Source organism: Artibeus jamaicensis, unplaced genomic scaffold (genome assembly GCF_021234435.1).
Source record: "Artibeus jamaicensis isolate MK-2021 breed Jamaican fruit bat unplaced genomic scaffold, CSHL_Jam_final contig_447, whole genome shotgun sequence".
Classification (NCBI taxonomy): Eukaryota; Metazoa; Chordata; class Mammalia; order Chiroptera; family Phyllostomidae; genus Artibeus; species Artibeus jamaicensis.
The window spans coordinates 238,914-311,002 of record NW_026521834.1 but is presented as its reverse complement, the minus strand read 5'-3'; the positions used below and the strand labels follow the sequence as shown (position 1 = coordinate 311,002).

Here is a 72,089-nt window from a genome sequence, read left to right as displayed (position 1 = left end):
AATGAAGGGGGGAATAGAACAACTGTAATGGCATAATCAATAAAATATATTTTAAAAAATAAATAAGATAAAATATTGAATCAAATATACGTGAACTTGTTTAGAAAGCCATCTTCTATACTTCCATAATCCTCAAAAAAGTAGAAAATAATCACCACCAAAACAAGCTACTAATACAAGGATAATTCTTCATTACAAAGACTTTCCAACAAATTGAATACAAATAGAATACTATTGGTATTAAAATAGTGTCTGTATTACACTTTCTATTTATATGAGTTGAGTTAGGAAAATGAAGACAAATGAGAACTACTTTTTTTTAAAGTGAAAAACAAGATTATATAGTTTTGTTATAAATAAAAAAATGTTTCCTGCATAGGAACAAAATATCGCCCCCAAAATTTCCTCAGTTATCAACCAAGAGATAGGATTACTTAAAAACAATCAGCTGTAAAAAAAATGTTAAAGCATAGCTTAAAACTATCTCTTCTATTGCTTTATCATTTCTTCAACTAGCATAAATTTAAAAAGAAGTTTTCAGTAGCTGGAGAGTTTTTCACAGATTGAAGATAATATCATTGATATGCTAAGATCATTTTTTAAAAGACTGTAATTTTACTTCATTTTAAACCCCAATCAACCTTTATTTTATGTAGTGCTTACTTTTAAAATTTATGTATTGAATTTTGGAGAGAGAGAAGGAGAGAGAAACACTGATTTGTTATTTCACTCATTTACTCACTCATTGGTTGATTCTTGTAAATGCCATGACTGGGGATCAAACCTGCAATTTGGCATATCAGGAAGATACTCTCACCAACTGAATTACCTGGCCAGAGCTTATGTAGTGCTTACTTTAAGCAATATTTTATTTTCATATTAGACTGATATGTTTAATATATAGATCTCAGTGTATATATATTTTAGTTACACTTCTGAATTATATTTTTAGAAATTTGTAGGTTTATTTATTCATTTTATTTTTAGATTACTTTCTTGTTGTTCAATTACAGTTGTCTGCATTTTCTCCCCCCTCTACATCCAAACCCATCTCCCTCCCTTGCTTCCACCCTCCTTGGTTTTGTCCATGTGTCTTTTATAGTAGTTCCTGAAAACCCTTCTCCCCACTGTCCTGTCCCCCACTTCCCTCTGGCTGTTGTTAGATTGTTCTTAATTTCAACGTATCTGGTTATATTTTGTTTATTTCTTTCTTTTATTTATCATGTTCCAGTTAAAGGTGAAATCATATGGCATTAGTCCCTCATTGCCTGGTTTATTTCACTTAGCATAATGCTCTCCAGTTCCATCCATGCTGTAGTAAAGGGTAGGAGCTCCTTTTTTCTCTCTACTGGGTAGAATTCCATCGTGTAAATGTACCATAGTTTTTTTATCCACTCATTTGCTGAAGGGCCCCTAGGTTTCTTCCAGCACTTGGCTATTGTAAATTGTGCTGCTATGAACATTGGGGTGCATAGATTCTTTCCGATTGGTGTTTCAGGGCTCTTAGGATATAATCCTAGTAGTGAAATTGCTGGCTCAAAAGGCAGGTCCATTCTCAGTTTTCTGAGGAAATTCCACATCATTTTCCACAGTGGTTGTACCAGTTTGAAATCCCACCAATAGATTAGGGTCCCCTCTTCCCCAGAACCTCTCCAACACTTGTTTGTTGCTTTGTTTATGATGGTCATGCTGACTGGTGTAAAGTGGTATCTCATTGTGGTTTTAATTTGCATCTCTCTGATAGCTAGTGATATTGAGCATCTTTTCATGTGTCTCTGGATCTTCTTTATGTTCTCCTTGGAGAAGTGTCTGTTCAAGTCCTTTTCCCACTTTTTATTCGGGTTGCTTGTCTTAGAGTGGAGTCATGTTAGTTCTTTGTATATTTTGGAGATTAAACCTTTGTCTCAGGTATTATTGGCAAATATGTTTTTTCATACAGTTGTTTCTTTTTTTATTGTAATACTGTTTTCTTTAGCTGTGCAGAAGCATTTTATTTTGATGAAATCTCATTTGTTTATTCTTTCCTTTATTTCCCTTGCTCTAGAGAACATATCAGTAAAAATGTTGCTGCTTGAAATATCTGAGATTTTCTTCTCTATGTTCTCCTCCAGGACTTTAATGGTGTCATACCTTATATTTAAGTCTTTTATCCACCTTGAATTTATTTTGTGTATGGTGTAAGTTGGTGCTCGAATTTTTTTTTCACATAGCTGTCCAGTTCTCCTAACACCATTTGTTGTAGAGGCTATTTTTACTCCATATGTTGCTGCCCCTTCATCAAATATTAATTGGCTGTAGAGACTTGAGTTTATTTCTGGGCTCTCTGTTCTGTTCCACTAGTCCATGTGCCTGTTTTTATGCCAGTACCAGGCTGTATTGATTACAGTGGCCTTGTAATACAGTTTGATATCAGGTGTTGTGATCCCTCCTACTTTGTTCTTCTTTCTCAGAATTGCAACTCCTATTTGGGGTCGTTTATGGTTCCATATAAATTTTTGAAGTGTTTGTTCTATGTCTGTGACATATGTCATTGGTACTTTAATAGATATTGCATTGAATCTGTAAATTGCTTTGGATAGTATAGACATTTTGATGATGTTAATTCTTCCAATCCATGAACATGGTACATGTTTCCATTTGTTTGTGTCTTCCTTGATATCTTTCTTCAGTGTTGTGTAGTTTTCTGCACACAGGTCTTTTGCCTCCTTGGTTAGGTTTATTCCTAGATATTTTCTTTTTCTTTTTGCTATATCAAATGAGATTTTTTCTTGATTTCTGCTTCTTGTTGGTATACCAAAATGTCTTTGATTTCTGGATATTGACTTTGTATCCCACTGTTTTGCCAAGTTCATTTATTAGGGTGAGCAGTTTGGGTAGAGTTTATAGAATTTTCCTTGTACACTATTATGTCATCTGCAAACAGTGACAGTTTTGTTTTCTCCTTTTTGACTTGAATGCCTCTTATTTTCTTTTCTTGTCTGATCACTTGGCTAAAACTTCCATACTATATTGAATAGAAGTGGTGAAAGTGGACAACCTTGTCTTGTTCCTGATCATAGTGGAAAAGCTTTTAGTGTTTGCCCATTGAGTATGATGTTGGCTATAGGTCTCTCATATATGGCCTTTATTGATTTCAACTTTCTTGAATTTGTTGAGGCTTGCTTTGTGTCCTATCATGTGGTCTATCTTTGAAAGTGTTCCATGTCCATTGGAAAAGAATGTGTATTTTGCTTATTTGGGATGAAAAGCTATATATATTAAGTCCATATATGTTAAGCTCTATATATGTTAAGTCCATTTGATTTATGGCTTTGTTCAATGCCACAATATCTTTGTTGATATTTTGTTTGGAAGATTTCATTTTTGACATTGGAGTGTTAAAATCCCTTTCTATAACATTGTTGCTGTCTATATCTTTCTTGAAGTCCTCCAAGATTTTCTTTGGTTATTTGGGTGCTCCTATGTTGGGTGCATACATACTTACACTGTTTATCTTCTTTCCTTGAGTCTTATGAAGAGACATTCTGGGTCTCTTTTTATGGCTGTTTCTTTAAAGTCTATTTTGTCTGATATGAGTACAGCTACTGCAGATTTTTTTTCCTGTCCATTAGCTTGGAATAATAGTTTCCAGCTCTGCACTTGCAGTCTGTGTAGGTCTTTTGTTCTGAGGTGGGTCTCCTGTAGGCAGCATATGTGTGGGTCATATTTTCTTATCCATTCAGCTATTATGTGTCTTCTGATTTTGGCATTTAATCCACTTACATTTAAGGTATTTATTGATTAGTACTTATTCATTGCCATTTTTTGTACCTGTGTTCCTCTCTCTTTTACTTTTTTTCTTCCTATTCTTAAAGCAGACCCTTTAGCATCTCTTGCAGAGCTGGTTTGGAGGAGGTGTATTCTTTGAGGCCTCTTTTGTCTGGCAGCTCCTTATTTGGCCTTCCATTTTAACTGAGAGCCTTGCTGGATAAAGTAGTCTTGGTTGCAGGCCCTTGGTTTTCATTACTTGGAACGTTTCTTGCAATTCTCTTCTGGCTTGTAGGGTTTCCATTGAGAAGTCAGCTGCTAATCTTATTGGGGCTCCCTTGTATGTTACTTCCTGTTTCACCCCTGCTGCCTTTAAGATTCTCTCTTTGTCTTGGAATGTTGCCATTTTAATTATGATGTGTCTTGAGGTGGGCCTCTTTGGGTTCCTCTTGATTGGGACTCTCTTTTTTTCCTGGATTTGTATGACTTTTATTCTCATCCAATTAGGGAAGTTTTCCATCATTACTTTTTCAAACAGAATTTCTGTCCCTTGCTCCTCTTCTTCTCCTTCTGGTATCCCTGTTATATGGATATTATAATTGCTTTGAACTCAATATCTGATAGTTGAGTTGCCTCTATTTCATTTTGCATTCTTTCTGAGGCTTCTTCCTTTTCTTCATTTGGGGATTATTTCTTTGTCTTCTTCTTGTTTTTTAGACTCCTCTTAGTCTGTACTTCTTCAACTAATCTATTCTGACTCCCTGGGTTTGTCATGTGAACCTCTGTGGTTGAAGACCTGTGATATTCAGTGATGTAATCTTCTTGATCTCCTGAGTTCACTGGCTTTGGGCTGTCATTTATGTTGGCTCTGTGTATGTCTTTGGGTTTTGATTGTCTTTGGGTCTTTCTTTGTGGGTCCTTCCCTCCAGCTGATTAACTGATGGTCACTCTGTCCACCACCTCTTGTATTCTGTTGTGCAGGTGTGGGCAGGTTATGTTGAAGCTGCTTATTCCATGTTTACAAGGTTTTAAGGATTCTCTCTTGCTCTTGTTCTGTTTTGTTTTTTTTTTTTTGTTCTGAGTAATTTCTCCACCATTTAATTGTATTTCCAGATAGGTCCTGGGTTGAGTTAGTGTGGCCACTCCCTCCTTCACTTTCTTCAGTTGTTATCTATTGGTGGTTCTTTTGTCGGTAGGTTTCTTCTTCCAGCAAATATCCTGGTGTTCACAGCTTCCAACCGCTCTTTTTTTGTGTGATCAGTTGGAGGGGTTTAAGACAACAGGAGTATATTCAATGACATTTAAAGTACCAACCCCTAGAGATGAGATAGATCCTTTGGAAATGTATAGTGTTATCCATGATGTTTCACCCAACTAGCCAATTTTTAGAAAGGGTGTATAGAAGATAAGGCACTTGCTGGGGGGTCGGGCAAAAGATTATGATTTGGATCTAGGAAGCACTAAGTTGTAGAAAGTCAGATTATGGGGTAAAGTGAGAGTAAAGGATAGAAAATAGATGTATTCTGTGAGAGAGTAGTGTTAACCACAATAGTAATTAAGTTCAGGAAACAGTGATGTGGGCTGAGATCTGGGAGGGGTGCTATGTAGTATTTACAGAAATTCTTTACAACAATAACAGAGCAACAATCATATGACAGAATCTGTGTGATCAGGATAACAAGAAGAGGAAGTATAGGACCTAGAGTAGTATGCTAATGAAACAAAATTGAAGTGAAAAACAGCAAATTAAAAATACACTGAAAGAGAGAACATGGGAAACCAGTCAAACAATGCAATTTAACCTGCTAAGTGAAGATGACTAAACCGAAAGAAGAGAAATACAAAAATACTAATAAAATGAAAAATGTAAGAACAGTGAATAATAATAATAATAATTATATAAATATATAATAACTTTCAAGTTATCTGGAGTAGCAAAGTACAATTTGTCTCACTGTCTCAGCTGTTGCTATGTCTCCTCTTTGGGTACAACTCTGGTCTTTTCACAGTTGCATGTTTTATTGTCTCACTTGTTGGAATTTAGAAGAAGAATAACAACAACAACAACTGGGAGGGGGAGGAAAGGAGGAGGAAGGAAGGGAGAAGAGATATAAAGGGAAAGAAAGAAGGGAAAAAATGAATGAAAAAGAAAGAAGGAAAGAAAGGAATAGGAGTTAAAAGAAAAAAATACTTAAAAACAAATCCTCCTGCTGGCTTCAAACTGGCTAAGCCAGTTCTGCTGTTGCTCCTGGATGCAGCAGGGTAAGGGGGAATTGGTTTTGCTTTTCTACCTTTCTGAGCAGCACTTGCCCTACCTCCATCCCAATTCCTCAGGTTCATTGCCAGGTCTTCTGTGTCCAGCCTAGGCCTACAGTCCACCAGTCGCACTGTCCTTGAGGTGCACCAATTAAGCGAAACTCATGCACTACCTTCTCTCTCTTTGCTGTTCTAAATGCTAGGGACTCTCAGAGTCCCTTCATGCTAGTTCAGCCCCCTCCACTCAGTTAAGTCTTTCTGGGGATTGCTGACTTCCTAGCCCTGCAGTTTTCCTCTGCAGGGGTGTCTCTGGCTTCCTCTTAGAGAGCCTGTTGGCCCTGCAGGGCAAGCTATGCCTGCCACTGTGGATGCGGGTGCATGCCTCCTCTGCTGCTTCCCTGGTTGTGCAGGGGTTATGTATGAAGTGCCTCTGGGCAGCAGGATCAGGTGCACTCCATCCTGGACCTGTGGGTGTTGTGGGACAGGTCACCACTGGTCCCACAGGTTTGGGTGTGCACTGTCCTTGGGCTGCAGTCGTGCTCGCTCAGCCAGGCAGTTGTTAGTCTCACAGGCTCGGGTGCTCACTCTCCCTGGGGTTTAGGGTATGAGTACAGGGGTAGGGGTACAGGAGGCTGGGTAGCTGCTGCAGCCAGCATCCATAGTCTCTGTGGGTGCACACAGCCCCCATGTTTTTGCCACTTTGTCCTTATTCCCCTTCCTGCAACTTCAAGCAACCAAGGTGCTGCTCTCCTGGTGCTGCTCAAACTTTGTTTAGCAGGGGAGGGAGCCATTGACCCAACTCTCTCCCAAGAACCCTGGGGCAGACCCAGCAGGCCCCAGACCTGGTGTTGCAGCCACCCTGGTCCCCACTGGATCCAGGAACCTTATTGTCCTGAAGCACTCTCCTTACTTTCTGATTTTTCAATGTCATCTACAATTTTTGGCCTCCAATCTTTATATATGCTGGGGAACTGTTGGCTGTCCACTCTGTTCCTCAGAAGATTGGCTATGTGTGCAGGGGCAAGTGGACTCTGCTCTCACCTATCTTGCCATCATCTTCAGAAGCCTACGCTTATGAATTTTATTTAAAATATATAAAATAGTTTATTTTACTGATCTCAAGTCCTTAAAATATATGATGTAAAATAAATACCAAAATATAGAAATTTTACTACAGTATTTAATTGACTGTTTGATTTGGCACTGGAGATCCTTCCAATCAGCCTCTTGTCTACATTTCCAGCCTCCCTCACACTACTCCATCCCTGGGAAAGACATGTTTATCTATGTTTCCTTTTACAAATAGAGCTTAGATCTGGCTACCTCTATATCTTTGCACAAGGCTCCTTCTTCCATTTTTCTGTAGTGGTTACATTGAACAAGCACAACTGGTAGAATGAAATCTTTAAAGCAAATACATTTTTGACTCCCACTATTTCTTTAAATCTGCACCAAGGGCTATTTCTACCTTACCCCCGGGGAAGACAAAAATTGTTTCTCAAAGGTAATGAAAGTACTCAGTCATTTTTTAAGTGACTTAATAAAGTGGCAGAATAAAATGGCAATTGAGTATTAAAATGGCACTCATAGGTAAGAATGATAACTTCAACCTTTATTTATTTTTATTTCTAATTATATTACATTTTATTTATTTTTACTTTTAGGTATATTTTATTGATTATACTATTACAGTTTTCCCAATGTTTCCCTTTTATCCCCCTTCTGCCCTGAACCCCCAACCCTCTACCATTCCCCCCTTAGTTCATGTCCATGGGTTGTACATGTAAGTTCTTTGAATTCTTGGTTTCCTATACCATTCTTAATCTGTCCCCATCTATTTTATGCCTACTAGTTATGCTTCTTATTCCCTGTACATTACCACCCATTCTTCTCCTTTCCTTCCCCACTGAGAACCCTCAATGTGATGTCCATTTCTCTGATTCTGTTCCTGTCCTAGTTGTTTGCTTAGTTTTTGTTTTCATTGTTATTCTTTTTTTTAAGGTTCAGTTGTTAATAGTTCTGAGTGTGTTCTCATTTTACTGTTCATAGTTTTTTTATCTCCTTCTATTTCTTAGATAAGTTCCTTTAACATTTTATATAATAAAGGCTTGGTGATGATGAACTCCTTTAATTGACTTTATCTGGGAAGAACTTCATCTGCCCATCCATTCTAAATGATAGCTTTGCTGAATAGAGTAATCTTAGATATAGGTCCTTGCCTTTCATGACTTCAAATGCTTCTTTCCAGTCCCTTCTTGCCTGTAAGGCTTCTTTTGAGAAATCAGCTGATAGTCGTATGGGCACTCTTTTGTAGGTAACTCTCTCCTTTCCTTTTGCTGCTTTTAAGATTTTTTATCTTTAATCTTGGGTAACTTAATGATGATGTGCCTTGGTGTGTTCCTCTTGGTCCATTTTTGGGGGGGACTCTCTGGGCTTCCTGGACATCCTAGAAGTCTATTTCCTTCATTATTTATTCAAATATGTTTTCAACTTTTTGGTCTTGTTCTTCTCCTTCTGGCACCCCTATGATTCAGATATTGGAACATTTAAAGCTGTCCCAGAGGTTACTAAGCCTCTCCTTATTTTTGTGAATTCTGATTTCTTCATTCTGTTCTGGTTGGATGTTTATTTCTTTCTTTTGTTCCAAATCTTTGATTTGAGTCTTGGTTTCCTTCCCTTTAATGTTTTTTCCCCTGAATATTTTGCTTTATTTCACTTGGATAGCCTTCATTTGTTGATTTTGCGACCAAGCTAAATCAGTTCTGCAAGCATCCTGATTACCAGTGTTTTGAACTCTGCATCAAGTAAATTGGCTACCTCCTCATCACTTAGTTTTTTTTCTAGAGTTTTGATCCATTCTTTCATTTGGGCCATATTTTGTTGTCTCAGGCCATATTTCTTTGTCTTGGTGCACCTGTTATATTGTAAGGGAGTGGGGCCTCAGGTATTCTCCAGGGCAGAGCAACCCTCTTTGCTGCATTGTAGCACTGTCTATAAAAAAGGGGTCAGAGAGGGAACAATGTGGCTTGCTTGCTCGACTCCTGCCCCCACTTTCCAACAAACTCTAATGTGAGACTGGGAGTTTCTGCTCTGTGGTAACACCCATTGCAGGTTACAGCTAGCATTGAGTCTTAGTTTCCTGTACAGCCACCCCTGCCTTGCTTGCACAGTCCACTGCCTTGCCACAGGACCTCTCAGCCAGCCCAACCTGCATGGTCTAGCTTCTTGCCTGAAGTCTCCTCCATCTGCCAGCTGCTTGTCTCCTTCCTACTAGTCTGGTTGAATGTTTCTTTACTTCCATCATTGTTGGAGTCCCATGCCATTTCATAATCTGGCACTTCTGATTGTGTATTGTTTTTAGATTGGTTGTTATCCTCCTTTTGGTTGTGCAAGGAAGCGAAGGGTTTCTACCTATGCCTCCATCTTGGCCAGAACTCTCTTAATTATATTTTATTGATTATGCTATTACAGTTGCTCCAATTTTTCCCTCTTTGCCCCCCTACCCAGTACCCCCACTCCCTCAGGCAATCCTATCTTTGTTTATGTCCATGGGTCATGTGCATAAGTTCTTTGGCTACTCCATTTTCTAAACTGTACTTTACATTCCCATGGCTATCCTGTGACTACCAATTTGTACTTCTTAATTCCATCACCTCTTCACCTGTTCCCCCAAGTCCCCTCCAATCTAGCAAGCATCAAAACCCTTTCCATATCCTTGATTCTGTCTCTGTTCCTGTTTGCTTAGTTTGGTTTTTTTTTTTTAATTCAATTGTTGGTAGGTATGTATTTATTGCCATTTTATTGTTCATAGTTTTGATCTTCTTTTTCTGAAATAAGTCCCTTAAACATCTCATGCAATAATGGTTTGGTGATGATAAACTCCTTTAGTTTTATTCTTGTCTGGGAAGCTCTTTATCTGCCCTTCAATTCTAAATGATATCTTTGCTGGGTAGAGAATCTTGGCTGCACATTCCTGCTTTTCATGACTTTGAATATTTCTTGCCAATTCCTTCTAACCTGCACAGTTTCTTTTGAAAAATCAGCTGACAGTCTTATGGAGCATCCCCTGTAGATAATTAACTGCTTTACTCTGGCTACTTTTAAGATTCTCTCTTTATCTTTAACCTGTGGCATTTTAATTATGATGTGTCTTGGTGTGGACTTCTTTGCATCCATCTTATTTGGAACTCTGTGCTTCCTGGACTTGATGTCTATTTCCTTCCCTAAATTAAGGACCTTTTCTTTCATTATTTTTTTGAATAGTTTTCCAATATGTAGCTCCTTCTCTTAGCCTCTGGTACCTCAAAGATGCGAATGTTGGTATGCTTGAATTTTCCCAGAGGCTCCTTACCCTATCTTTTTTTTTTTGCATTATTTTTTCTTCTTGTTCTGGATAATTGTTTTTTTTGTTTGTTTGTTTCTTTATATTCCATATCATTGATTTGATTCTTAGCTTCAGCTACTCTACTGCTGATTCTCTGCAAATCATTATTTATATTAGTGTATCCTTAATTTCTGCCTTGATGTTTTTTATGCTGTTGAGGTCCTCACTAAGTTCCTTGAGCATTCTTATGAGCAGTGTTTTGAATTCTGCATCCTATAGATTGCTCATCTCCATTTTGTTTAGTTGTTTTTCTGGAGTTTTTTTGTTGTTGTTCTTTCATTTGGGCCATGTTTCCTTGTTCTATGGTTGTTTCTATTGAGTAGAGCTGCTATGACTTCCTGTCTTAGTATCATGGCCTTATGCAGTAGGTGTCCTGTAGGGTCCTGTGGCACAGCCTTCTCTTTCACTCCAGCAAGGTGATGAGGTCATCTTCTGTGTGGGCTGAGTATACCCTCCTCTTGTAGTTGAGCTTTAATTGCTGTTGGTAGGTCAATGAGAGGGATTCATCCAGGCCAGTCAGTTGCAAGGACTGGCCATGACCACTGACCACCAACCTCCACCCTCTGTGGAGGATTAGTTGTAGAGGGGCAGGGTGGTGGTGCTCCAACATGGTCTGTAGCTGTCCACTAGGTATGAAGGCTCTGCAGTTTCCCATATGGTACAGGTCAGGCTGAGCCACCACCTGTGTTCTTCCTGGGGCCAGCCAGCATGAGCTACCAAACAATCCGAGATGACTGCTACTTATGCTGGACTTGCAGGCTCCCAGGCAAAGCCAAACTGTGATCCCAAACTGGCTGCTGCTAGTGCTGAACCTGGGGCCAGTTAGCTAGTAGTATAGGGACAGGGGGCTTACTGAGACTGGCTGTTGCTTGAGAGGATTTAGGAATATGTGAGACCTGAGCCAAGACCAGCCATTCATATGAAAAAGGCTGAGACGGCCCATAACTTAGGTGGGTGGAACCTCAAGGATTCCTCATGGCAAGCCAAACTTATTAGCCAGATTGATGGGGTCTCATATATGACCCTCACAGAGCCCTGTGCCTCTGTTTGGGGAGGACTCAGAAAAAGAACAATGGTCTCTGCCCACCTTTCTGTTTTGAGAAAGCTGTCCGCCAGCCCTTGCTCTGATGCCAGACACTTCGGTTCCTCCCTCTGTGCCACCGTTGCCTTTCAAGCTGCCACCCTGGTGTTGGAGCTCAGAGGGAATGAGTCTGTGTAAGTTCTTGTGTGGCCCATTCAAAAGGAACTGCTTGTGAATCCAGTAGTTAACTTTCATTGACTCTAACACTTCTGCTTTTTATAGCCAGAAGTTATGGGGACTCATCTTCCTGGTACTGGAACTCTGGGCTAGGTGTCCTGGTATGGGGCTGGTACTCCTTGCTTCTGAGATATCCCTCCCAAATTTTTATCCACCACACATGTGTGTGGGATAAGCCCACTCTGGATCTCTGTGTCTCCATGTCTCCTACCTAAATGAATGTGGTTTCTTTAGTTCTGTAGTGTTGAACTTCCATTTCACTCAATTTCTGATAGTTCTGAGTGATGGTTGTTCTATAGTTCAGTTGCAATTTTGATGTGGTTGTGCAATGAGGCAAGCTGCGTTTGCCTATGTGTCTGTCTTGACCAGAAGTTCAACATTAATTTAAAGTTGAAGTTGCTTCTTTCCTCCAGATTGAGCTGGCCACAAGCTAAAAGTCTTAAATATGAGGATTAAAAGGGAAGGATTCTTGGCTGCTTCTCTCTTGCTTCCTCTCATGCTCCTTTTCTTATTCCATTTTACAAACCTGTTTCTGACTGCTGCAGGTTCTGGCATTTGGGGAAGGAGAGGAGCACAGGGGGGTTAGGGAGAGGAATTGAGGTAGCAAAATTTTTAGTTGATTGGTACTGTGTAGGTGATCAAGCTTATGCTGTCTGGACCCTTGAGGGACTTCTATGTGTTCCTCAGAGACCTTCCTTTCTCCCCACATCTCTTTTTTGTTTTAAGGTTTTATTTATTTATTTATTTTTAGAGAGAGGGGAAGAGAGGGAGAAAGAGAGGGAGAGAGGCTTCAATGTGTGGTTTCCTCTCATGTGGCCCCCACTGGGGACCTGGCCCACAACCCAGACATGTGCCCTGCCTGACTGGGAGTCAAATTGGTGACCCTTTGGTTCACAGCCCATGCTCAATCCACTCCCTTACATTTCCATAGCACTAGGTATCCAGCAGCAGTTTATCTGGCTCTCTTCTAATGAGGCTCCTCACCCCTGCAAAAAGTCATTTTGAACAGGCTGAGCAACAACTATCAACTCCCTTTCCTGCAGGGGTCTCATCTGGTCCATGGGAAATACCATTCGCCCAGGAAAACTCTGGGAGTATAGCTATCTCCCCACATCTTAGCCCTCTAGATTAGATTTTTCAAGTGTGAGCTAATCAGCAGTCCTGTGCTGCTCAAACTGTAGGAGATACACATTGAGCTCTGCAGATGATTCCGTCCAAGTGCTGTCCTTTGGTTTGAAATGAGGAATAGGTGTCTTCCTGAGAGGGGTAAAATTCTTTGCAGCTAATTGTTTTCTCCAAAGAAATTTTTTTCAAAAATCTTTCTAGCTCCAATTCAACATCTCTTTATGCCATCAATGTGAGTGACATTAAAAGTTACCTGCCTCAGCCCTGGCTGATATAGCTCAGTGAATTGAGCGTGGGCCTGCAAACCAAACGGTTGCCTGTTTGATTCCCAAACAGTGCACAAGCTTGAGTTGCAGGCCAGATCCCTAGTAGGGGGTGTGTGAGAGGCAACCACACATTGATGTTTCTCTTCCTGTTTTTCTTCCTCCCTTTCCCTCTGTCTATAAAAATAAATAATTTTTTTTAAGTTAACTGCCTCTTCCCCCTCCTCTTTTTACTACCTACATTGAAAATGTTTTCATTTTGGTCCAACATATACCTCCAAAATGTGCCTTGGCTGAAGCTTTCGTTTTAACACCTTGTTACTATCCTTAAAGCTAATTTGCATGCCTATACCTCCACAAAAATCTTCCCTATCATCCCCAAGGTAGTAATTTTTTTACTTCACTTGAACTGTGAGGTGTGGGTCATTATGCCATTCACATGGCACTTTTTTCTTATATTGTGGTCATTTAAGTATATTTATTTCCACCAAAAATGTGTGTACATTTGTCAAAGGTAAACACTATGCATCTTCATTTTTATTTCACCAAAGCCTTACACATTGTATGTACATAATATTTATTATTATATTCAAAATTTGAATTGCTCAGTATTGCTGTTATAAAGCCTTGGAAAGTAGACAGTCTCTTCCGTTTAACCTATATATTGAATAGGTGCTGAGTTTCAAGCACTATGCCCAGCACTATGCACTACATACAGTCCTATATAGGAGCAGTCATAATAGTCAAAAGGAAGGTGGACTATTACCATAAAATTTTGTTAGTCCACAATAAATATGTGATCTAACTTGTATACAGGAGTAAGTAGTTAACTCTAACAAGAAGGCTGAGAGAAATCTTTGTAAGCTTGAAACTACCTGAATTTTTAAAAAAATATTACAATTTACATATAAAACTCACTCTTTTAAAATATGTAATTAAGTGATTTTAATTTATTCACAAAGATGTGCAACCATCACCATTATGTAATTCCAGAACATATTCATTACCCCTAAACAAACCTCATACTCATTAGTAGTCATTCTCCATTCCTCCTTCCCCCACTCCCTGGCAATCACTAACTTGTACCTCACTCAGAGATTACTACTCGCCCCTCTGCCAGAGAACTCTGGCCTAATTAGAGTGGCACACACTAACTTTTACATTTGATTCCTCTTGATACCAAAAGAAAACTTTCTCTCTCACTCTCTTTTTTAGTGATGAAAATGCCAATTGCAATTTTTTTCATTATGTAAGGCTCTCTGAGTACCCAATTCATATAGAATGTGAGAATTTGCCTCCCAGAGAGAATGCTTCTCCTTGCCACTAGAGGGCATTTGCTGCTGATTCTGGGAGAAGTACCATTTCTGGAGGGATTGAAAGTCTTGTTTCTGTGATCTGCCAGCTGTCAGATTCACAAAAATCTTGTGGTGCTTGGTTTATTTGTTCTAGAGAATAGCTGAAGAGTGGCCAGCTGAGAGAGAAGGAGAGAGTGATGGGAGAATTTCCCGCCCACCTCACTCCTCAGCAACCCTTCCCAACAGGACCCATTCTTTAGGACAGCAGGCCCTCCAGAGGGTGGAGGAAGAAGGGTATCACCTGCCTTCAAGAGCAATAACTGCACAATGCTGCTTGGAACCAGAAATGTTTGGAAGAGTAAATTAACCATGAATGGGTTACAAGAACTCCCAATTCAGAACACAAAGGAAAAAAAAAAACCATTGAGACGCAAAGATTTATGAGGGAGAAAAACTCACCTAAGAAAAGAAAATTAGAAACCAAGCAAGCAGAATATTCAAAAGACAGCCACATACCATGCATACTAATGAAGTTTCCCTGACTACATTTGGCTCAGGTCTGTATCTCTAATACTTTACATAGCAACTCTCCTTCCCTCAGCAAACAGGTGGGCCAGGGAAGGTGCTTTGTAAATGTTTCCTCATTGCTCCTTTTACTGTCTCTGAGAGGAAAGTCATGTCCAGAAGGCTTTCGTTTGGGCATTCAGATGGAGAAATGGGTTCTGAGTGCCTGCCATTTGCATAAGATAATGGAATAAGACAATGGCAGTTTGGGGGTTAGCCAGCAGACCTCCTCTGCCATATGGATAGTCATGGTCCCTCAGGCATCTCAAGAGGATGGGATGGGGCTGAAGAGTGTAGGCAAATGTGGCTCCTCAATGAATGGACTTTGAAATGAAGGCAGGCATTCAGACCACACTGGGTTCCATTGGAAAAATGACGGCACAGAGACCTCATCTCTGGTTGGGTCTTGTTCAGTTGATTATGGTGTGGGGGATGTTCATGGCATGCTCTTTCCAGTGTCATCCCCCTAGTCCAGGTCCATTTCCCTCCATACCTGTGCTTGTGGCTGGTTTTCCCTGACTACACTGTCTGTTTCCAGTTAGGACTGTGCATGTTGCTGCCAGAAACATCTTCTTGAAACACTGCTTCTACCATGTTCCTCCCCAGATGGAAAACCTATGGTGGAAGTCATAAACAAGTCACATCAGTCATGTAGATATGTTTTGTTTGACTTTGTGATGTTTGTAAATATTTTGAATTCATCTCCAATATTGAAATGAAGATTTAGATAAAAGTCTGAATTTCGAGCTTTTTGGGGGTGTAAATTAGCATATTTGGCAACTCTAGGCCTGCATCTCCACCTTGCAATTGACACATGTTCAATTGTACATGCTTTCCAGTTTACCTCAGTCCCTACTGCTCTCCTATATACACACTTACCCAGCTTTACTGGTGAGGGTGACTTGCCTGGTTCCTCTGGACAGAGTTTACGATTCCAGTCCTATGGCAAAACCTAGCCCAGAACAGAGGGTCCCAAACCAGGCTACACATCAGCATTAATGAAAGGGCTTCAGCTTCATGGTCCTCTTGACCAGTGATGATAATTCCACATCTGGATTTAAAAACAAAAACACAGTACAAGTGATATAGTTTTTAGCTAGGCAATAGCACTGAGAATGGAAAGGAAGTATCAATTACAAAGAGATTTTTAAACTATGTTATAAAAGAAATACTGTTTAGTAATTTGGTTATGAGGAGTGAGGGGGAGAAAGAGGACTAAGCTCCAAGGTTTATGGCTGAGTAACTAGATAGATAGTAGCAGTATTTGCTAGGATAGGGAGACCCTGGGGAGGAGAGTGTTAAGGGAGACCACCCAGATGGAGAGATGTGGAAAGTAATTGGATCTCTGATTCCCAGGCTCTGTGTCAAAGCCTAGGTTGGAGATAGAGTTTGCAGAACCACCAGTTCTGAAATGGTTGATGAAGGCATGAGAGTGAAGAAATGTTCAGGGAGGGAATATGATCTAAAAGTAAATAGAGACAAGGTTGGAATGTGGGGAAGCACCATTAAGGAGAGTCAGCAGGAAACTGAGAAGAGGTAATTGCAGTAGCATGGCAAGTATCAAAAGAAACTTTTGCAGTCTAAGCCCAGGGAGAAGAGAGTTTCTGGAGAAATCACATAAGAAAACATCTGAAAAAATCTATTTGAGAAATTGGAAGGAGGTAATTGTTTTGTTTTCAGAGTGCAATATATTGGAGAGATAGAGGAAGAAGCCTTATTGCTATGAATTGACACCTAAATGGGAGAAGAGTGGAAATGTGTTATTTGCCAACTATTCTTTTGAGAAGTTAAGAAGAAGAAAAAAAGATAAAGAAGTAGTTAGAGGAGTTGTAGAACTGAAGAAGGTGCTTTCTTTTTCTTCAAGCAGAAGATGCATGAGCATTTTGACATCTTGCAGAAAACAATGGAGAAGGAGAGGCTAAACTTTAAGAAGAGGGAGAATGAGTGTGGGGCAGAACTGGGGAGGACAGTGCAGGGTGGGATGAAGAGCAAGCATATGGCCAGCTCTGAGATTGGTAAAAGGGTCCCTACATGCTATGGGTCTGGAGATAGGAGGAGAAAGAATTTGCAGGTAAAGAAATGGGGAGTTGGAATTCATGTCTGATTGTTTCACAATTTTTTGATTTCCAAGGCAAGGCAGGTGGCTGGAGGAGAGTATGTTGTGTGTGTTGGTGTGTGTGTGGAGGAGGGTGGAATTGGTGGTATGGAAAGTGCTCATCTTAAAGTGCCCTGTCTGAGCCCTAGAAGGAATGGCTGCTCCTTATACCTGTTCTTCCTATATTCTCTAGAGCTATCTTTACTTCTTTTTTTTAAATTATACTACCTATTTTAAGTGTACAATTTAATCATTCTAGTACATAGAGCTGTAAAACCATCATTGCAGTCAAATTTTATCAACATTTTAATCACCAAATAAAAGTCCTTTATGCCTGCCTACATTCAGTCAATCCTTATTTTTATCCCAAGGCAACCAATGATCTACTTTGTCTCTATGGATGTGTCTATTTTGGACATTTCATATAAATGGAATCATACAATATATGATCTTTTGTATCTTCTTTCACTTAGTATATTTTTAAAGTTCATCCATGTTGAGCATGTTTAGTACTTTATTCCTTTTAATAGCTGAATAATAGTCTACTGTATGGTTATATCCCATTCATTTATTCATCCACAAGTTGATGGACACTTTAGTTGTTTCAAGTTTTTGGCTCTTTTGAAAAATGCTGCTCTGGACATTTATGTTCATAACTTTGTATAGACATGTTTTTATTTCTTTTTTGTGAATATCTAGCAGTAGAATCACTGGGTTGTACAGTAAATTTTTTTTCACTTTCTAAGAAACTGCCACACTGCTTTTCAGTTTACATTTTAACCAGCAGTGTATAAGGGTTCCACTTTCTCTACATTTTTGCTAAAACTTGATACTGTCTGTCTTTTCTTATTGTAAATATTCTAGTGGGTGTGAAGTGATAACTCATTAAGGTATTCATTTACATTTCCCTAATGACTTATAATGTTGAGCATCTTCTCACATGCTTATAAACTAGTCATATATATTTTTGGTGAAATATCTAACCATATTCTTTGCCCATTTAAAAAAAATGAGTTGTCTATCTTCCTATCATGGAGTTGTGAGAGTTCTTTATTTTTTATTAGGCGATTCCTCATTATTCCAATCCTCGTTATAGGTAATAATTCTTTAGATTAAATTCTCTCTCCTCAAAGTACTGTGTGATGTCTCTATTTATTGCACTCTGACTTACACAGGTGGCACTAATATCTGTTCTCTGATATAAGTTGGCGGGGAATATCATAAGAGAAATAAGAAAAAGGAAAAGCCTTAGAGCTACACATATTTGCATTTGGATCTCAGTTTTGCCACTTACTTCTATGTGGCCTTAGACAAGGCATTTAAACTTTCTTCACTTGCATGTTATCATCTTCAAAATAGAAAAATAATGCCCACCTCACAAGATTTTCTTAAGGATTAGAGATAATATATATAAATGGTTTATTACAGAGATTGGCACTTAGTAGCAACTCAACAAATCATAGCTAACAACAACAGAAATAAGTGGTCAAGAGCTAAAATAAAACTTAGGGGGTTCTGTAGGTGACAATACTATTCAGTCAAAGAATATTTAATGAAAAGGTCTTTATTGTTATGTAGTAAAAGTGTCTTTAACTGGCACCCGAGTGCTGCTGTTGTTAAAGAGATGTCAAAGATAGACAGAGTCTATCTTTGGTACCTTCCTATTCAGGGAGGTACTCAGGCCATGACTGCACTTTAGGAGCTCATCAAGGATATGGAGTCTGGTTTTCAGTTTCCAAAGGCCCATTTTATCACTACCCTAGGAATGTTTAAATTTAGAAGGCTGACTCATGTCAACTAAACTCATGTAGTTATTTTAGTTTTTTAGGATAACTGGAGTGACTCACTTTTTCAGGGATTGGTCCATTACTCAGCCACTAACTGCTATAAAGGTTAAAAAACAATTACATGTTTTCAAATGCAACTTGCTATACATGGAGACACAGCCTTATACTAAAATGATCAAGTTTACATTGAAAAAGTGTGTCAGCAAAAAAGCATAAGTGTCAGCATATCACAGGAATCACTGTATTACTTATGACAAAATTATTTAGGTTACTAGTCTGTTGGGACATTTTCATATATTTATATTTTATGTGTAAGATGTTTTGTTGCCTTAAAAAGTGTTAAAACTAAAATGGAATAGATACAATGAAGAAGTCATAGAAGGATAATAGGTTGGCAAGTAAAGAGTGACTCTTCACACTGATGGAGCTGGAAAACTGCCAGCTGGGAGTTGGAGCAGTTTTTGTACTCTTGTGCAGTGGAGTGTGTTGGAGAATACCTTCATCTTGTTCTGAGGTCTTTTTATTTTTATTTTTTTTGTGTGGAAGGAAACAGGTTTTTATTAACAGAGTTTCCAATTTTGGGGGGTGGGAGTATTTCTGTTCTGAACCCTTTTCCTCAGTAAGACATAGAACATCCCTTGCTTCCAAAAAAGATCTGGAACCAAAGCCATGCCTAGAAGTTCCCCATTTTTGCTTATCTTCCCTTTTGGACCTTAAACCAGCCATGCAAACAGGTTTTCATCCTCTCTAAGGTATGTACTAGTGGGTTTCAGAGTTGACATTTTCTTGCAGCGCTCTCTCTCTCTCTCTTCCTCTCTCTCAGGATCTGGGATACACTGCCATATCACTCCAGAAGGTCAGGTGGGGAAGCTCCACCCACAAGGAACTTCCCAGCTCATAGTTCTGAGGTCTTTTTAGTGATTACTTTGATCAGGTAGATGTTTTTGTGGAAGCCTGATCCATACATCTTAAGTATGATATTTAGATTGATTACCTGGAGAGCGACTGTAAGTATTAGGACATTTTCTTCTATGCTTGCATGTAAGCTGTGCAATTCTGAAACTGCATGTGCCTGGACGGCATGGATGGAGTTTTTGCTCAAGCACTTGCATGCTTATGACCAGGAGATCAGGTTATGGCAGGTATGACATATAAGCCTAATTGTTTCTTTGCTGCACACCGGAAAACAAACTGGAGATGACTCGGGAATAGATGATGTGCCACATAGATTTATTAAGTGCAAAACAGGCCATTTTTGTCATAAGTGGAGACCACAATGTACCCTATAAGAGCATAGAAGTCAGTGGATGTGCCATCTACAGAAGCAGGGAAATGAAGTAAGCTCTGGACTGAAGAAAGGAAGAACTTGGGTCTCGGGCCTAGGTTCTGGACATGGAGATGTAATGGCATTTGTCAGCTATTCTCTGTTGTGTGTCCCTTGTCCCAAGGCATTTATCACACATTCAGACCAGTGTTAGCCATGTTTGGGGAGTTAAGAAATATGGTATGTCCACATTTAAGGCACAATGTGTGGGGTGAGCTGCTATTCATGAAGAATGGAGTTACAAGATAATAAGAAGTAGATAAGACATATATTATCTTCTATAAGCACCCCCATATGTGTCTGAGGGTGCATATGGCAGTCAATGAAAGTCATGGCAGGATCAAAGCTCTTTTTCATTTGAAAATGTGATTGGGACAGACAGAATGAAAGAGAGAGACAGAGATAGGAAGGAGGTAGAAGGAAGCCAGAAGAGTCGTTCTCCTCACTCAGCTTCAGTAAATAACTCAAACATCTTAATAGCCCTAGTTCCTCAGTTCTCTTGCAATTTAATTTGAGGGCTTTGGTAATGCACAATTGTTAGCACAATTAATACTGTATTTTTTTACTTAAATAAAGAGAAGCTTAGTGTTTAAATAAAAGTCACATGTAGAAGGAATCTAACTTTTTAACAAAATCTCTTTGTTGTGGAACAATTCTCCAATATGAGTCAAACTATCCCCATCCTTTTCTTCACCTACCTTCCTGAGTGTCACCTAAGGAAATTTGAAAATGACTCCTGGTATTTCGGGGAAAATCAGCAGGCTATTTAACTTATACTAACTGGGTCTTAATAAAAAGGAATTATTCTCCTCTCAGTTTATGGCACAAAGGGAGTGTACGAGGCTTTTAGGGTGGAGGAGCTGAGTTGCCTGCCTATTTAGGGAACTCAAGTAGATCACAGTATATCAGAGGATTTAGGGCAGCTGGACTGGGTTCTGTTTGAATGTGGGCTTGAGCATCAAGGGAGAGTGTACCAGGACTGGTTGGCGTGAATGATTGGTCTATATTTTAATAATTGCAGCCAGGAAAAGGAATGCCTTTTAATATTCTGTAGGGTAAGTGGAGGAAGTCTGGCTTTCTCATCCAGGTGTCTGGGTAGCTAAGAGAAGTAGTGTTCCCATAGTCTTGGAGGAGCCTGATAACTTGTGTTCTCATAGCCTTGAGACTGGATAAACTGTTCCCCTAATATGAAATGGGACTCCCTGCTGGGGGTGATGATAAGAGACATATAAGGGGACAGGTGCCACAATGGGTGCCACACTGGGGAGCAGGGGCCATGACACAAGACATGCAGATAGACACATAGCTTGCAGCATGTGTGGCTTGCCCACCCCTGAATAAAGGCATGCCAGACATCCCAATGGCTCTGTGAATATTTTTCCATCTGTACAAATACCATGAACCTGCCAGGCCTTGAAGGGTAACAATACATATTCCAAACTCAAATATTTCACCTGAAGGACAGGGACAAACAAGCATACCAAGTCAATTGAAAGATGCTGTTTGTGATAATTGGAGGAATGATTTTGAATATAACATTGCATGATGATATTAAGTGTACCCTCCATGATGATAAAGTATACCCTTCTGGTGTAACTTCAGGGGGGGGTTCTTTGCTTGTTTTGACCACTTTGGACACCTGCATATTGACTTCAAAAGCTGGGTGAGTCCATCCAATTCAGATATCTCTCTATCACAGGACTTAAAGAAATCTGTTACCTCTGGACTTTACAAAAATGGAGGAACTAAGAATTACTAAATTTGCATTCTGGAATTAGAACTTTATACATCTTATCATATTGCTAACTCAGACACAAACTATAAAGGATATAAAGTAGACTAAGTAAAGAACTGGTGCAAATCCTGAGGTCTGTTTGAGAGAATTACCTGTGTTCATATCAAATCCATAATTATCTTCTAGTTTTGTAGATTGTTTTCTATGTGTCATGCCATTTTTCTAAGTAACAGGCTATATTGAGATATGTCTTTCTTCTACTGTGGCCTTTCTTCATCTTTATTATATATTAGTTCATTTTATGCATAGTTTTGACAGGTATGTCACCAAGAAAATCTTTGAATTCCTCCAGTGAGGAAAGAGAAATAATCAGACAAGAACAGCCACAAACTCCCACTATCACATCTACTCTCCTATCAGTATCAGTTCCATATACTCTGCCTTTCAGGCTGTGACACAGATGAACCCTCTCTCTCCTCTCTGAGTCCAGCACCTCCACTTGTACCTTCAACCCAACATCCTTCAATCTACTCAAACAATTCTCTCTGTCTTTCTCCTGGTCACCTATTGTTACTGAATCATTATCAGCATGTTCACATGCTGTTATTTTTCTGATCTAAACTAAATTTTTTTCTTGACCCCATTTCTTCTGCAGCGATATCCCATTTATCTTCTCCCTTTTATAGCAAAACTCCTTGAAAGAGTTGCTGCCTCCTATTTCTTTCTCCCATTATCTCATAAACCCACTCCAAGCAAGTGGTCTCCTTCATTAGTTCACCAAAACTATATTTATAAAGGTCAACAATGACTTATATGGAGCTAAATTTAATAGTTATTACTCATTGTTCCTAATTGGCCACTGCTGTTTCATCCATTACCTTTCCAAACTTATCTCTAACTTCTGCCTACAACCCCCTCTTACTCTAGCCACATAGTCCTTCCTTACTGTTCCTCAAATCCTACAAGCACAGTCTTCCCTCAGATATTGTGCTGGCTGTTTCCACTGCCTAGTATGCTCTTCCCTGTTTATCTGTGCACCCTTTTGAAAATCTCCACTCAAGTGTCATCTTTTAATGAGATTTCCTCTGACCATCTTATTTAAAGTTACAGTCCCTACCCCACATTGCCATCACTGATGGTTCTCTTTTGTAGTAGTTAACTATTGCTGTGTACCAAATTACTCATCTAAGAATTTATCTCTCCTGGGACCACTTTTTCTCAGTCTTAGTCATTCCTCAAGTTAAACCATCAAATACACACATCCACAGTTCTCTACATTTGGTCCAGTTTCCAACTACCATATGTTTTTTTCCTAGCAAACTTATTAAATAAACTATGTCTCTGGCCTTCCTCTTCAATTTATTCATTTATTAATTTGCTGAGAACCTTCTATGTATAAAATACTGGGAATAAAGAAATGTACTGTGGTTTCTGCCCTTAAGAGCACTTTATTTAGTAGAGGACACAGATAGGTAAATGAATTATAATATCATTGAATAAGTACAACAAAAAGACACATACAGATTTACTGTGTGGCCACAGGAGCGAAGTGCTACTGCTGCAGCATCCGGATCCATCAAGAGGGGCATACTCACTGCTGCAGGGCCTGCTCTGCTCACTTGCAGAGCCCTCTTGGCAACCCATAACACCCACATAGCAGTTTGCATGTGGTGATCTCACAGTCAGAAAGCCTAAGGGTTGATCCCATGCACAAATGAGCCTACAACAATCAAGACTCAATTATGAGCCCTGGCTGGCATGGCTCAGTGGATTGAGTGCTGATCAATGAACCAAAGGGTTATCAGTTTGATTCCCAGTTAGGGCACATGCCTGGGTGTGGGCCAGTTCCCTTGGTGGGGCTGCACAAGAGGCAACCACACATTGATGTTTCTTTCCCACTTTTCCTCCTTTCCTCTCTCTCTATAAATAAAATCTTAATAAAAAAGACAGTTATGACAGGAGGGACCACAAAATCCAAACAAGGGATATTCCTAGAGCATCCACCTCAGGAGGTCAAAGAATCTGCACCAATGGATCTCACAGAACACCTACTATATAAAGCCATCCATGAACACTGGGAATCATATCAGATCTGTCTAATATATAGAAACAAACACAAAGAGACAGCCGAAATTGGAAGATAGAAATGAAAGAACAGGAGGAATCTCCAGAAAAGGGCTACATGAAATGGAGGCAAGCAATTTATATCTGGTATAGAATTCAAAGTAATGATTATGAATATATTCAAGGAACTTAGTGAAAACTACAACACCATAAAAAAAAGACAAAGAAACCATGAAAAAGGATCAGTCAGAAATGAATAATAGCACATCTGACATTAAGAATACACTGGGGAAAAAACCCTAAAAATTAGGCTGGATGAAGCAGAGGATTATATCAGTGATTTGGAAGACAAGGTAGAATAAAACAGCCAATAAGAGCAGCAAAAGCTAAAAAGACTTATACATGAGGATAATTTTAGGGGAATTTGGGACAACATAAAATGTAACAACATTCACATCATAGGGGTACCAGAAGGAGAATAAAGTGAGCAAGGAAGGGATAGAGAACCTGTTTGAAGAAATGATGGCATAAAAAGTTCCTAACCTGGTGAAGGAAAATGTCACAGATGTTCAGGAAGCACAGAGTCCCAATCAAGATGAACCTAAAGACAAGCCACATCATAATTAAAATGTCAAAGTTTAATGACAAAGAGAGAATCTTAAAGGCAGCAAAAGAAGGACAATTAGTTACCTACATGGGAATTGTCATAAGGCTGTCAGATGACTTCTCAATAGGAACATTTCAGGCCATAAGGGATTGGCATGATTTATTTAAAGTCATGAAAAGCAAGAATCTTCAATCAAGACTACTCTATCCAGCAAGGCTATCATTTAAAATTGAAGGTGAAATAAAGAGCTTCCCAGACCCCCCCCCCAAAAAAAAAGGACAGAAAAGAAAAATGGCTAAAGGAGTTTATTATCACCAAACCAGTATTGTAAGAAATGTTAAAGGGACTATTGGAGGAGGAGGAGGAGGAGGAGGAGGAGGAGGAGGAGGAGAAGGAGAAGAAGGAGAAGAAGAAAGAGAGGGAGAGAGAGAGGGGAACATAGGTATTAAGAAGAAATGGCAATGAATAAATACCTATCAATAATAACCTTAAATCTAAATGGATTAAATGCTCCAATCAAAAGGCATATGATAGCTGAAAAAGGTAAGAAAATATGACCTATATATGCTCTCTAAAATGACCCACCTCAGAACAAAACATGCACACAGCTTGAAAGTGAAGGGATGGAAAAAATATCCCATGTAAATGAAAATGAAAAAAGAGCTGCAGTAGCAATACCTACATCTGACAAAGTAGACTTCAAAACAAAGGCCATAATAAGAGAGAAAGAAGGTTGCCATATAATACTAAAGGATCAATCCAACAAGAGTATAAAACCCTTGTAAACATATATGTACCCAATATAGGAGCACATAAATATATAAAGAAAATCTTGGTGGACTGTAAGAGAGGGATTGACAAAAATACAATCATAATAGGGGATTTTAACAATCAACTGTCATCAATGGATCAATCATCCAGACCAAAAAAAAAAAAACACAGAAAGAGTGACCTTAAACAATACATTAAATTGGGTAGATTTAATTGATATTTACATAATATCCAACCCAAAGCAGCAGAATACACATTTTACTCAAATGCACATGGAACATTCTCAAAGATAGATCACATATTAGGGCACACAATAAGTATTAACAAATTCAAGAATTTTAAAATCATAACAAGCACCTTCTTGGATCACAATGGCATGAAGCTAAAAATCAACAAGAATATAAAACTCAAAAATATGCAAACATATGGAGGATGAATAGCATGGTATTAAATAATGAATGGGTTACCATTAAAATCAAGGATGATATAAAAAAAACTACCTGGAAACAAATGAAAATGAACACACAACAATTCCAAATCTATGGAGCATAGCAAAAGCAGTCCTGAAAAGGAAGTCGATAGAATCACAGGCCTACCTCAAGAAGAAAAGAACCCAACCTCAAATGAACAATCTAACCATACACCTTAAAGAACTAAATAAAGCACAACAAGCAACGCCCAGAAAGTAGAAGGAAAGCAATAAAGATTAAAGAGAAATAAATGACATAGAAACTAAAAACACAGTACAAAAGACCAATGAAACCAAGAACTATTATCTTTGAAAACGTAAACAAGATTGATGAATCCTTCACCAGACTCATCAAAAAAATGAAAGAGAGAACCCAAAAAATAAAATCAGAAATGAAAGAGAAGAAGTAACAATGGCCATCACAGAAATACAAAGGATTGTAAGAAAATACTATGAACAACTGTATGCTAAAAAATAGGTCACTCTGGGTGAAATAGACAAATTCCTAGAAACATACACTCTCTCAGAACTCAATCGGGAAGAATTAGAAAATCTGAATAGATCAATAACAACTAATGAAATTGAAGCAGTGACCAAAAAACTCTCAGGAAACAAAAGTCCTGGACTAGATGTCTTCCCAGGAAAATTTTACCAAACACTCAAAAAAGAACTAACACCTATCTTCTTTTAACTATTCCAAAAAATTAAAGAGGAGGGAAGCTTCCAAGCTTTTTATGAGGCCAGAAGTATCCTAATTTCAAAACCAGATAAAGGTGCTACAAATAAAAAAATATATAGGCCAATATCTCTGATGAAAATAGATGCTAGAAACATCAACAAAATATTAGCAAACTGGAGCCAGCAGTACATTTTAAAAAATCATACAACATGATCAAATGAGATTTATCTGGTTGGCTTCAAGGTTGGTACAATATTTGCAAGTCAATAAGTGTGATACATCACATAAACAAAATGAAAGATAAAAATCATGTGATCATCTCAATAGATGCAGAGAAAACATTTGATAAAATCTAGCACCCATTTATGATAAAATCTTTCAGCAAAGTAGGAATAGAGGAACCACACCTCAACATAATAAAGGCCACATAAGAACTTACAGCCAACATCATACTCAATGGGCAAAAACTAAAAGTGTTTACCTTAAGATCAGGAACAAGACAGGGGAAAATAGTGGAGAAGTGAATGGAAGTCACACTTAACCTCTTTCCAGGGACAGACTGGAATTACATCTCAATTGTGGAGAAACCACTCAGAACAAACAACTGAGCAATAGTGAGATAGAAGCCTTATAACCTTGGTCAGAGAGAAGTATCAGCTTCAGCACAACCTATCTGGTAAGTAGTGCAATAGAGACTCAAGAGGGCTGGCTGGTTGCCCACAGGCAGCAATGCCACAGGGATATAATTAAGCAGCCAGTTGGGTCCCCTGAGAAGAATGGAATATAAACCCTAAGCTAGGATTCCCAACCTAGAGCACCAGAGCCCAAAAAGTACACAGATGACAACCAGTGGCAAAAAGCAGCAGGGTTGCAGACACAGACAGCTAGAGATGCAAGAGCTGTTTGAAGGGTCAACACACAAATTTTCATTTGCAGCCACTTACCCTGGGCTGTGGCAAAGGCAGGGGCAGAGTGGACTGGTGACACCTGAGGAGAGACTGAGGATGGAAGCTTTGTGGAGAGAACTGAGACAGTAGCCACCGGGATCCCAATGCTGAGTCATACCCCATAGTGCAGCATCTGTCCTGCTCAGGCAGACCACTTCTCTCTGAGAAGCAGTAATTGGAGGGGAAACAATAGCCACCACTCAAAGAGGGATTCAGCTCCACCCTTACAATGCATAAAACTGACTGTTAAATGCACAGCAACTAGATTAACAATGGAAAGAAACTGCCAAGGACAGTAGATCCCTGGAAGTCTTGAACAGGTTACCTAAGGTCAGGTGGGCTCAACATGTTCTTAGAATACTCATGTTCTCTCTCCACCTTCAACAATCTTTCCTAGTTTGTTGTGGGTAGGGTAATTGCTGCTGCTTTTTTTTGTTTTATCTCCAGAGCTTCACTAATTTTATATTTCAAATATCAAATTTTACTGGTCCCTCCCCTACTCTTTTTTTTGTCTCAAATGTTTAATTTTGCCATCGTGGCCTGTTTTTTCTTCCTTTTATTTATCTTTCATCCTGCCTTTTTATTTTTCTTTGTACTCCTTTTTTTTTCTTCTTCCTGATATCCCAAATTTTAATATTTCCCTGCCTTAGCCTTGTTTTTGTTCTTCACTCAGTATTCTCTCTCCCTGTATCATTTCAAAATCACTTTCCATTCCTCTAGACACCTCTTAAATTTTTCTTTGTTTCTTTTTTCCCTCTTATTCCCATACTGAATATATTAATTTTAGTTTGTTTGTTGTTCATAGTACTGCAATAGATCTTTCTCTCTAATTTGGCGCCTATATTTTTATTAATTACTTACTATTTTCCTTCCTTTTTCTTTTTCTCTTTCACTTTATTTTAATTTCTGTTTAAATTTAATATGATATGCTTCCATTCTCATACTCCAGTCCACATTCTTCATTCCTTTTTTATTCATGATGTAAATTTTGCTTTCTCTCTTCACATTTCCCCAACTACCAACTCTTATAAGTGCTCTTCTCTCTAGCCTCTCAAAATCATTTTTATTTCAGTAGGTCATCTCATATCCTCTCTCCTTTCTTATAATAGTCTTAATCTCTTTACACCCTTACTAATACTAGTTCATTTGCTGTTGCTAGTGGGATTGTGAGGGAGAGTTGTTTTTGTGGGTGTAAGTTTGCTCCCTGGGCTTTGTGGTTTTGTCCTGACAGTACCTACACAACAGCATAAAAGGCATGGTGGACAGAGTGACCCTCAGTCAGCCACCATAAGGGAAGGACCCACAAGGAAAGTTCCAACAACAATAAAAATCTAATTACATCCAGAGAACCAATGTAAATGGCATAAAGGGCATCCCACGAGCATCTAGTTCAGGTGATCAAGGAGACTGCACCACTGAATCTCACAGGCCTCCTTCCACAGAAGTTCACATGCACATCCAGAAAGTCAAAACAGATCAATTTAAGAAACAGAGGCAAACAAGAGGAGTCTTGCAAACAATGGAAAGACAAAGAAACAACACCCAATTGAAAAAAAAGGGAGAAAGACTCAGAAAGAATGCTAAATCAAAAAGAGGCAAGTCAACTTCCAGATATTGAGTTCAAAACAATGGTTATAAGGAAGCTCAATGAGCTCAGTGTGAATTATTAAAAAGTACAGGAAAAGTAAAAGAACTTACTGAAAACTAAATCAACATGAAAAAGGACAGAGGAATAATCAACAAGGGCCAAGAGTAAATAAAGAATACAATTTCTGAATTGAAGAACACAGTAAAAGGATTCAAAATCAGGCTAGAGGAAGCAGAGGATCAAATCAGCAAGCTAGAAAACAAGGTAGAAAGAAACACCCAGAAATAGCAAGAAAAGGAAAAGAGACTCAGAAAGAATGAAGATGGGTCAAAGGAAATGCAGGGCAACATGAAACATAATAATATCTGTATAATAGAGATACCAGGAGAAGAAGAAGAGCAAGGGGCAGAAATTCTGTTTGAAAAAGTAATGATGGAAAACTTCCCTAATTGGATGAGCATAAAAGTCATACAAATCCAAGAAACACAGAGTCCCAATCAAGAGGAACCCAAAGAGGCCCACCTCAAGACACATCATAATTAAAATGGCAACATTCCAAGACAAAGAAAGAATCTTAAAGGCAGCAGGGGTGAAACAGGAAGTAACATACAAAGGAGCCCCAATAAGATTAGCAGCTGACTTCTCAATGGAAACCCTACAAGCCAAAAGAGAATCGCAAGAAATGTTCCAAGTAATGAAAACCAAGGGCCTGCAACCAAGACTACTTTATCCAGGAAGGCTCTCAATTAAAATGGAAGACCAAATAAGGAGCTGCCAGACAAAAGAGGCCTCCAAGAATACACCTTCTTCAAACCAACTCTGCAAAAGATGCTAAAGGGTCTGCTTTAAGAACAGAAAGAAAAATACTGAGAGAGAGAGAGAGAGAAACATGGGTACAAAAAAATGGCAATGAATAAAGACTTATCAATAATAACCTTAAATGTAAATGGATTAAATGCTCCAATCAAAAGACACAGACTAGATCACTGGATAAGAAAGCATGACCCACACATATGCTGCCTACAGGAGACACACCTCAGGACAAAAGACCAACGCAAACTGAAAGCGAAGGGCTGGAAACTAATATTTCAAGCAAATGGATAAGAAAAAAAGTCAGGGTAGCAATACTCATGTCTTACAAAATAGACTTCAAAAAAAACCCATTAAAAGAGACCCAAAACATCACTTCATAATGCTCAAGGGAAGAATTAATGAAGAAGACACAAGCATTGTAAATGTATATGCACCCAACATAGGAGCACACAAATACATAAGGAAAGTCTTAGAGGACTTCAAGAAAGATATCGACACAATTATAGTAGAAAATTTTAACACCCCACTGTCAAAAATGGACACATCTTCCAAACAAAATATCAACAAAAATATTGTGGCATTGAACAATGGCCTAGATCAAATGGACTGAACTGATAAATAGAGGGAGCTTTTCATGCCAAAGACACAAATACACGTTCTTTTCCAATGCATATGGAACATTTTCAAAGATAGACCACATGATAGTACACAAAACAAGCCTCAACAAATTCAAGGAAATTGTAATCATATTAAGCAAAAGACTCTGACCACAAGGGACTGAAACTAGAAACCAACCTCAAGAGAAAACCCCCCAAACACTCAAACTCATGGAGATTGAATAGCATGCTGTTAAACAATGAATGAGTCAAGAATGAAATTAGGGAAGAAATAAAAAAGTTTCTGGAAACATGAAAATGAGCTCACAACAATCTAAAACTTATGGGACACAGTGAAGGCAGTTCTGAGAGGGAAATTCCTAGCAATACATGCCTACTTAAAAAAGATAGAAACATTTCAGATAAACAACTTAACTTTATGCCTACAAGAACTTGAGGAACAACAACAAAAATAGCCCAGAGAAATTAGAAGGAATAAAATAACCAAGATCAGAACAGAATTAAATGACATAGAGACTAAAAGCACAATTTTAAGAATCAATAAATCCAGGAGCTGGTTCTTTGAAAAGATAAACAAAATCAACAAGCCTGTAAGCATCCTCATAAAAAAAAAGGAGAGGACCCAAATAAACACAATCAGAAATGAAAAGGAAGAGATTATACCTTATACCACAGAAATAAAAAGAATTGTAAGAAATTATTATTAAGAAGTATATGTCAAGAAAGCCCTGGCTGGTGTAGCTCAGTGGATTGAGCACGGACTGTGAACCAAAGGGTTGCTGGTTTGATTCCCAATCAGAGAACATGCCTGGGTTGCAGGCCAAGTCACCCAGTGAGGGCCACGTGAGAGGCAACCACACATTGATGTTTATCTCCCTCTCTTTCTCTCTCCCTTCTTCTCTCTCTAAAAATAAATAAATAAAATATTTTAAAATATATATGCCAAGAAATTTGAAAACCTGGGTGAAATGGACAAGTTTCTAGAAAAATATACTCTTCCAAAACTCAGTGAAGAAGAAGCAGAAAGCCTGCATAGACCAAGGATAGGTGATGAAATTGCAGCAGTAATCAAAAACTCTCCAACACACAAAAGCCCTGGACCAGACCAGATGCTTTCATAGGAGAATTTTACAAAGCATTTAAGGAAAAGCTAACCCCCATCCCTCACAGATTATTCCAAAAAAATTCAAGATAATGGAAGACTCCCAAACCCTTTATGAAAACTGCAGCATCCTATTCTCAAAACCAGATAAAGACATAACAAAGAAAGAAAACTTTAAATGAATATCACTGATAAACATAGATGGTAAAATCCTCAACAAAACATTGACAAACTTCATCCAGAAATACATTAAAAAGATCATACACCAAGACCAAGTGAGATTCATCCCAAAGATGCAAGGATAATACAATATTCACAAATCAATAAACATAATACCAGAGAGGAACACAGGTACAAAAATGGCAATGAATAACTACCTATCAATAATAACCTTAAACGTAAATGGATTAAATGCTCCAATCAAAAGACACAGAATAGCTCAATGGATAAGAAAGCATGACCCACATGTATGCTGCCTACAAGAGACCCGCCTCAGGACAAAAGACCATCACAGACTAAAAGTGAAAGGCTGGAAACAAGTTTTCCAAGCAAACGAACAAGAAAAAAAAAGCTGGGTAACAATTCTCATATCAGATAAAATAGACTTCAAAAAAAGGGCCATAAAGAGAGACCCAGAAGGCCACTTCATTATGCTCAAGGGAAGAATCAACCAAGAAGACATTAACATTGTAAACATATATGCACCAAACATAGGGGCACCCAAATATATCAAGAAAATCTTAGAGGACTTCAAGAAAGATATTGACAGCAACACAATTATAGAAGGGGATTTGAACACCCCACTATCAAAAATGGACAGATCTTCCAAACAAAATATCAACAAAGATATTGTGGCATTAAACAACACCATAGATGAAATGGACTTAACTGATATATATATAGAGCCCTTCATCCCAAAGAAGCTAGATACACATTCTTTTCAAATACACATGGAACATTTTCAAAGATAGACCACATTATAGGACACAAAACGAGCCTCAAGAAATTCAAGAGAATTGAAATCATACCAAGCATCTTCTCTGACCACAAGGGACTGAAATTGGAAACCAACCCCAAAGGGAAAAACCCAAAGCACCCAAAATCATGGAAACTGAATGATATGCTATTAAACAACTAATAGGTCAAGAATGAAATTAGGGAAGAAATCAAAACATTTCTGGAACAAATGAAAATGATCTCACAAGAACACAAAACTTATGGGACACAGAGAATGCAGTCCTGAGAGGGAAGCTTATAGCAATACAAGTCTACCTAAAGAAGATAGAAACATTTCAAACAAACAACCTAACCCTACGCCTGCAAGAATTCGAGGAACAACAACAAAGGCAGCCCAGAGCAAGCAGAAGGAAGGAAATAACCAAGATTAGAGCAGAATTAAATGACATAGAAACTAAAAGCACAATTCTAAGGATCAATGAATCCAGGAGTTGGATCTTTGAGAAGATAACAAAATAGACAAGCCTTCAAGTAGGCTCATCAAGAAAAGAAGAGAGAAGACACAAATAAACACAATCAGAAATGAAAGAGGAGAAATTACAACTGATACCACAGAAACAGAAGGGATTATAAGAAATTACTATGAAGAACTGTATGCCAAGGAACTTGAAAACCTAGGGGAAATGGACACATTTCTAGAAAAATACAATCTTCCAAAACTCAGTGAAAAAGAAGTAGAAAATCTAAACACACCAATAACACCAAAAGAAATTGAAGCAGTAATCAAAAAACTCCCATCACACAAAAGCTCTGGACCAGATGGTTTCACAGGGGAATTCTACAAATCATTTAAGGAAGAGCTAATCCCTATTCTCCACAGACTATTCCAAAAAATCCAGAAGGATGGAAAACTCCCAAATTCTTTTTATGAAGCCAGCATCATCCTAATTCCAAAACCAGATAGAGACACAACAAAGAAAGAAAACTTCAGGCCAATATCGCTGACGAACATAGATGCTAAAATCCTCAACAAAATATTGGCAAATCCCATCCAATAATATATCAAAAAAGATCATACACCAAGACCAAGTGGGATTCATCCCAGGGATGCAAGGATGGTTCAACATTCACAAATCAGTAAATGTAATTCATCACATAAACAAAAGCAAAGACAAAAACCACGTGACCATATCAATAGATGCAGAAAAAGCTTTTGATAAGGTACAACACCCATTTATGATAAAAACACTCAGCAAAGTGGGAATACAGGGAGCATTCCTCAATACAATAAAGGCCATATATGAGAGACCTACAGCCAATATCATACTCGATGGGCAAAAACTAAAAGCTTTTCCACTAAGATCAGGAACAAGACAAGGATGTCCACTTTCACCACTTCTATTCAATATAGTATTGGAAGTTTTAGCCACAGGGATCAGGCAGGAAAAGAAAATAAAAGGCATCCAAATAGGAAAGGAGGAAGCAAAACTGTCACTGTTTGCAGATGACGGGATAGTGTACATGGAAAATCCTATAGACTCTACCCAAAAACTGCTCAAACTAATTAATGAATTTGGCAAAACAGCTGGTTACAAAGTCAATATCCAGAAATCAAAGGCTCTTTTGTATACCAACAATGAATCAGCAGAAGCAGAAATCAAGGAAAAAATCCCATTTGATATAGCAAAAAGAAAAATAAAATATCTGGGAATAAACCTAACCAAAGAGGTAAAAGACCTGTATGCAGAAAACTACACAGCCCTGAAGAAAGAAATCAGGGAAGACACAAACATATGGAAACATATAACTTGTTCATGGATTGGAAGAATTAACATCATCAAAATGTCCATACTACCCAAAGCAATATACAGATTCAATGCAATACCTATGAAAGTACCAATGGTGTATTTCGCAGACATAGAACAAACACTTCAAAAATTTATATGGAATCATAAACGAGCCCGAATAGCAGCTGCACTTTTGAGAAAGAAGAACAAAGTAGGAGGGATCACAATACCTGATATCAAACTGTATTACAAAGCCACTGTAATCAAAACAGCCTGGTACTGGCATAAAAACAGGCACATAGACCAATGGAACAGAACAGAGAGCCCAGAAATAAACCCAACTCTCTACAGTCAATTAATATTTGACAAAGGGGGCAGTAACATAAAATGGAGTAAAGATAGCCTCTTCAACAAATGGTGTTGGGAGAACTGGACAGCTATGTGCAAAAAAATGAAACTTGAGCACCAACTTACACCATACACCAGAATAAATTCAAGGTGGATAAAAGACTTAAATATAAGTCGTGACACCATTAAAGTCCTAGAGGAGAACATTGGCAAGAAAATCTCAGATATTTCACGCAGCAACATTTTTACTGATATGTCCCCTAGAGCAAGGAATATAAAGGAAAGAATAAACAAATGGGATCTCATCAAAATAAAAAGCTTCTGCATGGCTAAAGAAAACAGTATTAAATTAGCAAGACAACCAACTGTATGGGAAAACATATTTGCCAATGATACCTCAGACAAAGGTTTAATCTCCAAAATATACAAAGAACTTACACGACTCCACTCTAGGAAGACATCAAACCCAATTATAAAATGGGAAAAGGACTTGAACAGACACTTCTCCAAGGAGGACATACAGAACATCCAGAGACACATGAAGAGATGCTCAATATCTCTAGCTATCAGAGAGATGCTAATTAAAACCACAATGAGATACCACTTTACACCGGTCAGTGGTATCTCCAGCAAATGTTGGAGAGGTTGTGGGGAAAAGGGGTCCTTAGTTCACTGTTGGTGGGAGTGCAGACTGGTACAACCATTATGGAAAACAGTATGAAATTTTCTCAGAAAAATAAAAATCGACCTGCCTTTTGACCCAGAAATTCCACTGCTAGGATTATATCCTAAGAATCCTAAAACATCAATATCAAAGAACCTATGCACCACAATGTTCATAGCAGCACAATTTACAATAGCCAAGAGTTGGAAGCAACCTAGGTGCCCATCAGTAAACGAATGGATCAAAAAATTGTGGTACATATACACAATGGAATTCTATGCTGCAGAGAGAAAGAAGGAGCTACTACCCTTTGCAACAACATGGATGGAACTGGAAAGCATTATGCTGAGTGACATAAGCCAGGGGTTGAAGGACAAATACCATATGATCTCACCTTTAACAGAAAGCTAAACAACAAAACAAACAAGCAAGCAGAAAAAAAAAGATACTGAAATAGAGAACAAGGGGACAGCGACCAGAGGGGAGAGGGAAGGGAGGTTAAGGGGGAAAAGGGGGAGGGATTTGGAGGAACAAATGGGAAGGACACAGGGACGAGAACTAAGGTGAGCGGAAATGGGAGAGAGGTGGGGAGCAAGGGGCGGGGGAGGCTGGGATGGGATAAATAGACAAAAAAACTGTACTTGAAAAATAACTAAATAAAATTTTTAAAAAAAGAAAAAAAATGTAATACATCACATAAACAAAACAAAAGACAAAAAATCACATGATCACATCAATAGATGTGGAAAAAGCATTTACAAGGTACAGTACTCGTTTATGATAAAAACACTTAGCAAAATAGGAATAGAGGAAGCATACCTCAACATAAAGGCCATATATGAGATATCTACAGCCAACATCATACTCAATAGGCAAAAACTTAAATTTTTCCCACTAACATCAGGAACAAGACAAGGATGTTCACTTTCACCACTCCTATTTAACATAGTATTGGAAATCCTAAGCACAGCAATCAAATAAGGAAAATAAATAAGAGGCATCCACATTGGATAGGAGGAAGCAAAATTGTCATTGTTTGCAGATGACATGATAGTGTATATAGAGAATCCTATAGACCCCACCAAAAAACTGCTCAACCTAAAAAATTAATTTGGCAAAACAGTGGGATACAAAGTCAATATTCAGAAATCAAGCACATTTTTTAAACCAGCAATGAAATATCAGAAACAGAAGTCAGGGAAAAAATTCCATTTGTTATAGCAACAAGAAAAATAATGTATCTAGGAATAAACTTAACCAAGAAGGTAAAGGACCTGTACTCAGAAGACCTGTACACAACACAGAAGAAAGAAATTAAGGAAGACACAAACAAATGGAAGTATGTCCCATGCTCATGGGTTGGAAGAATTAACATCATCAAAATGTCTATACTACCCAAAACAATTTATATATTCAATGCAACCCCTATTAAATTACCAATGACATATTTCACAGATATAGAACAAAGTTTTCAGAAATGTATATGTAACCATACATTTAGGTGCAACAGTTTTTAGAAAGACGGGATGGATGGAATTGGAGAGCATTTTGTTAAGTGAAATAAGCCAGGTGGTTAGGGACAAATACCATATGATCTCACTTTAACTAGAACATAATCAAAAAGAAAAAAGCAAGCAGAATATAAACAGAGACATGGAAATTAAGAACAATCTGACAGTAACCAGAGGGAAGGTGGGAGGGAATAATGGGGGGAAGCATTTTCAAGAACTACTATAAAGGATACATGAACAAAACCAAGGGGCAGGGTGGAAGCAAGGGAGGGAGGTGGGTTTGGCTGGGGTGTGGGGGAGTGGTGGGGGGAGATGCAGACAACTGTAATTAAACAACAATAAAATTTTAAAAACCCAATATCATTGCACTAATAGTATGTAATGCCATAATGTATACTTATCATTTCTGATTTTTCATCATGAGTGTAACTTACTTTTAAAATAAAAATAATTCATAAGCAATTGATATTACTCTATAAATTGAAAAAACACTACTGGATACTTCTTCATAATAATATGCTTACATTGTATAAAGTATTGTCATTAGCAGACTTGTGTATTTTATGCATGTTTTCAGGAAAATGATATTAGTTCCTTTCATATAAGGTATTTATTTTAGCTAATAATACAAGTATACAGACTCCACATTTTTTCTATTTAGACATGTCAGGTAAACATTGATGGAGAAAAAATGATTTTTGTCAAATCAAATACTGGAAGGAAATAAAACAATTGTGATAATTTATTGTTATCTATACTTGGAGTGAGAGGATGGGAGACGTCCACTTCACTCAGCTTAACGTGACTTTGTTAAATGAATACTTTTAGACAAGTGGAATTACTACTTGTCTTTCTGCATCCACTTTTCACTCCACTTAGGAACCCCCCAACACACTGGAGAAGATGGTATGCATTATACTAAATATACAATGATGGTTGTAAAAAATAAAAAATTAAAAAGAAACAATTTATGCTATCAAAACATATTTATTCATGTGTTAATAACTTTATATTGCTCTTAAGGCTTTTATTATTGGGCATGTTATATATATGCAAGATGAGAGATTAATTGTGTTTGTAATAAAATATGTGAATAAATAAATAAAGCAGTATAAGTGTTTTATGGGTAACTATTAAATTCTGATAAAAAGGTATGTGTTGAACTGACTGTAGGAAGTTAAACACAGGGAATTAGATTGCAAGGTTGTGGTATGTGTTGTGTGAGCATGTGCGTGCATGTGTGTGTGTGAGAAAGAGAGACAGAAAGAAAGGGAGAAATGTGACAGATAAATTGAAAATAGAGGCTTGGGAGATGATGCAGACACTGGCTTGCAGTGCCCGCACCATTATAGATGAGCTACGAGACAAATTCACATGGATTACCAAATCCTGTGGACGAAAAGGGACAACATGGCTACTCCTTCAAGGGGAAAGCGCCTCAGAGCAGCCTGGCCACCCTCTCAAGGGGATAGTGCCATGCACCCTTGCCTAGACAAGATTTTACTGGGTTTAATTTGCGAAGGAATACAGGTACAGCTCATTAATCATTGTCAGGCAGTAAGGATCAAACAGTAGACAGCATACAAAGAACTATTAGGGCTTCTTCTGAGTCACGGTCTATTAGCTAAAAGGCTACAAAACTTTGGGAAATAAACTCATTTCCTGCTGGGACCTTTATGCCCTTTATTAAGAGCATTCTTAGCAAAGCAGGTTTCTCAGGCCTGGAAAGACGAGCCTGCCCTTTCCAGCACAGGGCTGTACCACCCTCTGTCATTGTTTCAGGCTTAAGTCAGGCAGAGGAGGCAAGATAGCCAAGAAATTAGGAGACTTCTTGCAGACAGAATAAGGACTCAGGCTTTGTCAAAGCCAAGGGGCAAGGGTCCATCACCCCCTTTCTCCATAGCCCCCCAAGTCCTACCCTGGGGACTCCATGTGATCATGCCTGTCTTAGGTGGTTCCCCCCTTGAGGAATCTTACCTGTCATTGGCTAACTAATCAAGCATTGGGGGCCAGTTATGGAGCAGAACCAGCATTCCTGCCAGGGAGATAAGCTTTGTCTCCTTAGTGGCTTATGGTCTGAAGGTCGCTCACTCAGCTTTAGCTAGTGGCGGGGAGGGGGGTGTGGTTTACAGCTCCTGAAACCAGGCAGGGTGGTTCCCAACAGGGAGATAAGTTCCTTGAAGTTATTTTGTGAAAGTAAGTGCCAATTAAAAATTAAAATAAGAAAGGTACAAAGAGGGAAGATTTCATGAGTTGTTTAAAAGAAGGAAAATTTTAGCAGTTAAAGAAAGACAATGCAATTAAATGCACATAAAACATGCACAAGAGTATGTGCAAGTATTATATACAGTTTACAAAATATTCACTGCTAAACTTGCATGCTAATAATGAATATTTATTAAGTACTTGCTATATACCAGGCATGTGCATGGTTATTTCTTCCTGTCTTGGTATTTTTACTGTATCTTCACACATTTGGCAGAAGAAATATTGTGAAATCTCCCAAAATTATTTCAACTTTTTCTGAACAATGCTATATTATATAATTACATGGGATGTTTATATATATTTAAATATATTAAATCAGAGTCACTCACCTATAGGTGAGTTTTCCCAGAATATCCAATGGCTATCTACTTTGTGAATGAGTGGTGCTATATTTATGTCTCAATCCAGTGCACTCTCAGAATTTAATTCTGAACCATACCACTTTATTAATTTATTCTGTATTTGACCTCACATGTAGTGAATTATGTTGGTCACTCTACTCAGTTCATGACTTCTCCATCACTACTAGTTTATTCAAGGACCTTTTAAACTGCAATTCTAATTTTTCCACTTTCATCCTCTTTCTGACACTCTCCCCTGCCCCATTGGTCCCTGCTCCTATGTTTTCAATGTGTGTCCTTTCAATTCATTTTCCATACATTTATTACATAAAGCTGGTCTAGGCTGAAGGACAGGACAGAATCTCAATGTACATTGAGCAAAAGTTACATTGACCTGGTTTTACTGACAAGTCACAAAATCAGCAAAGCGGCAAGGAAGAAGGTGTCCATGAGAAGAAGGAAATGTGGGCTCTGAGTGGCTCCCTGGTACCTGCCTCGTTCTCATCATGGACACTGGTCTATGAAGTTCAGTGGTCTCTGAATTCCCTGAAAAATGAGAAACTCTCTACATTACAGGGAACCAGAACTCTGGGCTCACTCACCTCTGTCCCTTTTTGGCCCGGGGGATCACTATCAAGGTTAAAGTTTCTTTTCTTTTTTTAAATAAGCACAAAAGGAATTTTATTTTTTAATATTTTTAAATTTTTTATTGTATTTTTTCCATTACCATTTAGTCCCCTTATACCCCATTCCACCAGCCATCACCATACTGTTCTCCATGTCCATGAGTCCTTTTTCCTTTTTGCTCAGTCCCTCCATCCCCTAACCTCCCTCCCACTAGCTGTCATCCTGGTCTCTAACTATGAGTCTGTCCCCATTTTCCTCATTAGTTCAGTTTGTTCATAAGATTCCACATACAAGTGAAATCATGGTATTTGCCTTCCTCTGACTAGCATATTTCATATAGCATAATGTTCTCCAGGTCCACCCATACTGTCACAAAGGCTAAATTTTTTTCTTTTTTTACGGCCAAGTAGTATTCCACTGTGTAAGTGTCCCATAGTTGTTTTATCCATTCATCTGTTGATGGACTCTTGAGCTGTTTCCATGTCTTGGCAACTGTAAATAATGCTGCAATGAACATAGGGGTGCTTATGGTCTTTCAAATTAGTGTTTTGGGTTCCTTTGGATATATTCCCAGAAGTAGGATTGCTGGGCCAAAAGGCAGATCCACTTTTAATTTTTCGAGGTATCTCCATACTGCTTTCCACAGTGGCTACATCAATCTGCATTCCCACCAACATTGTAAAAGTGTTCTCCTTTCACCACATCCTTGCCAGCACTTGTTGTTTGTTGATTTATTGATGATAGCCATTCTAACAAGTGTGAAATGGTACCTCATTGTGCTTTTAATTTGCATTTCTCTGATGATCAGTGACATTGAACATCTTTTCATATGTCTATTGGCCATCAGTATGTCCTCCTTGGAGAAGTGTCTATTCAGGTCCTTTCCCCATTTTTTAATTGGGTTGTTTTTCTGGTGTTGAATTTTGTAAGTACTTTGTAAATTTTGGATATAAACCCCTATCACATATATCAGTGAATATGTTCTCCCATTCTGTGGGTTGGCTTTTTATTTTGTTGATGATTTCTTTTGCTGTGCCAAAACTTTTTAGTTTGACCTAGTCCAATTTATTTATTTTTCTTTTGTTTCCCTTGCCTGGGGAGATATATCCAATAAAAAATTGCTACAAGTAATGTCCAAGATTTGCTGCCTATGTTTTCTTCTAGGATTTTTATGGTTTTGTGTCTAACATTTATATCCTTGATCCATTTTGAATTTATTTCTGTGTGTGATGTAATAAGTTGGGTTAGTTTCATTTTTCTACATGTATCTGTCCAATTTTTCCAATAACATTTACTGAAAAAAACTATCTTTAACCCACTGTATGCACTTGCTTCCTCTGTGAAATATTGATTATAATGGTGTGGGTTTATTTCTGAGCTCTCTATCCTGTCCATTGATCTATGTGCATTTTTTTATGCTAGTACCATGCTGTTGATAACTATGGCCTTACAGTAGTTTGATATTAGGTTTGGCAATTTCTCCAACATTGTTCTTTTTTTTTCTTTTTTATATTTAGTTACTTTTCAAGTACAGTTTTCTGTTTATTTCTCCCAACCCCGCCCACTGCGCCCCGTGCTCCCCACCTCCCTCCCATTTCCACCCCCCTTAGTTCTCGTCCCTGTGTCCTTTATACTTGTTCCTCTAAATCTCTCCCATTTTTTCCCCTGAAATTCCCTCCCCTCGTCCCTCTGATCGCTGCCCACTTGTTCTCTATTTCAGTCTCTTTGTTTTTATTCTGTTTGCTTGTTTGTTTTGTTGTTTAGCTGCCTGTTAAAGGTGAGATCATATGGTATTTGTCTTTCAGCACCTGGCTTATTTCACTCAGCATAATGCTTTCCAGTTCCACCCATGTTGTTGCAAAGGGTAGTAGCTCCTTCTTTCTCTCTGCTGCATAGAATTCCATTGTGTATATGTACCACAATTTTTTGATCCATTCATTTACTGATGGGCACCTAGGTTCCTTCCAACTCTTGGCTATTGTAAATTGTGCTGCTATGAACATTGTGGTGCATAGGTTGTTTGCAATTGATGTTTTAGGATTCTTAGGATATAATCCCAGCAGTGGAATTGCTGGGTCAAAAGGCAGGTTGATTTTTATTTTTCTGAGAAAATTCCATACTGTTTTCCATAATGGTTGTACCAGTCTGCAATCCCACCAACAGTGAACTAAGGTCCCCTTTTCCCCACAGCCTCTCCAACATTTGTTATTCGTTGCTTTGTTTATGATAGCCATCCTGACTGGTGTAAAGTGGTATCTCATTGTGGTTTTAATTTGCATCTCTCTGATAGCTAGGGATATTGAGCATCTTTTCATGTGTCTCTGGATGTTCTGTATGTCCTCCTTGGAGAAGTGTCTGTTCAAGTCCTTTTCCCATTTTTTAATTGGGTTGGGTGTCTTCTTAGAGTGGAGTCGTGTAAGCTCTTTGTATATTTTGGAGATTAAACCTTTGTCTGAGGTATCATTGGCAAATATGTTTTCCCATACAGTTGGTTGTCTTGCTAATTTAATACTGTTTTCTTTAGCCATGCAGAAGCTTTTTATTTTGATGAGATCCCATTTGTTTATTCTTTCCTTTATATTCCTTGCTCTAGGGGACATATCAGTAAAAATGTTGCTGCGTGAAATATCTGAGATTTTCTTGCCAATGTTCTCCTCTAGGACTTTAATGGTTTCAAGGCTTATATTTAAGCCTTTTATCCACCTTGAATTTATTCTGGTGTATGGTGTAACTTGGTGCTCAAGTTTCATTGTTTTGCACATAGCTGTCCAGTTCTCCCAACACCATTTGTTGAAGAGGCTATCTTTACTCCATTTTATGTTACTGCCCCCTTTGTCAAATATTAATTGACTGTAGAGAGTTGGGTTTATTTCTGGGCTCTCTGTTCTGTTCCATTGGTCTATGTGCCTGTTTTTATGCCAGTACCAGGCTGTTTTGATTATAGTGTCCTTGTAATACAGTTTGATATCAGGTATTGTGATCCCTCCTACTTCGTTCTTTCTCAAAAGTGCAGCTGCTATTTGGGGTCGTTTATGATTCCATATAAATTTTTGAAGTGTTTGTTCTATGTCTGTGAAATATTCCATTGGTGCTTTAATAGCTATTGCATTGAATCTGTAAATCGTTTGGGTAGTATGGACATTTCGATGATGTTAATTCTTCCAATCCAGGATCAAGGGATATGTTTCCATTTGTTAGTGTCATCCCTGATTTCTTTCTTCAGGGCTGTGTAGTTTTCTGCATACAGGTTTTTTACCTCCTTAGTTAGGTTTATTCCCAGATATTTTATTTTTCTTCTTGCTATATCGAATGGGATTTTTTTCCTCGATTTCTGCTTCAGCTGATTCATTGTTGGTATACAAAAGAGCCTTTGATTTCTGGATATTGACTTTGTAACCAGCTGTTTTGCCAAATTCATTAATTAGTTTGAGCAGTTTTTGGGTAGAGTCTATAGGATTTTCCATGTACACTATCATGTCATCTGCAAACAGTGACAGTTTTGCTTCCTCCTTTCCTATTTGGATGCCTTTTATTTTCTTTTCCTGTCTGACACCTGTGGCTTAAACTTCCAATACTATATTGAATAGAAGTGGTGAAAGTGGACATCCTTGTCTTGTTCCTGATCTTAGTGGAAAAGCTTTTAGTTTTTGCCCATCGAGTATGATATTGGCTGTAGGTCTCTCATATATGGCCTTTATTATATTGAGGAATGCTCCCTGTATTCCCACTTTGCTGAGTGTTTGTATCATAAATGGGTGCTGTACCTTATCAAAAGCTTTTTCTGCGTCTATTGATATGATCATGTGATTTTTTGTCTTTTCTTTTGTTTAACCAAAATTGTTCTTCTTCCTCAGGATCACTGTTGCTATACAGGGCCTCTTGTGTTCCATATAAGATAAAGTTACTTCAAACACCCTCAGCCTGATCTATGGATCCCACCAGCATCTACAAGGGAGCTGGGTAAGGGTAATTAGGGCAGTTTCACCTGCATGTGAAAGCTTTCTGTTCAGCAATGGGCAATATTCCTTTTTCTAGATTATCTTCCCAGATAATCATGTGATAGTCATATCCTATTGACCTGGTCCTGTTGACCAAAGAGAGTAAATGAGTTCTTGTGGGTTAATATTTAACAAGCCTTAAAGCTTGGCAGAAGTTCTGTGATCATCCCTGATCTGTGTAACTTGAGCCTATGGCCTCCTGGGGTTCCCTGTGTGTCTGCAATACATTTTTACTTAGATTCTTCTAAAGGGCCATCACAATGTTATTACTTCATGTGTGTGATATTCTTGCACTGCATTGAGTAGACAGTTTAAATACTCACTGAATAAGAAACAGAAACATGCAGAACTCAGGGTGTGGTGGATGAGGAGGCTGGTAAAATACATCATTTTAAAGCTTTGACAGTATTTTTTACCATGTCATTTTTTTTTCAGCCTGAGTTTTCAGCTCTGTCAGCACCCCAGAAGTCACTGGGGACAGCCACTTTGACTCTTAGAAACTGAACTGAGGGTGTTTGCCCTGGCAACTGGTTTTAGGACATGAGTAGATGAGACCAGTCTCAGCTGTGCCTGTGGTGGCAAGGAGATTGTCATGGCCCCCACCTACCTCCCTGTTCTGACTGTTCCCTACTCTCTAAGCAAGCCAACTAAAGATCCCACATGGTGGCCTTTGAGGGAGGCAAGGTAGACATGAGAGGACAGAGAAGGAAAAGGTAAGGGAGAGAGTAAGAAAGGTTTTCAACAACAGCTTTGTCTGCAATGTCTAGTGTTGGCTTGAGCACTGTGCCACAAAAGCACACAAGGCCCACACCTAGATACTGGATAGACACCCACGAGTGTAAACACAGGGGTGACAGGCAGATGGCACTCTGTGGAATGCTCCCTGGAACACTCCCATAATTTCTTATTCAAAGTAATGTGACTTTGGAGAGTGGTCCAGCTCAGCCCTATGGGGTACTGTACTATCAGTAGAACTTGATAACTACATACAGCATACAGGGTCCTTTCTGAACCATAGGACTCATCATGTCGACCATAGTAAACTTGCTCCTGGCCTGAAAGCAGAGTTCAGAATAGTTAAGGGTGATCATTTTTCCATTTTTGTGTTCACAAGAGCACTTTTTATAAACCATACAGTTTAAGTGTACCTTTATTTTTAGTCACTTTGGGAGTTTCACATTCCAAGTCCATTGACTTAGATGAGTATTACCAGATCCTACTTCCTCTACGTTTTGGCTGTGGGACCCTGGGGAAGTTATTTAAGTCTTAGTTTCCTCATTTGTAAAATGGTGAATAAAAATATACAGCCCACCTCAGAGAGTTGTTGTGAGGATTAAATGATATCTTTTAAGCAACATATTTATCACAGGGCTCAAGAAAATTTACTGCTCAATAAATGTTAGTTCCATTATGATTTTTTTACTTACTGGTGTTCTATGCTTTATAAGAGATAACACACTAGCTATGTGACTTTCCTATTAGAGAGATTACCCTTACCTGCCATCTTGTGAACAGGCTATGCAGAGACATGTTTGGATCAACTGGGCCACAAGGAAAACCAATCAATCAGAACTCAGCAAGGCCATCCTTACAAGCTATCTGCACCCAGAAGTATGGGCTCCCACAGCTAACAAAACCCCACAACTAAATAGAAATAGCAGATGAGACATTTCTAAAAGTGGCACAAATTCATTGGGAAAAAAGCAGTAACACATCAGTGGAAAGCAATTACAAAATATTGTTTAACTTATTTTAAGAGTATTTGCAAGTTGGAGAGGATAGGACATAGCAGACAACTAACCAAGTGTTAGGGCAAAGGCGAAAGGGCAAAGGCAACACCTGTAGGAAAAATGACTCATTTCCTGAGAGCCTTCTGCTAAAGTCTCCCTACTTTCTTGAGCCTCCTAGGAGGAGACGCAAAGGAGGGCCTACAGTCATTCATACAGGTACCTGGGGTGTTTCTACAGTTGTTCCTTGTAAGCAGTAGTCTTCTTTGAAGCTTAGAAATTTTCTCCAGGAGATTGGGCCTCTCTTGCTTGGATAAGAAGTGTGAGCACATTTTCTGCTTCCTGTTCAAAAGAAATGTCAGCTTTGGGGGTAAAAGAAAGAAAAAACGGAGACAAGTATTAACAGGTGATACAACTTCTTAGGCTTAGGTGGGCCAGCAGGATTTGGGGCTGCCTCTGAGGTGTCCTGCCACCATGCCATTATGGTTCTTGTATCACTTTATTGAACCACTGAGTTTGAAGAGAGGAATAAGCAGCAGTTGGGAGTAAAAGGTATAAAAGCAGCTCCCATTTGCACGATATTTTGCAGTTTATAAAAATGTCTTACATATGTCCTCATGTGAACCTCCTGACAAGCCTGGGAGTGTGGGGGAAATTGTCATTCCCAATAAACATGAAGAAACTGAACTCAGGTGAAATAACTTGTTCCATAGAATATCTGGTTTCACAGCCTGGTGGTGCCACTCATTACCACAGACAAATCATTTGACTTCTTTAGTGTCAGCTTCCTCCTCTACAAAATGTGGGGCGTTGGATTAGGTGACATTAAATAATCATTTCAGCTCTAATATTGTCTAATTCATTTATTCAATTACGTGTATAGGCTTTTCTCAGCTTGCAAATCACATTCAATGAGCATCTATTCCACGCAAATGGCCATTCCACCCAAGAGCTCCCATCTCTGAAAGAAGCATTTGAACTCCCCTCTCTTCCTTACTGCTGGTGATACTTAGACACCCATTTATAAACACTAGAAGCTTTAGAGTCTATCCCTCCCTGCCATTTATACTGACTGAGAGCACAAAGAACTCAGAACTTCTGTCACTGCAGTGGTCCTGTGCTCTCCTTTAAGAGGACTCCCAAGCCTGTGCTGGGGCTGTACTTGGTAGAAACAGCAGTCCATATTAGAATGCAGAATGATTTTTTCTGTTAGAATCAAATTTTAAAGACTGCTTGAGTTCTGTCATGTTAAGAACTATAGCTAGGTACATTCTGAATTAAATTGTATCCTGTGAAATAGTCTGGAAGCCTCACTCTCCTATTCACAAGTTTTTCTGAAGCAAGCACATTAAATTTCAACAAATGCGGTTCAGGAACACACCTATCAATAGGCTGCATTTCCTTCCTTCCTTTCTTCCTTCCTTCCTTCCTTCCTTCCTTCCTTCCTTCCTTCCTTCCCTCCCTCTTTTCTTCCTCCCTTCCTTCCTTCTCTTTTATCTTTTGCACCAAAGGAAGCAGTTTTTATTGATGAGTTATCTCCAAAAACCAAAAACTCTATGTACCCACTTTCTGTCACCTCTATCTCTCTAGGATCTCACATTGCTCCACCGGGGAAAAAAACATACATAGCCTTTTGGTTTTCCAAAGCCCCAGGCTTTCTCCTTCCTGTGTAGCCTTAGAAATTCAGTAGCAATATTTTTTTTCCAGCAATGCCTGTTTCAGCTACTTAGTAGCAATTGTGGAGGAAGTAACACGAGGGAGGCAGTTAGATGAGTAAGAGATACACAAGAAAACAGGAAACTAGATTATCAAGCATGGCTCCATCCAGCCTCAGTGGCTTGATCCTTCAGTTGTATTTCTCTTTATGCTGAATCACACCTCTCTGAATCAGACCCAGGATTTCCACTGCCTGCCATGGACCCAGCCCCAGAGGCATGAGATAAGATAGTCTAAACTAGGGTATTTCCTGGCCCACAAAGACTTAAATGTGATCTGCCAAACAAATTTTGCTACCCCTGTACATCTTGGCTGTTTTTCCATCCAGTTCAGGACTGCAATTTCTGGAGCAGTAGTAAGGTATGTGATAGGAATGTGAAATTCAATGCCAAACTCGTATTTGAGGAGATTATAGATTTTACAAACCAACTAGTCCCTTCCTTGTTGGACTCTAGTTGGAACCAACCAGTGTCTGAATTCTTGTTCACCGCATACTACATGAGAGAATGATAATTCCTCCTTGAATTGCTGTACTTAACAATTCCTGATCTCAAGGTTTGGTGTTAGTCTTCAGCACCTGGATCTCAAACACCACACTGGGTGACGTTGTCCACCATCTTGGACGAGGGCACCTTACCCATCATTCTTAACTTTTCAGGGTCATGTTTCTCAGTCTCTAGTCCAAAGCCCAACATATAGACATGCCAAATAAATGATCTTAGATGACTGCTGTTTCTTTTAAATAACCATTTTCATTGCTAAGTGCCTGTGTTCCTGCAAATTTTTCATAGTTTAAGTAGCATTTCAGCCTCAGATGATAGGTCCAGAGTAGGAGCAAAGGGACAACAGCCCTCCTAGTGTTTGGGTATCAACACCATGCCTTTCCTAAGACCACCTGTCTGGCTCCGCTGTTAGAGACAACACTGGGTGGGAATGGATGTGGGAAATTCTTGGCCTACTCAGTGGCATTTCTTATCAAGTGCTGACCTCACTTACCTTAGAACAAGGGCTAGAAAGTAGGTGGGTCTTCAAAATTTGAAGTATCAGTCCTAGGCTCAGGATGACTATTTTTAGCCTTTAAATATCTACAGAGCTATTCCCTCCAAATTTTATAAACCCTGCTAGTCAATAAAAGAAATTAAAGTATTTATTTTGTTAACTCTGTGTTTGCTTTCTAAGAGCACAGAATACAACATGAAAAACAGACTCAAATAACTCTAATACTAGACAGGCAGGATGCTGGGAAGATGGCAACAGAGTAGGACTGAGCAGCTTCTAGCTCCTGTACTCATGGGTGAAAATCCTGGCAGATCTATACAGAAACAGCACAATAAACCACCCGTTACCCAGCATTTATGAAATTAAAAGACCAGAGATTGTGACCGATGCCTAAACACCAGACAACAGCAGAGTCAGTTAGTGGAGCTGGGATACACGCGACCCCTGTGCCTCCGCCATAGCAACAGGCCTGGGAGCTGGGGAGTCAGGTTCGGGAGCCAGACACTCCAAGCCCCTGTGATGGTACTGGATGCCAGAGGAGTCAGGTATGAGAGCTGGAACACTGGAGGTCCCTGTGCTGCTATGCAGATGGGCCTGGGCACCAGAGAGCCACTACAGGAGCCGGGACATTCTCGGCCCTTGTGCCACTGCCATAGCAAACAGACTAAATGCTGGGGAGTCAGGTATGGGAGCCAGGACATCCTAGCCCCTGTGCCGCTGCCATTGCAGCGGGACTAGCCAGGGAGTCAGCTACGGGAGCCTGGACACTCCAAACCCCTGTGACAGTCCTGGGCACCAGAGGAGTCAGGTAAGGGAGCTGGGATTCTCGGCCCCTGTGCTGCTGCCTTAGCAATTGGACTGGGTGCTGGAGGAGTCAGCTACTGGAGCTGGGACACTCAGCAGTGGTAGCCAACCAGCATGGAGACCAGCGCGAGGACCAGCATGAGAGTAGGTGGAGACGGAGAACATCAAGATACTTGAAGGAGTCTGCACCACTGAACTTCACAGGTATCATACCACAGAAATTCACACCATAAACCAAGGGTGTCAGAACAGATCAATTTTAGAAGCTGAGACTAACAACAAGAGTCTCAAACAATGGGAAGACAAAGAAACAATCCCCAAATGAAAGAAAAAGCAGAAACTTCAGAAAGAATGTTAGATGAAATAGAGGCTAATCAACTATCAGATAGTGAATTCAAAGCACTGTTTATTACGAAGTTCAAAAGCTCACAGTGAGCTATCAGAAACTACAGGGGAACTACCATGATATCTCTGCAAACTACATCAACAAGAAAAAGGAAATAGAAAATATCAGCAGGGGACAAGAGGAAATAAAGAATACAATTTCTGAATTGAAGAACACAGTAGAAAGTTTGAAAAGTAGGATAGATGAGGCGGAGGATAGGATTAGTGAGTTGAAGGACAAAGTAGAAAGCATCTCACAGAAAGAGCAAGAAAATGAAAAGAGGCTCAGAAAAAAGGAAGAGGGATTAAGAGAAATGCAAGACAATAGGAAACGTAATAATACCCGAATAATAGGAATACTAGAAGGAGAAGAAGAACAAGGGATAGAAAATGTATTTGAAAGAGTATTGAGAGTAAATTTCCCTAATTTGATGAGAGAAAAAGTGACACACACCCAGGAATCACAGAGTCCCAATCAAGAGGAACCCAAGGAGGCCCACTTCAAGACACATTATCATCAAAATGGCAAAATTCCAAGACAAAGAGAGAGCCTTAAAGGCAGCAAGGGAGAAAAAAGAAATAACATACAAGGGAGCCCCAATAAGGTTAGCTACTGACTTCTCAATGGAAACACTCCAAGCAAGAGGAGAATGGCAAGAAACATTCCAAGTAATGAGAACCAGAGGCCTGCACCCAAGACTACTTTACCCAGAAAGGCTCTCAATCAAGATAGAAGGCCAAATAAAGACCTTCGAAGACAAAAGAAGTCTAAAAAATACGCCTCCACCAAACCAGCTCTACAAGAAATACTAAAAGGACTGCTTTAAGGGAAGGAAGGAAAAGAGAGAGACAGAGAGGCACACAGGTACAAAAATGGCAATGAATAACTACCTATCAATAATAACCTTAAATGTAAATGAATTAAATGCTCCAATCAAAAGACACAGAATAGCTCAATGGATAAGAAACCATGATCCACACATATGCTGCCTACAAGAGACCAACCTCAGGACAAAAGACCATCACAGACTAAAAGTGAAAGGCTGGAAACAAGTTTTCCAAGCAAACGGACAAGAAAAAAACGCTGGAGTAGCAGTTCTCATATCGGACAAAATAGACTTCAGAAAAAGGGCCATAAAGAGAGACCCAGAAGCTCACTTCATTATGCTCAAGGGAAGAATCCACCAAGAAGACATTAACATTGTAAACATATATGCACCAAACATAGGGGCACCCAAATATATCAAGGAAATTCTAGAGGGCTTCAAGAAAGATATTGACAGCAACACAATTATAGTAGGGGATTTTAACAAACAAATATCAAAAACAGACAGATCTTCCAAATAAAATATCAATGGACTTAACTGATATATAGAGAGCCTTTCATCACAAAGAAGCTAAATACACATTCTTTTCAAATGCACATGGAAAATACTCAAAGATAGACCACATGATAGGACACAAAACGAGCGTCAACAAATTCAAGAAAATTGAAATCATATCAAGCAGTTTCTCTGACCACAAGGGACTGAAATTGAAAACCAACCCCAATAGAAAAAACTCAAAGTACCCAAAATCACGGAGACTGAATGGTATGCTATTAAACAACTAATGGGTCAAGAATGAAATTAGGGAAGAAATCAAAACATTTCTGGAAACAAATGAAAATGATCTCACAACAACACAAAACTTATGGGACACAGTGAAGGCAGTCCTGAGAGGGAAGTTTATAGCAATACAGGCCTACCTAAAGAAGATAGAAACATTTCAAAGAAACAACCTAACCCTATGCCTGCAAGAACTCAAGGAACAACAACAAAGGCAGCCCAGAGCAAGCAGAAGGAAGGAAATAACCAAGATTAGAGCAGAATTAAATGACATAGAAACTAAAAGCACAATTCTAAGGATCAATGAATCCAGGAGTTGGTTCTTTGAGAAGATAAACAAAATAGACAAGCCTTTAAGTAGGCTCATCAAGAAAAGAAGAGAGAGGACACAAATAAACACAATCAGAAATGAAAGAGGAGAAATTACAACTGACACCACAGAAATAAGAAGGGATTGTAAGAAATTACTATGAAGAACTCTATGCCAAGAAACGTGAAAACCAAGGGGAAATGGACACATTTCTAGAAAAATACAATCTTCCAAAACTCAGTGAATAAGAAGCAGAAAATCTAAACACACCAATAACACCAAAAGAAATTGAAACAGTAATCAAAAAATTCCCATCACACAAAAGCCCTTGGCAGATGGTTTCACAGGAGAATTCTACAAAACATTTAAGGAAGAGCTAACCCCTATTCTCCACAGACTATTCCAAAAAATCCAGAAGGATGGAAAACTCCCAAATTCTTTTTATGAAGCCAGCATCACCTTAATTCAAAAACCAGATAGAGACACAACAAAGAAAGAAAACTTCAGGCCAATATCGCTGATGAACATAGATGCTAAAATTCTCAACAAAATATTGGCAAATCCCATCCAATAATATATCAAAAAGATCATACACCAAGACCAAGTGGGATTCATCCCAGGGATGCAAGGATGGTTCAATATTTGCAAATCAGTAAATGTAATACATCACATAAACAAAAGCAAAGACAAAAATCACATGATCATATCAATAGATGCAGAAAAAGCTTTTGATAAGGTACAACACCCATTTATGATAAAAACACTCAGCAAAGTGGGAATACAGGGAGCATTCCTCAATACAATAAAGGCCATATATGAGAGACCTACAGCCAACATCATATTCAATGGGCAAAAACTAAAAGCTTTTTCACTAAGATCAGGAACAAGACAAGGATGTCCACTTTCACCACTTCTATTCAATATAGTATTGGAAGTTTTGGCCACAGCGATCAGGCAAGAAAATGAAATAAAAGGCATCCAAATAGGAAAGGAGGAAGCAAAACTGTCACTGTTTGCAGATGACATGATAGTGTACGTGGAAAATCCTATAGACTCTACCCAAAAACTGGTAAAACTAATTAATGAATTTGGCAAAACAGCTGGTTACAAAGTCAATATCCAGAAATCAAAGGCATTTTTGTATACCAACAATGAATCAGCTGAAGCAGGAATCAAGGAAAAAAATCCCATTCGATATAGCAAAACCAAAAATAAAATATCTGGGAATAAATCTAACTGAGGAGGTAAAAGACCTGTATGCAGAAAACTACACAGCCCTGAAGAAAGAAATCAGGGAAGACACTAACAAAGGGAAACATATCCCTTGTTCATGGATTGGAAGAATTAACATCATCAAAATGTCCATACTACCCAAAGCAATATACAGATTCAATGCAATACCTATTAAAATACCAATGAATTACCTCACGGATATAGAACAAACACTTCAAAAATTTATATGGAACCATAAACGACCCCAAATAGCAGCTGCACTTTTGAGAAAGAACAAAGTAGGAGGGATCACAATACGTGATATCAAACTGTATTACAAGGCCATTGTAATTAAAACAGCCTGGTACTGGCATAAAAACAGGCACATAGACCAATGGAACAGAACAGAGAGCCCAGAAATAAACCCAACTCTTTATGGCCAATTAATATTCAACAAAGGGGGCAGCAACATAAAATGGACTAATAATAGCCTCTTCCACAAATGGTGTTGGGAGAACTAGACAGCTATGTGCAAAAAAAGAAAAAAAGAAAGAAACTTGAGCACCAACTTACACCATACACCAGAATAAATTCAAGGTGGATAAAAGACTTAAATATAAGCCATGACACCATTAAAGTCCTAGAGGAGAACATTGGCAAGAAAATCTCAGATATTTCATGCAGCAACTTCTTTACTGATATGTCCCCTAGAGCAAGGGACATAAAGGAAAGAATAAACAAATGGGATCTCATCAAAATTAAAAGCTTTTGCACGGCTAAAAAAAAAACAGTATTAAAGTAAAAAGAGATCCAAGTGTATGGGAAAACATATTTGCCAATGATACCTCAGACAAAGGTTTAATCTCCAAAATATACAAAGAACTTACACGACTCCACTCTAAGAAGACACCCAACCCAATTAAAAAATGGGAAAAGGACTTGAACAAACACTTCTCCAAGGACATACAGAACATCCAGAGACACATGAAGAGTTGCTCAATATCGTTAGCTGTCAGAGAGATGCAAATTAAAACCACAATGAGATACCACTTTACACCAGTCAGGATGGCTATCATAAACAAAGCAACAAACAACAAATGTTGGAGAGGGTGTGGGGAAAAGGGGTCCTTAGTTCACTGTTGGTGGGAGTGCAGACTGGTACAACCATTATGGAAAACAGTATGGAATTTTCTCAGAAAAATAAAAATCGACCTGCCTTTTGACCCAGCAATTCCACTGCTAGGATTATATCCTAAGAATCCTAAAACATCAATATCAAAGAACCTATGCACCACAATGTTCATAGCAGCACAATTTACAATAGCCAAGAGTTGGAAGCAACCTAGGTGCCCATCAGTGAATGAATGGATCAAAAAATTGTGGTACATATATACAGTGGAATTCTATGCAGCAGAGAGAAAGAAGGAGCTACTACCCTTTGCAACAGCATGGGTGGAACTGGAAAGCATTATGCTGAGTGAAATAGGCCAGGTGTTGAAAGACAAATACCATATGATCTCACCTTTAACAGGAAGCTAAACAACAAAACAAACAAACAAGCAAAATAAAAACAAAAACACGGAAATACAGAACAGGGGGAAAGTGACCGGAGGAGAGACGGGAGGGAATTTCAGGGGAAAAAGGGGAAGGATTTACAGGAACAAGTATAAAGTACACATGGATAAAAACTAAGGGGGGTGGAAATGGGAGGGAAGTGAGGAGCACTGGGTAGGGGCTGGGATGGGAGTAGAAAACAGATAAGTGTACTTGAACAATAATTAATTAAATTTAAGGAAAGAAAAAAATAAACAATCACACCTGAGAAATAGCAGTAACAAAGTAATCGAAAAAATTTTTTAAATATTCATGTTTTCATGGTTGAAATTCTCAAAGAAATAAAACATGGAGTAGCATGTTCAAAAGAAAAACAGGCTTTAGGAAGCAAAAAACTTGCAAGTACAAAAAAAAGCAAAACCCACAGTATATATCTTTAAACTGAAAAATATAGCATTAAATAAAAATTGGTCCAAATTATAGACTGGACAGAGCTGTAGAGAGAATTAAAGAATAGGGGAATATATAAAATCTCTTAGAATTTAATTATAATGAATTAAAAGATAGAAAATCTGAAAGGAATTAAAATACATGAGGTGCTCCAATATGGTGTAATAAAAGTTTAGGGGGAAAATAGAGAAAATGACAGACACAATAATGGACGGTAAAATGGTGTATTCCTAAAATAAAAGAAAGAAATGAGCATTCAGCTTTACAAAACTTATGTTAAATGTAATAAATGTCCACCCTGAGTGGGGTGGCTCAGTGGTTTGGGCACTGTCTTGTAAGCCAAGAGGTACATGCCTGGGTTTTGAGCCAGTCCCTAGTTGGGGGCATGTGAAATGCAACTGACTGATGTTTTTCTCATTCATCAATATTTCACTCCCTCTCTCTAAAAATAAATAAATAAAATCTTTATAAAATAATATAAACCTCCAAACACCATATAATAGATAAACTGCAAAACATTAAAATAATAAAAAATTCTAAAAGTTATGTAAGAGATATATTAACTACAAAAGAACCTCAGCAGACTTCTCATCAGCAATAACAGAAATTCTTTGGTAAAACATAGAGGAAAAAAATGAAAAATTTTAGGGAGATAGGAGTGTTAGAGTATATTTTTCATGTGGAAACTCACTTATTGACCTTCTAACTTTTTCTCCCATGAGGACTCAAAGATACCCTCCCTCTTAACCACAAAATTGAGAAATGCATACCATTTAGAGTAAAAAATGGCATGGCTCTAGACAATTGATGTAATTCTTCAGCAAGATGGAGAAAACAGCCCTTTCAATTATGCTTTTCTTTTCCTTTTAAATGTTTTATATATTTATTTTTAGGGAGAGGAGAAGAAAGGGAGAAAGAGAGGGAGACAAACATCAATGTGTGACTGCCTATCACATGCCTCCTACTAGAGTCCTGGCCCACAACCCAAGCTTGTACCCTGATTGGGAATGGAACCAGCAACCCTTTGGTTCACAGGCCTGTGCTCAGTCTGCTGAGTTACATCATCTGGGCAATTATGCTGTTCTTTTCTTACTGTTATAGAAATAAAAATAATTTTCATCTGAACACTTGCATATTAGGTGAAAGGGTATGTGTTGATTTACTCTGTTAAAAATATACAAACTCATGTTTGTAAGCAAAATATAACCAAAGACACTGAAATTGAGAACAGGTTGACAGTGACCAGAGGAAAGAGGGGAGAGAATTTCAGGGGAAAGGTTTGCAGGAACAAGTATAAAGGACACATGGACAAAAACAAAGGATGTTGGAAATGGGAAGGAGGTGGGGAGGTCTGTGGGAGGTGGGCTGGGATGGAGGTAAAAGGCAGAAAAGGTACAATTGCTGTACTTTAACAGCAATTAAAATAAAGTAAAATTTAAAAAATATATCATGTTTGTAACATAAGTTCCAAATTTAGTCTTCACCTGATTTGGTTTATGATAGTCTTCTACCATGTTCAAAGGCCTATCTGCCTTCTACATGAGTCAAATAAAGTAAATGGGGATCCTTCTCTTTGCCTCTTTCAGGGATTTAATGGCATTTTTAATCTCTTCACCATAAATTGGGCATTGCTTTGATCCACCATTTAGTATAGCAGCAAAAAGCATTCCACTCTTTCCGTACCATGATAGCTCTCACTCTATAGGTCAGGGAAACATGAGGCTTGTTAGTGCTTGAGTATTATTCCCAATATACACTCCAGATCTTGGGAAGACAAAGGATGTGTTTGTGGACCTACTAGAACTATTGTGATATGGACTCAGCCCCAATTCCATGTGTTTCCTCCTGACTTAGTTAGGCAGGAAGCCTGAGATATAATCACCAAACCTGATACCTTGATTTTTTAAAAAGGTCTCTATAACGTGGCACACTCCTCAAGAGTGTTGTTCTGGGCCCTCATGATTTAAGCTCAGAGCCAGCACTAAATACAGTATGAAAAGGTATCAGTATTTCCCCTCCACCTAAGTACAGTTGCCTGGAAAATGGCTGTAGAAAGACTCCTTTGGGGAAGGCTAGAAAGAAGATATACTCGTGACAATATGTCAGCATTCTATCTCAAGGGTTTTGGTCTTTTTTTCACTGAAAGATCTCTGAGGCTTTGAACTTGTGGAGTTGATGCTGACATAACTCTCCCATAACCCTTGATGAGGGTTGGCCAGAAGGGCCCTGGCCAGAAGGAATGTGTATTATTTGGGGAATGAATTGTAACTCCTTCCTTATCTCTTTTTGGGAGTCGCTTCTTGTTCTGTGACTACTTCTTGACCTTTCTACATGGACACACTGAGATAATTTGTTTAGAGTCATGCATAGGACATGTGCCTCCTCTGTCTGGGACCCTTCATAATGAGCCTCAAACTGGAAGAGTGTGGTCTCTCTCTCACTGACCCACTGCCATCAGTGCACTTCTATAATGTGAGTAATAAATGGCAGGTTGACAACTGCTAGTCCTCTGGTATGAGAGATGCACATCCAGCAGAGCTCTCCCAGCCACCACGGATGAGAAAAATTATCCTGTACACAGTCTTGTTGTTCCAGCAGGAAAGAGGATGGTGATCCCCTCTAGTGGAGAATGCCATGAGCCCTTCTCTGAAACAGCTTTTATTGGGGTTGGAATGTGCAAGGGTAAACAGTATGCATGCATGGCTCATCGATCAATGTCAACAGGTATTAGTCATACAAAAACAGGTATTATCTATAGATAACAATTGAAGGAACAGAGAAATCTGACTTGAGGTCTGTTAGTCATGCTCATGCCAGATAATTTTTAAGACATGTTTAATTAGATAATACTCCTTATGCCTTGAACTTAAACATCCAGCTTATATTAACAGGGCTATATAAAGCAAAATGAGCTTCAAAGGATATAATGTATTTATCAGGCCTTATTTTCCATGGGGCCCCTTGGTATTAGCATTAGGTCATGTTTGCCACCTGCATTTCCTGGTTTTCCAGTGAGACTTACTGGCCTCTTTCAAGACCTGCTCTAGCAGGGCTACAATCTCCAAACCCACACAGAGTGGTCTCTAACACTCTGGGTAGTTTTTTTTTTTTTTCCAGGATATCATGAACACTTAAGCTGCTCCCAGTTTGGAGGTCCTGCATTACAACTGGTGTCATGAACAGGATATTCCAGAAAATACTCCTGTCTTGTAGAGAGTGTATGTGATAACATGCAAGGTCGGAGAGGCCACAGGTGAATCCTAGGAATAATGTGGTAAATCCCAGGGTGGTGAACCAGTATTGGGGGGACATACCCAATACTCCTGAAGGCCTTGCAGATGACCTTCATGAAGGAAAAGAAAGAAGCAGCTGAAGCAAAAGTGTGGTAGTTAGAGAGTGAGCTTAAGTTAGAAAGAAAAATAAGGAGATAAGATTCTAGGGCTCGTCCTAGTCCCTTCTTGAAATTTTGCCTTTGCTTTAGATTTTGTTTTGTTTTGTTTTGGAAAGGAGCAGCTTAGGTCACATTTTAGACTAATTAGAATTATTTTGCTAAAGGTCTAGTAAATGGGGTAAGATTTTTATGAAATTTATTCATGAATTTGTCAATCTAAAGAATGTTAATTACGTGTGTTTAAGTTGGGGAAAATATGGCTTTGATAATAAAAGATATAAATTATAATAATATATTTTGAAGGAAATGGAATTAAAACTAGATCGGTCTGATTTCTAGATGAGTTAAAGGAACTAGGAATGTTACAGAAGCCTGGTGTAGAGGGAAGAAGAAAAATAGAAGCAAATGAGAACATCTTGTGCTTTCTCTACCCATATTAGTAAGTAAAATTATATGTATAGTTTTTATGTGTTAGTCTTCATGTGTATAATCTTTATGTGATATGTGTTCATCTGTGTATTACATGTGGTGTGTTTTCTGACTCCAGGTGGCATAATTAGGGTGTAATATTTTATTGGCCTAAAGAAAGTAAACACATATAAATTAAACATTATCCTATGGTTTAGACAAATTATTTGATGTTAAAAATTGGTTTTAAATTTAACTAATGTCTATTAAAGTTATTTCCATAAAACGTGTTGTTTAAAAAAACTGTTATAATCTTTCAATTAAGTTTGACAGCCTTCTCAAAGTTTAAATTTTAAGAGACTTTTTTTTAAAATTTTATTTAGTTACTTTTCAAGTACATTTTTTTCCCTTCCCCCCCCCGTCTCCCCCCTCCCTCCCATTCCCCCCCACACCCCCAGTCCTCATCTCTGTGTCTTTCATACTTGTTCCTCAAAATCCCTCCCCCTTTTTCCTTTTTCCCTTTAAGTTTCCTTCCCTCTCCCCTCTGGTCGCTGCCCACTTGTTCTCTATTTCAGCGTCTTTGTTTTTATTCTGTTTGCTTGTTTGTTTTATTCTTTAGCTTCCTGTCAAAGGTGAGATCATATGGTATTTGTCCTTCAATGCCTGGCCTATTTCACTCAGCATAATGCTTTCCAGTTCCATCCATGTTGTTGCAAAAGGTAGTAGCTCCTTCTTTCTCTCTGCTGCATAAAATTCCATGGTGTATATGTACCACAATTTTTGGATCCATTCATTTACTGATGGGCACCTAGGTTGCTTCCAACTCTTGGCTATTGTAAATTGTGCTGCTATGAACATTGTGGTGCATAGGTTCTTTGAAATTGATGTTTTAGGATTCTTGGGGTATAATCCTAGCAGTGGAATTGTGGGTCAAAAGGCAGGTCAATTTTTATTTTTCTGAGAAAATTCCATACTGTTTTCCATAATGGTTGTACCAGTCTACAATCCCACCAACAGTGAACTAAGGACCCCTTTTCCCCACAACCTCTCCAACATTTGTTGTTTGTTGCTTTGTTTATGATAGCCATCCTGACTGGTGTAAAGTGGTATCTCATTGTGGTTTTAATTTGCATCTCTCTGATAGCTAACGATATTGAGCATCTCTTCATGTGTCTCTGAATGTTCTGTATGTCCTCCTTGGAGAAGTGTTTGTTCAAGTCCTTTTCCCATTTTTTAATTGGGTTGGGTGTCTTCTTAGAGTGGAGTCGTGTAAGCTCTTTATATATTTTGGAGATTAAACCTTTGTCTGAGGTATCATTGGCAAATATGTTTTCCCATACAGTTGGTTGTCTTTTTAATTTCATACTGTTGTCTTTAGCCATGCAGAAGCTTTTTATTTTGATGAGATCCCATTTGTTTATTCTTTCCTTTATATTCCTTGCTCTAGGGGACATATCAGTAAAAATGTTGCTGCGTGGAATATCTGAGATTTTCTTGCCAATGTTCTCCTCTAGGACTTTAATGGTGTCACGACTTATATTTAAGTCTTTTATCCACCTTGAATTTTTTCTGGTGTATGGTGTAACTTGGTGCTCAAGTTTCATTTTTTTGCACGTAGCTGTCCAGTTCTCCCAACACCATTTGCTGAAGAGGCTATCTTTACTCCATTTTATGTTACTGCCCCCTTTGTCGAATATTAATTGACTGTAGAGGGTTGGGTTGATTTCTGGGCTCTCTGTTCTGTTCCATTGGTCTATGTGCCTGTTTTTATGCCAGTACCAGGCTGTTTTGATTACAGTGGCCTTGTAATACAGTTTGATATCAGGTATTGTGATCCCTCCTACATTGTTCTTCTTTCTCAAAAGAGCAGCTGCTATTCGGGCTCGTTTATGATTCCATATAAATTTTTGAAGTGTTTGTTCTATGTCTGTGAAATACGCCATTGGTACTTTAATAGGTATTGCATTGAATCTGTAAATTGCTTTGGGTAGTATGGACATTTTGATGATGTTAATTCTTCCAATCCATGAACGAGGTATATGTTTCCATTTGTTTGTGTCATCCTTGATTTCGTTCTTCAGTGCTGTGTAGTTTTCTGCATACAGGTCTTTTACCTCTTTGGTTAGGTTTATTCCCAGATATTTTATTTTTCTTTTTGCTATATCAAATGGGATTTTTCTCTTGATTTCTGCTTCTGCTGATTCATTGTTGGTATACAAAAATGCCTTTGATTTCTGGATATTGACTTTGTATCCTGCTGTTTTGCCAAACTCATTAATTAGTTTGAGCAGTTTTTGGGTAGAGTCTATAGGATTTTCCACGTACACTATCATGTCATCTGCAAACAGTGACAATTTTGTTTCCTCCTTTCCTATTTGGATGCCTTTTATTTCCTTTTCCTGCCTGATCGCTGTGGCCAAAACTTCTAATACTATATTGAATAGGAGTGGTGAATGTGGACATCCTTGTCTTGTTCCTGATCTTAGTGGAAAAGCTTTTAGTTTTTGTCCATTGAGTATGATATTGGCTGTAGGTTTCTCATAAATGGCCTTTATTATATTGAGGAATGTTCCCTCTATTCCCATTTTGCTGAGTGTTTTTATCATAAATGGGTGTTGTACCTTATCGAAAGCTTTTTCTGCGTCTATTGATATGATCATGTGGTTTTTGTCTTTGCTTTTGTTTATGTGATGAATTACATTTACTGTTTTGAGAATGTTGAACCATCCTTGCATCCCTGGGATGAATCCCACTTGGTCATGGTGTATAATCTTTTGGATATATTGTTGGATGCGATTTGCTAATATTTTGTTGAGGATTTTAGCGTCCATGTTCATCAGCGATATTGGCCTGAAGTTTTCTTTCTTTGTTGTATCTCTATCTGGTTTTGGAATTAGGATGATGCTGGCTTCATAAAAGGAGTTTGGGAGTTTTCCATCCTTTTGGATTTTTTGGAATAGTCTGTGAAGAATGGGGGTTAGCTCTTCCTTAAATGCTTTGTAGAATTGTCCTGTGAATCCATCTGGTCCGGGGCTTTTGTGTGATGGGAGTTTTTTGATTACTGCTTCAATTTCTTTTGCTGTTATTGGTCTATTCAGGTGTTCTACTTCTTTTTCATTGAGTTTTGGGAGATTATATTTTTCTAGAAATGTGTCCATTTCCCCTAGGTTCTCAAATTTCTTGGCATACAGTTCTTCATAGTAATTTCTTACAATCCTCCCTATTTCTGTGGTATCAGTTGTAATCTCTCCTCTTTCATTTCTGATTGTGTTTATTTGTGTCCGTTCCCTTCTTTTCTTGATGAGCCTACTTAAAGGCTTGTCTATTTTGTTTATTTTTTCAAAGAACCAACTCCTGGATTCATTGATCTTTAGAATTGTACTTTTAGTCTCTATGTCATTTAGTTCTGCTCTGATCTTAGTTATTTCCTTCCTTCTACTTGCTTTGGGCTGTTTTTGTTGTTGTTCCTCGAGTTCTTGCAGGTGTAGAGTAAGTTCATTTGTTTGAAATGTTTCTGTTTTCTTTAGGTAGGCCTGTATTGCTATAAACTTCCCTCTCAGGACTGCCTTGGCTGTATCCCATAAGTTTTGGGTTGTTGTGAGATCATTTTCATTTGTTTCCAGAAACTTTTTGATTTCTTCCCTAATTTCATTCTTGACCCATTCATTGTTTAATAGCATACTGTTCAGTCTCCATGATTTTGGGTGTTTTGGGTTTTTTCCTTTGGGATTGGTTTCCAGTTTCTGTCCCTTATGGTCAGAGAAAATGCTTGGTATGATTTCAATATTCTTGAATTTGTTGAGGCTTGTTTTGTGCCCTATCATGTGATCTATCTTTGAGAATTTTCCATGTGCATTTGAAAAGAATGTGTATTTAGCTTCTTTGGGGTGAAGAGCTCTGTATATATCAGTTAGGTCCATTTCATCAAGGGTGTTGTTTAATGCCGCAATGTCTTTGTTGATATTTTGTTTGGAAGATCTGTCCATTTTTGATAGTGGGGTGTTCAAATCCCCCACTATAATTGTGTTGCTGTCTATATCTTTCTTGAATTCCTCTAAGAGTTTCCTTATATATTTTGGTGCTCCTATGTTGGGTGCATATATATTTATGATGTTAATGTCTTCTTGGTGGATTCTTCCCTTGAGTATTATGAAGTGACCTTCTGGGTCACTCTTAATGGCTCTTTTTTTGAAGTCTATTTTGTCTGATATGAGAATTGCTACCCCGGCTTTTTTTCTTGTCTGTTTGCCTGGAAAATTTGTTTCCAGCCTTTGATTTTTAGTCTGTGATGGTCTTTTGTCCTGAGGTGGGTCTCATGTAGGCAGCATATGTGTGGGTCATACTTTCTTATCCATGACGCTATTCTGTGTCTTTTGATTGGAGCATTTAATCCATTTACATTTAAGGTTATTATTGATAGGTACTTATTCATTGCCATTTTTGTACCTGTGTTCCTCTCTGTCTGTCTCTTTTCCTTCCTTTCCTTAGAGCAGACCTTTTAGTATTTCTTGTAGAGCTGGCTTGGTGGCAGCAAATTCTTTTAGACTTCTTTTGTCTTGGAAGCTCTTTATTTGGCCTTCTATCTTGATTGAGAGCCTTGCTGGGTAAAGTAGCCTTGGTTGTAGGCCTCTGTTTCTCATTACTTGGAATATTTCTTGCCAATCTCTTCTTACTTGAAGTGTTTCCATTGAGAAGTCAGTGGCTAACCTTATTGGGATGCCCTTGTATGTTATTTCTTTTTTCTCCCTTGCTGCCTTTAAGATTCTCTCTTTGTCTTGGAAGTTTGCCATTTTAATGATGATGTGTCTTGAAGTGGGCCTCTTTGGGTTCCTCTTGAATGGGACTCTGTGAGATTCCTGGATTTGTGTGACTTTTTCTTTTGTCAAATTAGGGAAATTTTCTCTCTTTACTCTTTCAAATATGTTTTCTATCCCTTGTTCTTCTTCTTCTCCTTCTGGTATTCCTATTATTCGGATATTATTACGTTTCATATTGTCTTGCATTTCTCTTAATCTCTCTTCATTCTTTCTGAGCCTCTTTTCCCTTTCCTGTTCTTTCTGTGAGATGCTTTCTACTTTGTCCTCCAATTCACTAATCCGATCTTCTGTTTCATCCACCCTATTTTTAATGCTTTCCACTGTGTTTTTTAATTCAGAAATTGTATTCTTCATTTCCTCTTGGCCCTTGCTAATAATTTCCATTTCCTTTTTCATGTTGATATAGTTCACAGTGAGATCATTGTAACTTCCCTGTAGTTTCTGGTAGCTGATTGCGAGCTCTTTGAACTTCCTGATCACCAGTGCTTTGAATTCAGTATCTGATAGTTGACATGCCTCTGTTTCATCTAACATTCCTTCTGAGGATTCCTCCTTTCCTTTCATTTGGGGATTGTTTCTTTGTCTTCCCATTGTTTGTGAGACTCTTCTTGTTAGCCTCAGCTTCTTAGATTAATCTGTTTTGACACCCTGGGTTTATGGTGTGAACTTTTGTGGTGGAATGCCTGTGAATTTCAATGGAGCAGTCTCTTTTGGTTATCCTGTTGTTCTCTGCTTCCACCTACTCAAATATGCAGCAACTTGTGGCTTCTCTCCTAGAACAATGTGCAATTTGTCTCTCTGATTCTACTATTGGGAGGCCTCTTCTATGGGTCCAGCTCTGGTCTTTTTATATTTTCAAGTTGATTGTGACTCTTGTGGGTAAAAGAAATGATAAGGAAAGAAATAAAAGGAAGAGAGAAAAAATGGTAGGGGAATGGAATAAAGAGCAATAAGTTTAGAAAGAAAAGAAAAGGAAATAAAACAGGAAATCCGGGAAAAGAGGACAAAAGTATGGAAAGATGAAACAGTAATAAAGTTTAAAAGAAATAACAGATTACTTTAAAAAAGCAAAAAGATAAAGAAGAGGAATGGAGAGGGGGGAAAGGTAAATAAAAAAAGAAAGAATAAAAATAAAATAAAGTAAAAAAAAAAAAGCACCAAAATAATCTCTCAAACACAGCCTCAGAAAAAGGAATGTCTCTTGTTGGCTTCAAACTAGCCGAACCGGTTTTTCTGGTTGCAGTGGGCTGAGGGTCGATTGTTGTGATTTTTTCAGCCAGCCCCTCTCAGGATCCAGACACTTGGCGCCTCTCCCCCAGCTCCCTACAATGGGGAGCTAGGACTTTCTCGCAGCACTCCCCTCCCAGGGGTTACTGCCATAGTCTGGTTTGCTGTGTTTGCAGGCACCTGCACCGGCCTAGTTGCCTGGTTCCCTCGGGATTGAGCACAGGCCTGTCCCCGTTCAGTTGGGAGGCCCCAGACCCTCTGCCCAATCCTGGGCTCGCTGCCAAGCTGGGTGTGAAGCAGAGCAGGCTGCCGAGTCTACTGGATTCAGAGCCCCAGGCTGTACCTCTGAGTTCTCCTGGGCTGGCAACCACAGAGTCTTTGGTTGGGGCCCTTTGTCCTCCGCACCCTCTCTGTAAACTCTATCAAACAAGTCTCTCCTGGCCCCCCACCTTGCTTGGCCAGAAAGGGAGGGGGTTGAGGGTCTCAGCTCTTTTCCCAGGACCCCTCAGCGTCCCGGGCTTCCTGATAGTCTGAGGGGGGGGAGACTGGAAGCTGGGAGCCGATCTGAGGACTGGGAGCAGACCTAAAAACTCTGTGTGCTCATCATGGCACGCTGCGTGGTGTGTATCCCTTCTGTTCCTGTGTTTGTCTGGGTCCCCTGGCCAACCTCTGGCAAAAAAAAAAAAAAAAAACAAATAAACAGTAACAACAACAACAGAGAAACCTTTCCCTTGTTGGTTTCAAACTGTCCAGATTGGTTTTTCTCGTTGTAGCAGGATCTTCCTGTGTGCTGGGATGCCGGCGCAAGTGCGCGCATCAGCCGGGCTACCAGCTTGGGGTGTGGGCGCCTGTGCACCCGCCGCGCGCACTAGCCAGGCTACCGGACTGGGGTGTGGGTGCCTGCGTACTTGCCGGGCACACTCCCGGGCTGTCCGGGACTGTGCAACCAGCGCTTCCCGGTCCGCGCCGGCCCCGAGCACTTCCTGGTCCGCACTGGCCCCAGCACTTCCCGACCCTAGTGGCGTCAGCCTAGAGTTCTCTGCGCCCCCGCTCGCGCGGGAAACCGTCTGGCGCTTCTAGGACCAGTAGCCCCGGCTCAAAGAACCCTGCGCCAGTGCGCGCCAGAGTCCGGCTATGCGTGCGAGCAGGAAACCATCAGGGAGCGTCCTTGTCCTGCGGCGCCTCTCCAGACTCTCTGTGCCCGCGAGCTCGTCCTTCTGGGACTGGCGCAACCGGCAGCGGGCTTCCCGGTCCCCTGGTGTTGGCTCAGAGGCCTCCGCTTCCAACAGACCTTCTGGGACCCGGAGTAACCGGCAGGGCGCTTCCCATTCGTGTGGCTAGTCCCCAAAAGCCTCCACTTTCCCCCTGGCTCGCTGCAAGGTCGGATAGGAAACAAGCCAATCTGCCTTGGCAGGAGAACACCTCAGTCCACTTTCAATAAAACAAAACAAAACTTTCCGGACATCCTGTCTCTCATTCCTGCTCAGTCCCCAACCAAACCCGTGAGGTTAATGCTTCTCTGGATTCCTCCCAGGCTTGCAATCACAGAGTCTGCAGTTGAACCGGGCCCTGTGTCTTTGTACCCCTCCCCAAAAATGCAAGCCGGCAAGCAGACAGGTCTCTGCCTGGTGTTATCCAATTTTGCTTATACAGGATGCAGGGGAGCTGCTGGCCCACGCTGGTGGCCACTGGAGCCGCTGGGTGCCCAAGCTCCTGTGGTAGACCTCTCTGGTGTTGGTCTCAGACCGATGGTTCTGGACCCCGGCTGTAGATGCAGCACCCGGGCCACCTGGCCTGGGGCGCCAGCCCCCCCTGTTGCTTTGTCTTTACTCTGGACCCCAAAGCCCCACTGATCTGCCGCTTTCTGGTGTTTCAGCGTCCAACAGAGTCTCTGTTCTTTCAATTTCACAAATGCTGGATAACTGATGGATTAGTGCGCTGCTTTTCTATAGATCTGCCAGGATTTTCACCCACGAGTGCGGGAGCTAGAATCCGCTCCCTCTTACTCCGACGCCATCTTCCCACACTTAAGAGACTTTTTAATTGAGAAATGAATTTCAGTTATTCCAATGGGATCCTAGAATACCTCAAGAATTTTTTCTCCCTCCTTTATAAAAATGAAGTTTTGGAACCAATTAGCCTATTTAATATACTTAAAGTATATGGAAAATTTTGTCAAATAAAGAAATAATAAGTGTCTTCTATTCATATACACATTTTTATTGCTAAAGTAGATATTTTAGAGATTATATAAGTTCTGCTATATTTTCATTTATAATTTTAGTTGTTATCTTAAAATGTTGTTTCAGGAAACAAATTCTTTTCTCAATTGCATTATACTCAACTCCATAACCACGTCATCTTAAGCTTTGTCATTTAGAAACAGTCATTATTTTCCTCTAATGTATTTGCAAAATATATTATGTCTTGGGGAGGGTTCATAGAGAGGACCCTGACTTGTTTTGAATTGCATATTTCTGAAAATGGATTTTTTGATATCTTTGAACTGAGTGAAGATTGCTGGAGCTATGTAAAATAACTGGATTTATAGAGGTGCTTGTGGATGATCAGGATAAACAGAAATTAATTAAGGGGAAATAAGGAACTGAAGATAATTGTGACTCATAACTTTTTGTTAAAAATATTGCTGATTTTTAATCATTTGTCTTTCAGACATAAGAAAACTTTCTGTTTCTTAAAACAATTTGGTAAAGTACACTTTTATAAGCAATATTGAGGCATTTATATTTTCTCCCTGCTTGATCCCTCTGGAATTTGTAAGCTCTTAATGAGTATTATTCTTTCCAATGCAATATGTTTGCATAAATCCAAATAAAAACCTTATTTATTCATAACAGGGTGCATAAAGCCAGTTTCCAGTTGTGATTTTATCACCTAAGTCTTTGTCTGGAGTGTCATGATGAAAGGAGTCTTGCCTGAACTTTGGGTGTCATCAGAAAGCTGTAAGGAACAGTAGAGGGCCAAGATGGAGGTGTAGGCAGAAATGCTTGATGTCCTTGAACAACCAAAAGAAGGAAAACAACCAATTTAAAAACAAAGAACAACCAAAACTGCCAGAAAAACATTTGCATAGAAGTCCAAAAATAAAGGAATTGAAGAAACATTCAACCAGAGGTAGGAGGGGCAGAGAAGGGCAGCATGGTGGAGAGAATGCAACAAGACAGTGGCTGAAGGATGGGGTGGGCAAGGCAGTGGCTAGTGGAACACACAGGCAATCCCACATTCAGGAGCAGACAAGCCTGGGGGAAACTGGGGGAGTGAGATGGACCACAAAACCCTGGGTTTCAGCACAGGAAACTAAGGACTCAAAACCACAGTTTGAGGAAAAGATCTGTGGGGACTGTGGTGGTGAGAGTAACTCAGTCTCACAGGAGCGATGCTGGAGAGACTCACAGGATCCTAAAACAAGCAAAAATCCACCCACCTGCAAATCAGCACCTAGAGGGCACAAATCACTTGTGGGAAGGGAGGGAAGTGACAGAAAGTGGGACAAGAACAGAGCAAGTGGCATTGTTCCCTCTCTGCCCCATGCCCCCAACAGCGCCACAAAGCAGCAAAGAGGATTTCCCACCCCTGACAAATACATAAGGCTCCACCTTTTACATGTAAGGAGTGTACCAATGTAACAAACAGGTGCACCAAGACAAAGAAATTTGACCCAAATGAAAGAACAGATCAAAACTCCTGAAAAAGAGCTAAGTGAGGAGGAGATAGCCAACCGATCAGATGCAGAGTTCAAAACACTGGTAATCAGGCTGTTCACAGAATTGCTTGAGCTCTGTCACAAAATAAAAGAACAAATGAAGTCTACATAAAGTGAAATAAAAGAAAATGTACAGAGAACTAATAGTGAAAGGAAGGGAATCAGGACTCAAATCAAAGATTTGGAACAAAATGAAAAAATAAGCATCCATCTGGAACAGAATGAAGAAACAAGAGTGCAAAAAAATGAGGATATGCTTAGGAGCCTCTGGGACAACTTTAAACATCCCAGCATCTGAATCATGGGGGTGCTGGAAGGAGAAGAATAAGAGCAAGATACTGAAAATTTATTTTAAAAAATAATGAAGGAAAACTTTCCCAATCTGGTGAAGAAAGTCTATTCCTGAAATAGACTTCCAGAAATTCCAGGCAGCCTAGAGAGTCCCAAAGAAATTGGACCCAAGAAGGAGCACACCGAGGCACAAATATAATTAAGTTATGCAAGATTAAAGATAAGGAGAGAAGCTTGAAAGCAATAAAAGAAAAGGAGACAGTTACCTACAAAGGAGTTCCCATAAGACTATCAGCTGATTTCTTAAAAGAAACCTTGCAGGCAAGAAGGGACTGGAAAGTATTTGAAGTCATGAAAGGTGAGGACCTGCATCCAAGATTACTCTATCCAGCAAAGCTATCATTTAGACTGGAAGGGCAGATAAAGTGCTTCCCAGATAAGGTCAAGTTAAAGGGGTTCATCATCACCAAGCCCTTATTATATGAAATGTTAAAAGAACTTATCTAAGAAATAAAATATCTAAAACTATGAACAGTAAAATGACAACAAACCCACATTTGTCAAAAACTGAACTTAAAAAATAAAAACAAATAAACAACTAGAACAGGAACAGAAGCACAGAAATGGAGATCACATGGAGGGTTATCAATGTGAAAGAAGAGGGGAACAATGGGGAGAAAAGGTACAGGGAATAAGAAGCAGAATAGATAGGCACAAAATAGTTAGGGGGAGGTTAACATAGTATAGAAAATGGAGAAACCAGAGAACTTATATATAGAACTCATGGACATGAACTGTGGGAGGGGGGGAGTGCTAGAGGGTGAGGCTGGGAGGAGGGTGGTAGAAGGTATAAAAATTAGGACAACTATGATAGCATAATCAATAAAATATACTTAAAAAAGAAAGCCATACGAAATTAACATTGACTTTGAAGCCAATAAAAGCCTTTTGGAGAAATGGCCTAGTACCTTGCTTGGTCACATAGCTCATGGCAGTCTTTACAGGTGAGAAGAAAAGGTTATTTTCCTGAAAGATGGCATGGGAAGAACCTCAAGATATTTCAGGGACCTCAAGAATTTAGAAAGCTCACCCAAATCTGAAGGTACTACAGGCAATGCCTATGGCAATGTTGTGGCTTGGAAAGCCTATATGAATAATTAATTTTCCTTTTTTATTTATGCAAATAATCACCAGATTGAAACTGGAATTAATACAGTAAATGAATTGGTCTTGATTTGGCTCTTTGATAAAAATGAGGGTGATTTTAGGGAAAAAATTATGTTGTTTTTTTAAATTTTTTTATTTAGTTATTTTTCAAGTACAGTTTTTTGTCTATTTCTCCCCTCCCAGCCCCCCTGCCCCGTTTCCCCACCTCCCTCCCATCCCCCCCCAGTCCTCATCCCTGTGACTTTCATACTTGTTCCTCAAAATCCCTCCCCATTTTTCCCCTTAAATTCTCTTCCATCTCCCCTCTGGTCGCTGCCCACTTGTTCTCTATTTCAGTCTCTTTGTTTTTATTCTGTTTGCTTGTTTGTTTTATTCTTTAGCTTCCTGTCAAAGGTGAGATCATATGGTATTTGTCCTTCAATGCCTGGCCTATTTCACTCAACATAATGCTTTCCAGTTCCATCCATGTTGTTGCAAAGGGTAGTAGCTCCTTCTTTCTCTCTGCTGCATAGAATTCCATTGTGTATATGTACCACAATTTTTGGATCCATTCATTTACTGATGGGCACCTAGGTTGTTTCCAACTCTTGGCTATTGTAAATTGTGCTGCTATGAACATTGTGAGCATAGGTTCTTTGATAACCTATGTGAGAACCTATGAGCATAGGTTCTTTGATATTGATGTTTTAGGATTCTTAGGATATAATCCCAGCAGTGGAATTGCTGGGTCAAAAGGCAGATCGATTTTTATTTTTCTGAGAAAATTCCATACTGTTTTCCATAATGGTTGTGCCAGTCTGCAATCCCACCAACAGTGAACTAAGGACCCCTTTTCCCCACAACCTCTCCAACATTTGTTGTTTGTTGCTTTGTTTATGATAGCCATCCTGACTGGTGTAAAGTGGTATCTCAAGTACAATACAATTTTTGACACAACTATAAACATGTATGCAATTCAAATATTGGCAATTTGCTTCAAAATGCAATTCTCAGCAAGTTTTGGTAATTTATTCAGTTCTGGATTAGAATTACTGGATTCACAAGGCATAAGGAAGAAATTACCAATTAACTCAGTTAGCTAAATATTTATTTTATTTTTTAAATTGAATTTATTGGGGTGACATTGGTTAATAAAATTATATAGGTTTGGGGTAGAAAACAGGAATTTTGCTGGGGATGAAACAGTGCTGGGTGGCAGCTAATATTGGCTAAAAATAAACCCTGAAACAGACACTGTCTGTCAGGAGCAGGTGTTTTGGGGAAGTGGGATTTTTGACTTCTGAAAACAAATAGCTCATGGGCCTTTGCAAGGCAAGATTGGGCACTTGGTGGCAGAAATGAAATTTACTTTCTTTCCCTAAGCTCCCAAAAAGAAAGTTTCCAAGTCTTCTATCCCATCCTCCATCCCTAATACCACAACATACCACATTCCATCATGGCTCTCCGTTGTTGTTTTACCAGCTCTTGCCTAATATAAACTCACAGAGGCACCACCTACTAATTCAAGGATTATAGAATTTCTCAAAATAATTTGGACTGAACAACTGCTGCCCCTGGAAAGAGACTGAGTGGAAATTCCAAGGCCTCAGGGCAAGGTTCACACTCTCTCACACTAAAGCTCCTGCCACTGTGTCCCTGTAGGAATCTTGCCAGGAAGCAAATAGGAAGAGCAAATCTTTCCAACCTGCACTCCATTTTTACATCAAAAAGAAATTAGTCAAGTCTAGATCAATATGTTTAAAGCCCCTTTGTCATACAACACTCTTCAATTACAATCTAGTGTAAGCTCATGTGTAGAACAGGCCAAACTGAGCAGCCCTGACTGCGTTGTGAAGCAAGGAGAAGCTAAGCCTTCCCACTTTGCGCCATCTGTCTCTCCCTCCTGTGGGCCTGGATGAGCTGTAAGAATCTGTTCTACCATAGCTCAGGGAAAAATGGTATAAGGCTCAGAGATTCCAAGGAGTAAGGGACACACTGAACAGAGCCAAACCTGGAACTAAATTGTACATGGGGTGGGTCTACTTACCTCATGTCAGTATTGTACCAAGAGAGTGGGGCCAAACTGAGGCATTAACCCTGTCCATGTGTGGGGGCATGCAGAGTGTCAGATGGCCTCAGCTAGAAGGAGAGAAGCCTTTAGATTCAGGGACACAGACAAGACCAGAGACCATGAGCAGATCATCTTGACCCAAACAGAACTACAATGCTTATAGTGTAAGCATTTGCACAGGACAGTGGAGAGGATCCAGTTGATGGGCAACTTTGAATGTCTGTATGGGAAGCCTGGATTTGATCCAATAGGCAATAGGA

General features: G+C 39.1%; 1 pseudogene; it reads right to left on the bottom strand.

Moving 5' to 3' along the window:
• Positions 1-47,564: 47,564 nt before the first annotated feature.
• Positions 47,565-71,810, bottom strand: LOC119049406 (ubiquitin-fold modifier-conjugating enzyme 1-like; annotated as a pseudogene).
• Between the last annotated feature and the right edge of the window lie 279 nt (positions 71,811-72,089).